General features: G+C 37.3%; 1 protein-coding gene across 1 annotated transcript; it reads right to left on the reverse strand.

Annotated features, from left to right (window-relative positions):
- Window positions 1–4987: 4987 nt before the first annotated feature.
- Window positions 4988–57215, reverse strand: LOC124245380 (uncharacterized). Its single transcript, XM_046672739.1, has 7 exons — window positions 57140–57215; window positions 55053–55158; window positions 49058–49249; window positions 46553–46646; window positions 15591–15673; window positions 14876–15014; window positions 4988–5120 (listed from the first exon to the last, which is right to left on the reverse strand). The coding sequence occupies exons 1-7, from the start codon at window positions 57213–57215 to the stop codon at window positions 4989–4991; spliced, it is 822 nt and encodes a 273-aa protein (XP_046528695.1). The 3' UTR covers window position 4988.
- Between the last annotated feature and the right edge of the window lie 14874 nt (window positions 57216–72089).

Here is a 72089-nt window from a genome sequence, read left to right on the forward strand (position 1 = left end):
AGATAAAGGTGGAAAGGGGAATATATTTGAGATATACTTAGGAAGCAGAAGGGATAGGGATTGGAGGCCAGATACATTGCAAGTGAACTGACACTCGTCAGCTACTTCTTCTCTTTTTCTTCCTCCTCGCTTCCCTCTCCGCCAGGGATTGAGAAGAGATGACTGAAGAACAGGACCAATAGTTGACAAGTTAGTGTAGGACACTTTGTGATGTATCTTAAATCTAGGAAGGGACAGTTGCTCTCTTACCATAATGTTAGTTCGGGTGGAGAAATGTGTTTGATTTTAGATACTCTAAATAAGAAGTAGCTTCATTGTAGCCTAGACTAGAAGACTTCTACATTTTCTTCATTCCCACTCCATCTATGGAATCAGAACAGATGTTACATTCAACACTGGAGGCCATGGAATTTGAAAAACCCGAAAGGGGTCTTAGGACTTGATCATTTCTGTAGGTCTCTTTCCAGGAGAGACTGACCCAGAAAGTTGGCCAGTGAGGAAAGGGGCTGAAAGGGAAAGGGGTGCTGAAAGACTGAGTAGAGCAAGAGAGTAGTGGAGAAAAAGAGACAAAAAGAAACAGAGAGATTGAGTAATTAAGGAATAAGGGTGGTCCATTTGGTTCACTCTTCAAAGTTTTAGAGAGTAGCTACATGCTTCTACCTCCTCTACAAAGGAGGCCTAATCAGATCTTACCGCTTATCCAATGGAGAGAGTAGAGTAGCAGCCAGAATTACTATGCTAGATTCTTCCTCCTCCAACTTTGGAACAATCATATTAACCCCATTTTCTCTAGCTGTTGACAAGAATGGCAACACCTTTACTGTGGAGTACTAAGTGGCAATTTAACATTTTCTTGAGACAACAGCCTAGCTGGAGAAACAGTTAAGTCAGTCTCCCATCTACTCATCCCCGTCTACCTTTCTGTAAGAGAAAAAAAGTACTGCATGGGTTAGCATTATATTTGGGGCAAGTGGCATACACTTCTGGATACCATTCCAATATCCATTCTGTCCTTCCCTCTTGCTAACAAAACCTGCATTGTGATCAGAGCAACTTACTCATTTATAAATTTAGAATACCTTGCAATTAGGACTGGCCATATGACCAGTTCTGGCCAATGAGATATAAGGGGAAATTGCTGAGTAGGACATCCAGGAAAGTTTTCTAAAAGAGACAGATAGCTGACAAGTGCTCTGTCTCATTCCTTTCCTCATTTGCCATTACCCTTTCCTCCTGAACTTGGATGTGAAGCTGTAGGTGAAGCAGCCACTTTGTAACTATGGATGGTTGTGACATGCTGAGGATGAAAGCCATTTGCTGAGAAGAGTGGACTAGAAAGATGCTATTTTTGAGTTTCTGCACCAGCACTAGACTGCCTACTTCAGGACTTCATATTATGTGAGATAAATAAACATATGTGTTGAAGGTACTGAATCCAGGTTTCCTCTTACTTGCATACAAATGTAATCTTAAAAGACACAGGGTGCTAAAGAGATTAAACAGTAAATGGTGACTCTCAAGTTTCTGACTTGACCAATGCAATAGTCAGAATAATGCCCCTCCTTCAAAGATGTCCATGCCATGATCCCTGGAACCTGTGAATGTTAGCTTAAATGATAAGGGGAATTAAGATTGAAGATGGAATTAAGGTTGCTAATTAGCTGACTTCAAGATAGGGAAATTATCCTGAGTTTATGTAGGTAGGCCCTATGTAATTCTTAAAAGTGGAAGAGGGAGGCAAAAGAGGAGTTTGGAGTGATGCTGTATGAGGATTCAACCCACCATTGCTGCCTTTAATAGGGCCATGAGCCAACAGATATGGCTAGCCTCTGGAAGCTAGAAAAGGCAAGGAAATGGATTCTCTTCTAGAGCAGGGGAAATGCAGCCATGCCCATATCTTGATTTCAGCCTGGTGAGAGTCATGTCAGAATTCTGACCCACAGAAATCTAAGAGAATAAATTTGTGTTATAAGCCAACTAAGTTTCCAGTAATTTGTTACAGTAGCCATAAAAAACTAACACAAGCCGCTAGATAGATGACCTCACTTTCAGAAATAGTGAGCTTTCCATGCTTTTGAGATACCCAAGTGGAGATGTCCAATTGGCAGATGGCCACATAGGAAGGTCAGGAAGATGTTTAGATATAGAATTGAGAGTTATTGCAGATGATAATTAAAATAATGAGGTCAAATTAAATTGCTTATGGAGAATGAATAGGGTTAAAAGAAAAAAGGGCCTAACTCCAATGGTTAGTGAGTTGAGTAGAGGGAGAAGCCAGCAAAAGATGCTGAGCAAAGAGTTAAGTATAACACAAGGAGAGCATAGCCTCACAAACCAAAGAGAATGTTTCAAAGAGGATCATTGGTGATGAATTCTGGTGACTGGTAAAATAAAGATTAAAAATCATATATTAGATTTTGTGACCAAGAGGCGATGGGTGACCTCAGTAAGAGTAATTTGGATGTGGTAGTAGGTATTGAAGCTAAATTGGTGTGAATTGAGGGATGAGGCAAAGAGAAGGAAATGAAGGCAGAGAGTAAAGACAATTCGTTCCAGAAGCTTGACTGTGAAGGAAAGAACAGTAAAGTTGAAGGGGAAATTGGTGTTAAGGGGGTGTGTTAAATAACTAGGCCCTCCCAGAAGCAAACATCAGGGTGGGATTAGACTGTGCAAGGATGTTTTGTTGGAGGAAATACCTGTTGAGAGAAAATGGGGAGGAATCTGGAAAAGACTGAGAGTCTGACTGAGTGGAGGAGAGAGGAAAGGAAAGTTGGGAGGAAGTGTCCAAGACTGCTGTGCCATCTAAGGGGAGTTCAGCAAAGCCATTAGGGAGTCCTCAAGCCAAAGCTATCAGAGGGGTCCCGTAACTCTCAGAAATGGACCAACATTAGTATCCCTCCTTCTCTCTGGCATAAGCTAGGAGCAGCCTGGGGGAAGCATAGTCTCCAGGCAAATGCAGGGATAGATTTTGGGAGCACAGTAGCTTGGGCCCTTTGTTAGATGTTGTGACATACATTCTCATGGCTTCCACAGAGGGGTTCTCTGTCTTTCTTAAAGTTTAGTGTATTTTTCAGCTTATGAGATGGAGCCAGTAGAGAGAGAAATTGAAGATACCCAGGAGAAAAGGAAGATAATTGATGCAGCGAGGTCCAGGTAAAGGCAGGCGAGGATGGGATTCAGAGAACAGGTTGCTCTTAGATGGGATGTGAGACACCTTGAAATAAGAGAGTGAATGCGTGACCATTTGTAGGTTTGGGAGTTCTCATCTGATGGGTTCCATTTACTCTTTAAATTACAAGGTGAGGTCATCTCCTGAGAACGGGATTGTAAGAGTAGGGAATGAGTCAAAGCTCCAGGAAAGGTGTAAACTAATCACTGTGGGGAGTTGGAGAGTGACCTATCTCGTGGTCCGATGGCTGGGTGATATTAATGGCCCAGTTGAGTCTGGAAGTTATGGGTTTACAGTGGCATTAATCTGCCCCTACATGTCCAGCTCTTTCCTTCTCTTACACACACCCAGCCTGCTCACTGACCTGTTGACCTGTTAACAGGAGGTAAACTTACCTCCATGAATAGTGCCAACATCCTTTCAGACATAATAACTTCTTCCTTCCATCTGTGACATCTCATGAGCCTCCAGGTCTTGTCAATTTACTTCCAAGAAGATGCTTCTATCTGTTTTTCCTCTCAGTTTTTTTTTCTCACTTCTCCAGTCATAGTACTCATCATCTTTGCCTTCTTAATAGTCGCCCTGCCTCTCATCTTATCTCCTTCAAATCCATCCTCCACACAGTGATCAGAGTGATCAGTCTAAATCATAAAATCTGATTATGACTATTTAAAAACCTTCCATGGATGCACATAACCAATAAGATTTAGTCTAAACTACTTAACAAGGCATATGAGACCCTCCGTGACCTAGTCTTTGGCTAACTCCTCAGCCTTACCTCTTCTGTTCTCTTCCTCACTTTTACACTCCAGCAGTACTTGAAGTTCCCTGCATACTCCATGTTGTTTTTCACTTCTGTTTTCTTTTTCTTTCTCTCTCTTGCAAAAACTCTCTCCAAACCTCCTTTCATAAAGCTAACTCCTACTTAGCTTTATGACAGCTTAGGCATCACCATTTTTTGTGGCCTTATTTCTCCACCATTATCATCACATTTCTCACCATGCTTGGTTAATTGTTCTTTGATTTCCTACTTTCTTGTATACATTTCTATCATTGTAATGATCACATTGGATAGTAGTAAGTGATTTTTGTCTCAGTCTCTTCTACCAGTCTGAGCTCCAGGGACTACCTTAGATTCATCTTTGTACCTTAGAAACTAACCAATGCTTGGCACATAGTTGGTGTGAAGTAAGTCCTTTTTAAAAGAAGGAGAGATAATGGGAGAGAAGAAGGAATAAGGGAAGAAAGAAAATAGAGGAAGGAGGAACCAAGATCTTGGGATCATTCCACTGCACCACTCACTTTACAGAAATCATTTAGCAATTCTTAGTTTATTTTAAGAAATTAATTTATAATCAAGTTGTACATTTCAAACAAAATTCATTATTTATATACTGATGCTTTGGTGCAATTCCTTAGATTTATCTGGTAACTAAAAAGTATTTAATATTCTCTATAAGTAATTTGCAACCAACCTTCTATGCATTTCACTGAGCACTTTATAGAGATACATGTCATAAATCAGTAAGCAAGTGTTATGCTGAATTTTAGAGATAACAAGTATTTGCCATCCCTGCTGAGTTAATGAAGTTGGATATTGGAAATGAAAGTTTTTCTCTGTGGCCATGGGGGTGGGAGGAAAAGTTACAGGTATAAAGAGATAAAAATTGATGGCATAAATACAGAAAGAAAGGTAAAGTATAGTTTACAGCATAGGTAAATAATACTCATAGTGTTTTCTTTAAGTATTTTGAGTATGCTTTTAAAATGATTAGATGATTATATCTATCTATATATATAATTTTTCTGCAGGAAACTTTTAATAGTTGAATTTCATTTTTGCACGTCCTATCCTATAAGGGATTTCTGGCTCTTCAGAACTTGGATATCCAATTTGTTGTCTCTCTCTTTGAATGTGGCTTGACTTTGGAACTCCTGGTGTGGAAGAACTCTGCAAGGAAGTTAAAAATATCAAACATAATTAAATGGCATTTAATAAAATTTATGTTCTTGTTTAGATACACTTATGTATTAGAAAATTGGGCATATAATATCTGAGTCATTTTAAAAATCTGTTTAATCACCATTATAAATTTTAGTGATTTAAAACAACACACAAAAATATTTTCTTTTAGCAAATGAATTGTTGGCTGCTTTTGAGTAACCATTAAACACTGTACGTGTAATACAGTTCCTCCAGACATGTTTAGATATTGTGCAATCCAGAATGTCTGTACTAAAGTAGGAAGCAAACATTACAGGAACAAATTTACGTAAGAAAAACAAATACCTCTTTTTTCTGAAATTATAGTACCAAAGTTCACACTCTAAGCTTGCACAGTGATGACTGTTAGTACTGTATAACTGCAAAATTAAATTTGTTGCTTTTACGAACTATCCCACTTTTATTGTATGATCATACGCACATACGTTATATTACATCACTAGTGTTTTAACGTCATATGTTATTATAACAACATTATTTATGTCGTACTAACCAGAGTTTTGTCACTGCTATAGAATTTTTTTATAATAGGGATTCATGATAAAACTTAATTTTCTCAGCATAACATGTTACTTTTTGACAATTAAAAATCTCTACTCACAGATGGATTTTCTATTGCGGAGATCCTAAGGAAACATGTTCATGAGCACTTAAAAATACCATTTTAAAACAGATCTGAGAAAGTATGACTATTGTAGGCCTTTGAGAATTCTCTATTTTTATTGGAAAACATTGTGCTGATCACCTTCTCCATTTGTAAGAGAATGGTTCAGAAATAAATACACACACACACAGACACACACACATATATCTTGACCAACAGTCTCTGGCAGGCACTGTGTGCTTGGTACTAAGGATATAAGAATGAGTAAGAGATGGTCCCTGATCTGGATGAATTAAAAATCAAGTGGGAGAGAAAGACTAATAGACAGGTAGACAAATAATTATAACATGATACCTTAGTACAAAAATGAAGGCATTAACATAGTGCTGTTGGGAGGACAGAGTGCTACCTCTGCTTAGAGATTTGGGAAAGGCTTCATGAAGAATGTGATATTTTAGGATGACTAAGAGTTTTCCAGGCATGGAACCATAAATACTTGGCAACCATATACTTGGGAAGCCGTATATTTGGTATGGCTGGAACATAGGGTGCAAGGCCAAGATCAGCAAGAGATGAAGCTGAAGAGACGAGGGGGGCTAAAATATGAAGAGGCTTTTATGCTTTCTTTAGTTTTGACTTCGACCTATATGCAATAAGGGTTGAGTAGTGTCTTTTAAACTGGACCACAGTAAGATCATATTTGGTTTTAGGGTAATAACTTTGGCAGCAGTGTGACAGTTAAACCTGAAATAGAGAGACAGGTGGCAGGGGAGTTAGTTTGCAATAATTTAGAAGGGACTGATGAAGACTTGAACTTAAGTCAGTGGCAGAGGTAATGAGTTTCCCAGGACAGGGGGTTCCTGGGACGTGGGATTTCAGTTTTAAAACCAAGACTGTCCCAAGCAAACTATAATGAGTTGGTCACCCTAGATTTAGGACAAAAATACGTATGACTTTGTGCATGATTATATTTAGAGAGAGCACTAAAGGAGAGAAAAGAACCTTCTAGTGTTCACAGACTTCAGGCTTAGATGATTGGGTAGATGATACCATTCACTGAGATACAGAATATGGGAGAGGAGCAGGGTGGAGTGAAGAGATAATGACTTAGGTCTTTAAGGAGCCTGCTAGAAATATAAATGTGCAATATTCTGTAGACTATTAGAATCGCTGGTCTAGATTTAGAAAGACTTTTATGAGTTGAAATTAGTTTTGAAATTCACCGACAAGTTGGAACCCTGGAAAATAACACCATTTAAGCTGTGGACAGAGTTGGAGGTGTTTCGGGAGGAGTTTGAGGATTAGTAAAGAGATATGCATGCAACCAGGACAGTGGTCCCTGGTAGTCAAAGGAAGAGTTCAGGAAGCAATGAGTGTCAAATGCCAAGAGAGATGTCAAGTGAGGGAAAGTCTTAAAACAGGCCTTTAAGTTTGACAACTAGGAAATTACAGATCTACTCAATGAGAGCAATTTTAATAATATGGCTTGATAGAATGCTGAGCTTGGTTTCTATGTGTCCTTTAAATCACAGTGCAATGAGAGATTTCTTGAGAAAAAGATAAGTTCAAGCTGTCAGAAGAAACTCAGATGGAATTTTCCTTCAGCTATTTCCTAAGGAGCTCTGGGCACATTCTGTCTTGTCTGGTGCACTATCTTCTACCCTTATCAATATCAACTTGACTTCAACTTTTTCTTTACTTTGTCTTTTCCAATTCCAATCTTGCCCCTAATTCTTGGAAATTATTGCTAGTACTTTTTGACTGAGGTAGTCATGACAGGGAGCTATGGCCCACTTCTTCCCTTTTAAGTCTCTTCTCCATCTCTCGTGTATTATTGCTTTTCTTTTAGTGGCTATCATTAAGAGTAATACTGGCACACACACTGCACTGAAGGTGATTGCACCACCCTTGTTATTTTCTCTCACCACTCTCTGAACTATTCCTCTATAGCACTTGTCACAATTTGTAATTCTGCATGTGTTTACTTGTTTGACATGTTTCCCCCACTGTGTTATAGCTCCATGGAGCAAGGGCAGTAACTTTTCTTTCATCATTGTTTAACTACCACAACAGTGCTAGGTACATAACGAACAATCAATTGGTTGAATGAGTGAAAAATGTCACGTTACTCAGTTAACTTCACTTAGTTTTAAAAGATTAATCTGTCTATCCCAAGATTCCTATAACCCTGTAACCTTTAATGCTCACTATATATATATTTTTTCCTGGTCATTTTGCCTTACAGTGAAAAGCTGAGCTATTTCATTTAGTACCATTTTAGTCCCCTTTAAGGGGTAACATGCTGTTTGTCTGGACACACCCTAATGAATGACCCCCAGTGAGTTATGTCCCTTGCATAACGCCCTACCCTTGAGTGTGAGCAGAACGTGTGACTTGCTTCTAGCCAATAGAATATGGAGAAAATGATAGGGAGCATCAATGGGATAGTTACTTCCTTCAATAGGTTGCATTGTATAAGACTCTATCCTAGCAGAATGAAGCTAGATATTTTTTTGCTGGCCTTGAAGAAATCTGCAATGTTGTGAGAGGATCTGCCAGAGGGCTACGTGGCAACTGTAGGTAGCCTCTAGGAACCGACAGTGATACCCTAGCTGACATCTGGCAAGGAAAGAGATGGGGTGGGGGGGGGGGAGGGAGGAGACAACCTAAGTTCTACAGCTGCAAGGAACTGGATTCTGCCAACAACCATGTGAACTCAGAAGAGGACCCAAACTCCAGCTGAGAATGTGGCCTGCCTGACATCTTCATTGCAGCCTTGTGAGACCCTGAACAAAGCCCCCAGATAAGCCATATACAGACTCCTGACCCATGTGAACTGTGGCAGAATAAATGTATGTCGTAAGCTGCTAAGTCCATGGTAATTTGTTATGCAGCAACAGAGAACTAATACGCAGATCAAAACTGATCCTGAAGCAATCTGCATTCAAACCCAGCCAGTTTTCCCTCTGTATTCTCAATATTAGCCTTTGCTCTTTTATTACTTAGATTTTTCTCATCTTGCATTTCCGCATATATTGACCCACAGTGAGTTCAGTACCAATCTTTCTTGTTTCCTTCTCTTTCTGATTTCACATGTCCCTAAAAGTTCCCAGTTTCTTCCCAGTTCTATCTTCCTGGATCGCTGGTCCACATAGATGGTACCATCTATTTAATGTATGCTAAGCACATTAGAAAAATTAGTTTTTATTCCATCACACATCCAGTATTTTGTCTTCATCTTGCACAAGTAACATACTTAAAACTCCACATTTACATTTCCTTAATTTACCTCCCTGAGGTCACCCATCAATTCACAGTGGGTTCTTTTTCCAGTTTTATTGAGAAATAACTGACATACATCACTGTATAAGTTTAAGGTATACAGCATGATGGTTTGATTTACATATATTGTGAAATAATTACCATAACAGGTTTAGTTAACATCCATCATCTAATATAGATACAATAAAAAGAAAAACAAAGTGTTTCCTTGAGATTTCTTAGGATCTACTCTCTTAACAACTTTCCTGTTTGTTATACAGCAGTGTTAGCTATAGTCATCATGTTATACATTGCATCCCTAATACTTGTCTTATAACTGGAAGTTTGTATATTTTGACCACCTTCTTACAACCCCCCCCTCCCCACACCCCGTGCCTCTGGTAACCACAAAGCTGATCTTTTTTCTATGAGTTTGAAGTTTTTTTTTTTTAGATTCCACATATAAGTAATATCATACAGTATTTGTCTTTCTCTGTCTGATTATTTCACTTAGCATAATGCCTTCAAGTTTCATCCATGTTGTTGCAAATGGTAGGATTTCTTCATTTTTTATGGCTAAATAATATTCCATTATATATATGTGTATATATATATATATATATATATATATACATGGAATACATATATATGTGTGTGTATATATGTGTATATATAAATGTATAACAGAGTTTATTTATCCATTCATCCATTTATGGACACTTAGGTTGTTTTCATGTCTTGGCTATTGTAAAAAATGCTGCTATGAACATGGGGGAGCAGATATTTTTTCGAGTTAGTGCTTTTGTTTCCTTTGGATATACTCCCAGAAGTGAAATTGCTGGATCATATGGTAATTCTAATTTTAATTTTTTGAGCAACCTCCATATAGTTTTCCATAGTGGTGGCACAAATTTACAATGCCACCAACAGTGCGCAAGGGTTGCCTTTTCTCCACATCCAGGCCAGCATTTGTTATCTCTTGTCTTTTTGATGATTGCCATTCTAACAGGTGTGAGAGGATATCTCATTGTGGTTTGAGTTTGCTTTTCAATGCATTTAATGACTAGTGACGTTGAGCATGTTTTCATGTACTTGTTATCCATTTGTATATCTTCTTTGGAAAAATGTCTATTCAGGTCCTTTGGCCATCTTTTTAATGAGATAATTTGGGTTTTTTTGCTATTGAGTTGTATGAGTTCTTCATATATTTTGGATATTAACCCCTTATCAGATATATGGTTTGCAAATATTTTTTCCCATTGTCTTTTCACTTTGGTACTGGCTTCTTTTGTTGTGCAGAAACTTCTTAGTTTGATGTAGTCCCACTTGTTTGTTTTTTATTTTGTTTCTTGTGCTTTAGGTGTGATTTCCAAATAATCATTACCAAGGCCCATGTCAAGGAGATTTTTTCCTATGCTTACTTCTAGGAATTTCATGGGTTCATGTCTTACATTTAAATCTTTAATGCAGTTCAAGTTAATTTTTGTGAGTGATGTAAGATGGGGGTCAAGCTTCATTCTTTTACATGTGAATATCCAGTTTTCCCAGCATCACTTATTAAAAAGACTGTCTTTTCTCCAATGAGTGTTCTTGGCTCCCTTGTCAAATATTAGTTGATTGTATATGATTGAGTTTATTTCTGGGCTCTTGATTCTGTTCCAGTGATCTATTTGTTTTTATACCTGTACCGTACTGTTTTAATTACTATAGCTTTGTAGTATAGCTTGAAATAAAGAAGTTTGATGCTTCCTGCTTTGTTCTTCTTTCTAGGGGTTTCGTTGGCTATTTGAGGTCTTTTGTAGTTCCGTATAAATTTTAGGAGTGTTTTTTGTATTTCTGTAAAAAATGTCATTGGAGTCTTGATAGGGATTGCATTGAATCTATAGATGACTTTTGGTAGTATGGATATTTTAACAATATTAATTCTTCCAATCCATTAACATGGGACACCTTTCCATTTATTTGTGTTTTCTTTGATTTCTTTCATCAGTGTCTTGTAGTTTTCAGAATAGAGATCTTTCACCTCCTTTGGTTAAATTTATTCTTAAGTATTTTATTGTTTTTGATGCTATTGTAAATGGAATTGGTTTCTTTATTTCTTTTTCAGAAAATGTATTATTAGTGTATAGAAATGCTACTGATTTTTGTATGTCAATTTTGTATTCTGCAACTTCACTGCATTTGTTGACTAGTTCTGACAGCTTTTTGGTTGAACTTTTAGGATTTTCTGTATATAGAATCATGTCATCTGCAAATAGAGACAATTTTACGTCTTTTTTTTCCAATTCTGATGCCTTTTACTTCTTTTTCTTGCCTGATTGCTCTAGTAGTACTTCCAGTACTATGCTGAATAGGAGTGGTGAGAGTGGGTACCCTTGTCTTGTTCCTGTTCTTCAAGGAGTAGCTTTCAACATTTCACCATTCAGTGTGATGTTAGGTGTGGGATTGTCATATATGGCCTTTATTATGTTGAGATATGTTCCTTCTATGCCTAATTTGTTAAGTGTTTTTATCATGGACAAATGTTGAACTTGCTCCTCTGATTGGATCATTTCAAATATCCCATCCTCTAGGTCACTGATTCTTTCTTCTGCATGGTTGAGTCTGCTTTTGAAATTGTCTATTGAATTCTTCAGTTTAGTTGTATTTTTCAACTGTAGGATTTCTGGTTTTTTTAAATGGTTTCTATTGCTTTGTTGAACTTCCTCATTTTGCTCATGGATTGTTTTCCTAATTTTGTTTAGTTGTCTGTCTATGTGTTCTTGTAGTTCACTAAACTTCCTTAAGATAATTATTCTGAATTCTTTGTCTGAAAGTTTGTAGATCTCCACTTCTTTAAGGTCAGTTATTGGAGCTTTATTATTTTCCTTTGATGGTGTCATATTTACCTGATTTTTCATAAAACTTGATTTCTTACATTGGTACCTGCACATTTGTGTAATTGGCTCCTCTTCCAGACTTCACAGATTTGCTCTGGCAGGGATAGCTCTTCACCAGTCAGCTCAGTTTGGGTTTCAGGGAGTGTCTGCTGGTTATGTCCTTGGAAAGACTGAGCCTGCTATTAGGGTCTATTTTTGGGCAAGGTAACTGTTTGAGCTCTGAGGTTGGGGATGGGGATGTGTGCCACTGGCTGAGGACAGTTGGATAAGACTGCTGGCTTGGTTCTCTACCCAAGTGAGGCTGTAAGATGGGCTCTGTGGTTGCCCAGATTCTCTCGTGAGGCTTACTAGATGATCAGGACTGGGTACAATGCTCAGTAGTAGATGGGCTATGAATTAGCTTCCCTGCCCTGGCAGGGCAGCAGGTCAGGACCCAGGCCCTGTGCAGTTTGTTGTTTGGGCACCTGAATCAGGCAAGAGTGTGCACTGAATTCCCTGGTCAGATGAGGCCGCTGGTTTTGCTCTGCAGACAGAGAAAGCCATGGGTTGTGCTCTCTGTCTCAAGTGCCCCTGTAAGCTGGGCTGTTGGATCGGCTATGCAGCTTCCTGTGTGCTCTGGTTAGGTTCCCTGGTCAGGCAGGCTGGAGGCTGTATTCAGCAATGAGCAGAGCTATGAATCAGTTTCCTTGCCCAGGTACAGTGGGAGAAGCAGCTCTTAAGCTGGTAAAGCTCTTTGTTGTCTTAATTCAAGCCAACCTGTGCCCCATGTTCCCTGGCCAAGCAAGGCCACTGGCTTTGCTCTGCAGACTATCTACTCTGCCTGCCCATCTCTCAGCTAGTGTTTCTGGGTTATATAGCTTCCAGGTGTTCTTGCCAACCCTTCTGGTCAGATAATGCCAGGAGACACTCTTCAAATTGTGTGGGGCCATGTCTTAGTTCCCTTGCTGGGGCAGGTTGGGGAGGGGCCATTCCAGGCCTCCCCAACCTTTTCCCAAACAGACTTTCCAGTTGGGAGGGGCCAGGAGCTACCTTCATCCTTGGCTATGAATTAATCCTCCTGCCTGGGCATATCACTTGAGCCCTCTGTGCTTGGTACTGGCTTTGCCACGGGGGGCAGTCAGCTCTGCCTGCCTGCCTCTCTGCTGATTACACAGCTTCCAGGTGTTCTTGCTAACTCTTCTTGTCAGATCGGACCCAGGAGCCACAGTGTGTGGGGCTATATTTCAGCTCACTTGCCTGCTTGGGACAGAGAGAGGCCACTCCAAGCAACTCCCAATTTTTTCCAAGCAGGCTTTCTGGTCAGGAGGGGCTGGGAGCTACCCTCAGCCTTGGCCATGAATTAATCCCCCTGGACATAGCAGGGAAACCCTCCATGCCTGGTACTAGCTTTGCTTTGGGGGCGATCAGCTCTGCCCGCCTCTCAGCTGGAGCATTTCTGGGCTACATAGCTTCTAGGTGCTCTCACAAACCTCACTGACCAAATGGGGTTGGGAGATACTCTCCCCACTGAGTGGGGCTGTGACTCAGCTCCTTGCCGAGCGTGGGCAATCCAGGCTCTAGGGCCAGTCAAACTCCTCCTTTGAAGACCCAAATCAAGCAGATCTCCATCCCAATCAGTTCCTTGGTTAGAGTGCACTACCACCTTGGTTCTGAAGATGAGCAAAGCCGCTGGTTGGGATTACTATTTGGGCACTGCAGGTATGAACTTGGTCTGCCAACATCTGTATGCAGATCTGTGATTGTTGCAAGCCCCCACATCTTCTCTCTCACAGTCAGATTCCCAGTGGTTGAGCCCTGTAGATTCCTCTGCAATCCCCATGGGGCAAGACAAGAGTAGGGGCTCCCATGAAGTGCCCCACAATGCTGGGAGCCTGGTTGTCCCCCTGGGCTTTCTTTTCCCACTGCAGGAACCAGATACTCAGGGGAGACCTCCCCATGTGGTGCTGTGCTGGCCTGTGAGAGGGGCAATGCAGTCATTGTGTAGCCACTTCTCTTACTCTTCTAATGCAGTCTTTCTTGGTCTCTGTGGTGCAGGAGGGGTGCTTCATTCTCACCCCTATGTTCTAGGATTATCTCAGTGGTGTCTTGTTCATGAATAGTTGTTAGTGGTTCTTGTGAAGGGGAGTAATGTCAGGAACGACCTGTGTTGCCATCTTGGTGACGTCACTCTCCCCACAGTGGGCTTTTGGGGGAAGGTTATTTTGTTATGTGGTCAACTCAACTAAAATGCCCCCCCCCCCAAAAAAACCCTCAACAAACACCAGGTATTAATTTTTGGTGAATCAGTTTGGTTTTTCTATAATTCATTGCATTTATCAGGAAAATTCATACAGATGACTTTTAGGTGGCAATCCATTTCACTGTTTTTCTCTGATCATCTATTTTTAAACACTGTTTGTACAAAGAAACACAGTTTGCACTTTAAGTTAATTGTTAATATGTCTTGTAACTAGAGATCAACGATTAGCTAGTGTTCAGCATTAGCTTGAGCAATGTACTGTTTAACGTATTAAGTACACTAAAACACAAAATAGAAGTTACCTTGTTAAATTATGACAATTTAACGATTATAATAACACAAGACCAGCCTGACCTCGAGTTAGTCTCATGGCATTTAGCCAGTCTTCCTTTGATCTCAAAGATCTCAAATCTCCTTTCTAAAGATTTCAAATTTAAGTAAGATATATATATATATATATGTGTGTGTATATATATAAAGTATATTAATACCTATGAAGTACTATATATTCTTTACCTTTGACTCATATTTACTAATCCCATTTTATAAAATGAAATAGTAGTGATAGTAGGTCTTATAAGCTAAACTCCATATCTTTATCTTAACTGATTCTGTCATATCATTTTGCTATAGCAAGGTATTAGTATTCGTTGTGTTACCTGTACTTGAATTATAGTGATGATGACCATATATAAAAATGGAAATGTATGATACATACGAAGAATGGCTTCATGTGCATGGTTGAAGAATACTTGTTCCCATAATTTGCTTCAGATTTAGCTGTTTCCAGAGAGCTATCCCAATTATAAGATGGATTGATGTAAGGATTGACGTCCTTGGGCTCATGAATCATAAAGCTATTTTAAATAAAAAAATAAACATGAAATGTTTTAGAATACTTACAAAAATCAAACATAGTGTTAAGGTTTATAATGAAATAGATTATCACTATATTCCATAGGGAGCAAATAAATGAAATCATCCAGAAGTCACATTACATTGATCTAGCAGATATAATAAAATAATGGCATCCTCATAAAACAAAGAAAATAATTCTCCTTTTGTCCTACTTCTCACTAAAACTAGAGTTTTCTTTATGCAATATTTCCTTTTTTCTTGCTCAAAATATCTGAGAAATTACTATGATAAATGAAGGAAATCCAATTTAAATAATCTTACAGATTAATTTTTGTCAGTGCTGACTTTTTCTCAGAAAATGTGTTGCAGAGTTATCTTGTACTGTAGCATAAACACAGTTATGTAGGCATTCATAGTAGAAACATTGTTATCTCTAACTATGCCCCTTCCTCTCTGCAACCCCACCTCCTACTGAAAAATGCATAAAACTCTCAGATAAAATTCCAAGTAAGATCCTGCTTGCTTTCTTTTCCAGTATTTACAAGCTTTAACTTTCCTTTTAAGAGACAGCTTACTTGTAATTTCTTCCAGAGAACTGTGGTGGTGGAGATATAGGACTTCTGGGAAGGACACTCTGAAGGGATGGGCTCCAGGGTTTCTGCACATAGATTTTTTTTTTAAGGGAGAGAGGAAAAGTTTAGCCATTATTTTAAGGAAATTTGAAATAAAATAGCACACACTGATTCTACATGCTAAATATCTAAATGTCAAGATATCTCTAGGCCTGATTCTGAAATATGACAAATAAAGGTATTGCTAAAAGGCAAATATTTAAACATTATAGTGATAATGTAGCTAACTTACTCTATTTCTATCTATCTACCTATCTATCTATCTATCTATCTATCTATGTATCTATCTATCTATCTATAATGGGGAATGGCTTACTGAAAGGGAAATGCAATGGAAGATTCATTTCAGCTGCCACCCTAGGCTGTAAGTGACTCTTCCAGCCAAAAGGATTAAATATAAATCCCCCTTCATATTGTCAAAGTGTGAAAAACACTTATCCCCAGAGAAAACAGTTGACAAAAGTAACTCACACACAGAATTCTTAGGCTGAATATAGAGGGAAGCATAAACAGCCACAGCATACAACAGAGAGTTTTGGAAGGAAGGTCATATGTACAAATCAATTGATAAAGACTTGGTACTTGAAGACTGTACTTTGAGTCAGTGCATAAGTGAAGAGTAGATTGTGGTAATGTGGGCATTGAAGCAAGAAACTGGCATTTTAACACAGACATGGGGCATATAACAGTGGATCCAGACCAGATCTGCACAGAGCCTATTCTTTTTTTTGTTTTTAGGACGATTAGCCCTGAGCTAACATCTGCTGCCAATCTTCCTCTTTTTGCTAAGGAAGACTGGCCCTGAGCTAACATCCATGCCCATCTTCCTCTACTTTATACGTGGGACACCTACCACAGCATGGCCTTTTCCAAGCGGTACACTGTCCGCACCCGGGATCCAAACAGGCAAACCCCAGGCCGCCGAGAAGTGGAACGTCTGAACTTAACCGCTGCACCACCGGGCCGGCCCCAGAGCCTATTCTTATAGCCACACTGGTTATGTGTAAGTACATAACATTGTGACATGGCTATTTTGATGGAGCCATATTGAAATCAAGGGTATTTTTACACAGCTACTTTGATAGAGATGTTTTGACATGGGGAAATTTGATGCAGATTATAAAATAATCCACTCCACTTCTTGATTGAAAAAAGATTAAGTACTATGTGAAATATACACCATGACTCATCCCTGACTTTCAGCTCATGTCCACATCTACCTCTGGGGGGTGGGGAATCTTGAATTGGTAAAAATGTCAGAGATGAAATAAAGGTTAGGTATTATCTGGAAACACAAAGTGATTACAAACAGGAAGAATGAGACAGATTCAATATTTCTCCTCCATTGTTTAAATAGCTTTCTTTTGTCTTTGGGCTTTCCTTTTCTACTTTGTTTTTGCAATCTTCTTTGCCAAAAAAAAAAAAGGATAACAAAAAAAAACATGACTCTTGGAAGTGTGATTTCAGTGAAGCTTGACAAGAAAGCTTCACTTGTGTCTATAGCCAGTCCCTCTGATCTTTGCTCCCTGATGTCATAGTAGACAGAATCAAGGGTTCCTGCCCATTTCGTACATCAGGTCTTAAAGGGACTACCTTTCTTTCTATGGTGGACTTAACTTCATTAGTCCAGGCCACTTTCTCTGGCAGGCAAGAGACAGTAGTATATCTGATGTGATGAAAAGTAGCTTATCTAAAATTTGGATTTGGGGGCCATAAACCAGATTCTCTAGTTCCAGAAGTATGGATAAACTGGGGAGAAAGATCCCACAGGAAGCAGTAAGAGGAGTCTCAGCATGTAGAGGAACTACTGTGTACCTCCCACTTGTCCAGATTGGGCCCAACTTAAACTCATTAATCCAGACCTAGCCCTTAATTCAACTAGATGGATGTAGAAGTGTTTCAGGCAGAACCTAAGAGTAGAACATTATAGAGTAGAAGGCAGGGCTAGATGGACACGGTGAGATTTCTTTTTTGAGATCAGGCCCTAGGGGCGGTGGTGATAGTAGTGTTGTACTCTACTCTTATGAGTACATAGGAGTCCAGAAAGAATAGCATCTAGCTACTGAAGACAGTTTTCTCCAGAATCAGTGACTGTATCAAATTCTTGAGGTAGGGTGACCACATAATTTATTGTTCAAACCAGAACAATTATGAGAGTAACAGGGAACTCTTAATGTTTACGTTGGAACAAGGGAAAGAAAGTGGGATTATCCTGGTCACCATACCTTGAGGTCACTGTTGTTGGACCCAAAGCTGAGTCTTCCCCTGTTTTTTAGAAACACAGTCAATGTAGCTTTCCACTTTCTTCCATATCTTATTTCAGAAAATCTTGAAACACCTTATTTGATATTGCATAGGCACAATCATTGATTTCGTTATTCAGCACCCTCAGTGAAGTTGATGCTGTGAGAGTGTGGGACAGATGTGTTCAGTATAGCATTAAGCCACAGTTCAGCTTAACGACTTCAAAAGACAAAGAAAAAGTCATGTGGAGGGGCCCACTAGGACATGATAAGTGTAGAAAAGTCAGCAGATTCCCATTTAAATTCATAATCAAAGAGCAAAATATCATCTGAGCGTTGGGAAATGTAAAGAAATCGAGAGAAGTTTCTGGAACTCTGATGACATTCCAAAAAGCAAAAAATATGTGTGCAAGAAGACACACAGGTCCATCGAATCTATCTGGGACAGCCTGACTAGGTGCCCCATGTATTGGAAGTCACAGGTAAAGTAGCTGTCCTATTCATTTCCCTCTCCAATGCCAATACAGTTTTTTCTAATTGTTACAGATTAAGGCTCTATCTAAAGGCAGCAGTACCTGGAACCAGGAGTAGTCTGCACCATGGACGGTTGGATCTGAGTTTCTCAGAGAATTTCAGGTTTTAGAATGTATGGTAAGAAATCTCCAAAAGGCCCAACAGCACTGCCTATCCATCCTACAATTCCCTAATTAATTAATTCTCCTACTCTCTGAGACAACTATTTCACCACCCCCTCTCTCTCCACAAACCTCCAGCTTCTCCTCCATGTTCTTTCTTCCCAGTTGATGACCTCGCTTCTTATTTCACTAAGAAAATAGAAACAATCAAAAGAGAACTATTTCATCTTCCCACCACCAAATTTTCCAATTTACCTGCATCTGTATCCACATCCTTTATTATGGATAAAGTGTATCCACTTGTATCAAAAACCAAAGCCTCCAAATGTGCTCAGGACCCCTCTTCTTCTGGGCCTCTCAAGGACTTTATTCATGCAGTCATTCCCATTCTATTCTATAGCATCGCTTTTCTCCCTTTCTACTGATCATTTCCAGTAACATACAGATTTACATTACACAAAACTCTCTTAACTCCACATTATTTCCTAGCTGCTGCCTCAATTTTTCTGCCTCCTATCACTGTAAAACATCTCAAAAAAAGTTGTCTACTCTCATTGTAGCCACTCCCTCACCTTTTTCACTTTTCAGTCCATGCAAGATTGCTTCTCTCCCCATCGCTCTGCTGAAACAGCTCTTGTCAAGATTACCAACCATCTCATGTTGCCAAATCCAATGTTATTTCTGTCTTTATCTGACTTTATCTCTCAGTAGCATTTAACATAGTGGGCCATTCCCTAATTCTTGAAATACTTTCTTGTTTTTCTTTGCTTCCATGATACCACACTCTCCTGGATTTTCTCTTATTGTTCTGTATGATCATCCCAGTTACTTTTGCTGGCCCAGTATCTCTCTTGCTACCTGATCTCCAAATGTTGGAACACCTGAGATTTGTTACTAACCTCTCTTTTCCTCTGTATCTATACTCTGTCCATAAGTCCAGTAACATGACTTTAAGTAGCACCCATATCCTGATGACTATCAAATTTAAATCTCTAGTCCATACTTGTCTCCTGAGATCCAAATTCGTATATCCAACTGCCTATTTCAGACTTCAGTAGACACCTCCAACTAACCATGTCAAAACCAAAAATTTTGATCACCCCCCGTGAAAACTCTGCTCCTCCTCCAGGGTTCCTCATCCACCCAGTTGCTCAAAACAAAATCCTGGGAGTCATCGTTGGTTCCTCTCTTTCCCTCATGACCCATGTCTAATCTATCAGTAAGTTTTGTTTCTTCTACTTATAAAATAGTTCACTTCTCTTTACCTCCACTGTCACCACCCTAGTTCAAGACGTCATTAGCTCTCTCTTGGACTTCTGTCAGATTATGAACTCTTCTTCCTTATTCCAATTGTGGCCCCCTCCAAACCACTCTCTGCACAGCATTCAGAATCATTCCCATGGAAAAGTCCTCCAGTGTGACTGTCCACTTAACTGACAACAAAATCAAATGTCTTACCATATCCTACAAAGACCAGCATGATCTGCCTACCTCATCAACATTTCAGCCATGTTGAATTTCTTTCTTTGAACACATCAAACCTGTTTTTCCCTTAGGGTTTTTGTACTTTCTCTTCTCTCTGCTTAGAAATTTCTTTCCCTGACTTTTTGTGTGGAAGAGTTTTTCTCAGCTTTTAGTCTCAATTCAAATATCACCTCTTCAAAAAGTCTTCCCTAACTTTCCTACCTTTGTTCACCCCTAAGTCACTATTGCAGCATCCTGTTTATTGTACTTATAGAATTTATCACAATCTGAAATTATCTTATTTACATACTAATTTGTTTATCGTCTGCCTCCTCTCCCTTCCCGTTAGCTCACATGGAGCTAATGTAAGCTCCATGAGGACAAGGCTTAATCTCGGAGACCACCGTATCCCTAGAGCATAGAACTGTTCCAAGCATATAGTAGGCACTCAGTAATTTTTTGTTGAATGGATAAATGAATAATGAGATATAATGAACACCACTGAATGATTTTTTATGCTAAGGACCAAAGGGAATAACATTGGTTTCTTCAGTCCTTTTGGTGTGACCCTATACTTTAGTGGCCTCTTGATAAATCTATCTTGAAAGAACACCAAGTCCAGATGAGGAGTAATCTGAATAATAAATAAGGCGTAGTGGGCTCTCAAATCTGAACCTGTCTACTGATTATCCAAGTTCCTTAATTCTCTGTCCTTCTGATCGCCTACCTTTTGGTACCTTTGTGCCCTCATAAGAAGGAGAAGAAAGAGAAATAAAATTTGATACTAAAACTCATCAATTTGGTTTCCATTAGCAGCTTTAATCAAAAGTTGGTAGAAGGAAAAATATTCTGAAAGGAAATTTGATTAATTTTTTGTTTAGAGATTTAATATATCCACATTTCCTCTTGTCTCACTTCCTGATTAGAACTAAAGATAAAAAAGCATTGGATATTTAAGATCTGGTGAATAGAGGTCACACATCCAGGAAATAAGTGAGTCAAAGATGTGGAAGAAAGGAAAAGAGTAAGTAGTCTTCAACCTCCTACTTTAGGATTACTCCAACAATCAGAAAGGAACAGTCTCTTTCTCAGCTACTGCCCCAAATAATAGCCTTGTCCACCAAAAATAGAGGCTCTAGGCCCCCTTTGAGTTCTTTTGGATCAGTTGTGAATTGAATTTTAATTTTCTCTGTGTTCTTTAATTCATGCTAGACTGACCTGTGAAACTCAGAGAAAAGGTTCACACCCATGACTCTTCAGTCAAACAAACAAATCCATAAATATACAGAAAGTAGATATAAATGGAGTCAACTCATTGAGAGCACAACGTAAAACATATCAAATATGTATTAACGCACAATACAATCTATCAAATGGGCTTTTAAAACTAGCATAATAGAACTTTAATCTCCTTTTAAAAATCATGTTAATTAACACTCTCCTAGGCTATGTTTATGTTCTCTCTAGCCAGAAGCACAGAAGTCTAGTGAAATTGAGTATTTTTATGCTCTGAGTAAAATTTTTTTCTTACTTTTGATCTAAGGCACATGTACACACACACACACATTTATGTGAGTGTATTAGAAGCTGTATTATAATGCAGTCACCTTCCTTGAAATTTAGAACCCTGAAACAGTACCCTAAGGTATTGTAGACCAGAAAGAGCGAATGCATCTGCCAAAGGTACGCGTTTTACAACTGTTGAGTAATTTAAATCTTGAGAGAATATGACTCATGTTATTCACAGTTTCCTCCATTGGCACTACACCTAATAGAGAGACCATATGTCTTAAATTTTTATAGGGACAATACTGACTTCATATAACTTTATTTCAATAATAGAAATTTGCTAAATGTGTTACTTAAATATGATGCCATACCTATGCAAGAAATACACAGATTAAAATACACAGATTAAAAAAACTTTTTCAGACCATATGTCTTGATTTTTATATCATGTCCTCATTACTATTCATGTATTGTCTCTTATTTTAAAGAAATTCCTTCATGAATTAGTGATGTGTGAAAGAACTTAAAATTTAGTGGGATGAACCTGAGGATCAAGGCAAGGTTCTATAGTTACTCCCTTTTTTTATCCATGTGCTCTCCTTGGGTGATCACATCTACTCCCAGCGTTTGATTACCAGCTCTGCATTATTTAACCTCTTGGATCCTCAATTTCTTCCTTTTACAATGGGAATAATAACAATATCTGCCTCATACATTTTTGTTATAAGCATTAAATGAGACAATGTGTAGATGTGCTGAGCCCAATGCCTGGTAAGGCATATCTTTTTATTGGGTCTGTCTGAAGGAAAATATTTAATATAGGGATATAGCTTCTTCAATTATTTATGCCATAATTTTTTATTGAGCATCTTCTATGTATCAAATATCTGAACATAGAGATAAGACACAGATATTATAGTTTAGGGGGAGGGGATGACAGATGAGTAAGTAGTCTAGCCTCTGTCTCCAAAGGATGTTGAAAGGATTAAGGGGGAGAACATGCATGAAATATTTTAAACATGAAGAGTGCAACACTATAGTAATAGAATCCTTGTCATTTACACTTACTTTCTTTTTTAAAAAACAGTTTTATTGAGATATAATTCACATACCATAAAATTCACCCATTTAGAGTGTACAACTCAATGTTTTTTAGTGTAGTCACAGAGTTGCGCAACCATCACTATAATTTTAGAACATTTTCATCACCCCCAAAAGAAACTCTCTCCACACAAGTAGTCATTCATCATTTCCCCCAGTCTCCCTCCCATCCCTGCTCTGGGCAGCCGTCAATCTACTTTCCGACTGTATGGATTTGCCTATTCTAGATATTTTAAAGATTTTATTTTTCGGTTTCTCTTCCCAAAGACCCTGGTACATAGTTGCATATCTTTAGTTGTGGGTCCTTCTAGTTGTGACATGTGGGACGCCGCCTCAGCATGGCCTGACGAGCAGTGCCATGTCCGCACACAAGATCCGAACCGGCGAAACCCTGGGCTGCCAAAGCGGAGCACGCGAATTTAACCACTTGGCTACCAGGCCAGCCCCTAGATATTTTATATAAATGGAATCATACAAAATGTAAGTCTTTGTTACTGGCTTTTTTTCACTTAGCACAATGTTTCCAAGGGCCATCCATGTTGTACCATGTATCAGTATTTCATTCCTTTTTTTCACCAATAATATTTCATTCTATGGATATAACACATTTGTTTATCTGTTTATTAATTAATGGACATTTAGAGTTATTTCTACTTTTTGGCTATTACGAATAATGCTGCTATAAACATTGATGTACAAGTTTTTGATTGGATATATGTTTTCAGTTATTTTGGCTAAATACCTAGTAGTGGAATTGCTGGTTGTATGGTAACTCTACGTTTAACTTTTTGAGGAACTGCCAGACTGTTTTCCAAAGTGGTTGTACCATTTTACATTCCCTCCAGCAGTGTAAGAGGGTTCCAGTTTCTCCACATCCTTGCTAACACTAATTATTGTCTACCTTTTTGGTTATAGCCATCCTAGTGGGTGTGAAGCAGAATCTCATTTTGCATTTCCCTGATGACTAATGATGTTGAGCATCTTTTCATGTGCCTATTGACCATTTGTATATATTCTTTAGAGAAATGTCTATTTAGATACCTTGCCAAATTTTTGATTAGGTTATCTTTTATTTTTGATTGTAGAAGCTGTTTATGTATTCTAGATACAAGTCTCTTATCAGACATAGGACTTACCAAAATTTTCTGGGCTGTCTTTTTGCTTTTTTAATTGTGTCCTTTAAAGCACAAAGGCTTAAATTTTGGTGATTTCCAGCTTACCTATTTTTTTCTTTCATCAGTTGTGCTTTGGGTTTCCTAATCTAATAAACCATTGCTTCAACCAAAGTCAGGAAGATTTACACCTGTTTTCTTCTTCTAAGAGATGTATATTTTAGCTTTTACTTTTAGGTCTTTGATCCATTCTGAGTTAATTATTGTAAATGGTGTGAGACAGGGGTCCAATTACATTCCTTTGCATATGAACATCCAGTTAGCCAGCACAAGGAGAGGAATCTTTCCCTCATTGAATTGTATTGGTGCCCTGTCAAAAATCATTTGACTGTAATGTGAGGGTTTATTTCTGAACTCTCAGTTCTTTTCCATTGATTTATATGCCTATCCTTATGTTGGTACCTCACCATCTTGATTTATAGTAGCTTTTTCTTTTTATTATTATTTTTTTCCCTTTTTTTGCTGAGGAAGACTCACCCTGAGCTAACATCTTTGCCAATCCCTCTATTTTGCATGTGGGTCACGACCACAGCATGGCCACTGACAAGTGGTGTAGGTCCATGCCCCAGAACTGAACCTGGGCCACCAAAGTGGAATGCACTGAACTCAACCGCTAGGCCACGGGGCTGGCCTTTGATTTATAGTAGCTTTGTTGGAAACTGTGTGTACTCTAAATTTGTTCTGCTTTTTGAAGATTGTTTTGGCTATTCTGGTTCCCTTGCATTTTCATATTTCTTATTTTAGGGTCAGAATGTCCATTTCAGCAAAAAAGGCAGTTGAAATTTTGATAGAGCTTGCATTGAATCTGTGTATCAATTTGGGCAGTATTGCTGTCTTAAAAATAGTAATTCTTCCAATGCATGAACGTGGGCTATCTTTCCATTTATTAAGATCTTCTTTACTTTGTTTCAACAATGTTTTGTAGTTTTTAGTTTCATACTTCTTTTGTTAAATTTATTCCTAAGATTTTATTCATTTTGATGCTATTGGAAATGAAATTAGTTTCTTAATTTCCTTTTAGGATTGTTCATTGCTAGGGTATAGAAATACAGTTGATTTGTATATGTTGATCTTGTATCCTGTTCAATTTCAGCTGCAGGCTCAATATGCCTTGAGGTTATATTCAATCTCATGGCCAGTGTGGGCTTGTAGGAACGTGTTGGGAATGCTCTACTTCTTCCTTTAAGGGCTAAAACCCTGTTGTGTTGTTTTTCCAGCCTTGAGGAATGCACACATTTATGAAATAATTTAACTACCTCCAATTTAATCTTCACATGTTGTCATAGTAATCTTTGTAAAATGCAATTCTGAACATACCCTCAACTCTCTGAGCCCCCACAGACAAAATTATTTTTATTCAGACCCGTCTTTACCTGCTTGTCTCCAGTTTCAGTGGAAAATATGTCCTTCTTTCTGAATCCCACCTCTATCGTCAGCTCTTTGATCCTAAATTTTCTCCAGGAATAACACTATCTCTTGAGCTCTTCACAGTCAATCTTCTTTTTGTTTTTTTTTTAAAGATTGGCACCTGAACTAACATATGTTGCCAATCTTCTTTTTTTTTTCCTTCTCCCTAAAGCCCCCCAGTACATAGTTGTATATTCTAGTTGTAGGTTCTTCCGGCTCTGCTATGTGGGACGCCGTCTCAGTATTGCTTAATGAGTGGTGTTAGGGCCATGTCCAGAATCTGAACCGGTGAAACCCTGGGCCACCAAAGTGGAGTGCACAAACTTAACCACTTGGCCACGGAGCCAGCCAGCCCCTCAATCTTCTTAAAAGTGTGAACCACACTACCTATACTTCTTTACTATCCACTCTCTTCTCAATCTACTACCATCTGCCTTCTGTCCTCCACTAATCCACTAAAAATATGTGCTCACTCTGAGTCTAGAGCCCAGAAGAAAAGCCTTGGCTAAAAGCAAAGATTTGGGAGTCATTTATTCTATGGTTTTAACTGCTATCTCTATGGTGATGTCTCCTGAATCAATATTTACAGCCAAGACCTTTCTCCTAATCTGCAGACCTATATATTCAACTGTCTACTGTATGTCTCCACCTCATGACCCACAGGTCCTTTATACTTAACAGGATCAAAACTGTTGTCTCGAAATCTGTTCTTCCTTCCTTATTCCCAGTCTTTGTGAATGATATATCCAGTACTCAGATCAGTAACCCAAATGCCCAGTAATCCAAATCAGAAATCTAAGACTATTCTGGACTCTCCCTTTTTTTAAACATGCACATCCTATCAGACCTGTCAATTCTATGTTTTAAATATCTTTTTCACCTCCACTACTACTAAGTCAGTTTAGGCCATGATCACATTTTGCCTTGGATATAAATGTAGTCTCCATCTCTGATCTCGTCAACTGTTTCCTCCACTCTCATCCATTCTGCACGCAATAACCAGTGATATTTCTAAAATGCAAATCTGATCATGACATTCTTCTATTTAAAATTCTTCAGTTATCCTCCCCAATTCCCCACCCCCTGTCACAGTCTTAAGGATAAATTTCCATGCCATGACTTAGATATGTGTTTGAACTGGACCATGCCTGTTTTAACCCTGTGTCCTCTGTGTTCTAAATATATTGAAACATGCATATACTATGTGCAATTCTTCAAATAATCCACACTTTCACTCACTTCCATGTCTTTTCTTGGTCTCCTATGCCTGGATTATCTATCCTGCATCTTTTCCTGAGTAATTCCTACTCATCTCTAGGAAGCCTTCCTTAACATTCCCTGGGTTAGGCACATAGGAGATCATATAGCATCCTGTGAGTGCTTCTCTATTACAGAATTGATCACGTAGTATTATCATCATTTTTTCTCCCCATTAACTGTGACTTTAAGTACTGTGTTATAATCATATCTTTATCTGTAGCACTTTGTACAGTGCCTGGAATCAATTAAGTGCTCAATCAATATCTGTTGAATGAATGATATCGAATATACAGTACTATTATCTCTAGATGTTTGCATATCTTCCAAAAGTACATAACTTCCACTAAAGTTACAACCATGGCTTACCTTTAACTAAAACTGTTATATTATCTTCAGTTTGATTGCTCTACTCTTTTATAGTAAAAGCATGAAGAATAGAGTACAGAGGAGGTCAAATACTTAAGATTAAAACTACTGCCCATGATTTTTAAAATACACATATGTGTTTTACTTGTGGTATATTGTCTATAACCCATTTACCAAATGCCATATATAAATATAGTCAAAAAATCGTCTAACATATAATTTTGGAGAACTTACTAGCTTCTAAGCATTCTGCTAAACACTAGGGATAAAGAAAAGAATATAATACAGTTTCTGCCCTCAAAAAGCTCAAAAACTAATGGGGAATATAGGAGTACAGGTATATCCTTATAATTCAATGTAGTTTACCTTACAGGGGCAGTGTATGTGAGACACTGTGGGAGCCAGTGGACAAGGAAAATGACTAACTTCAGTGAAGGGTTCTACAAAGAATATGTTTTTTGAACTAAGCTTTGAAGGATGAGTATGAGATTTTCAGGTATGTGGAAATAGGGGTCAAACAAAAGGGAGGGCATTGGAGGCAGAGAAAATAGCATGTGCAAAGCATGGAAAGTACGAATATATAGGCAGTGTTTGTGGAACTCCAAGTACCTTGAAATGGTTAGAACATAGGATGATGAGTAGAAGGGAAATCATAGAAAATGAGGTTAACAAAGAATGCAGGGAGCCTATCAGGAAAGGCTTTATGAGTCGTGCCAAGGAATATGATATTTATCCTATAAGCTACTAGGCACCGTTAAAAAGCTTTTAGTCATGGAAGTAACAGGATTTTGTTTCTGTTTTGGAAAGATCATGCTAGATCTACTATGGGAAATGGATGGTGGGGATTGGAGTGGGGCAAGACTGGAAGCTGATAGACCAGTTAGAAGACTGGTAATAGGCCAGGTGAAAGATGATGGCTAGTTGAACTAAGACAGTAGCAATGCAGATGGAGGCATTTGATGCATTTAAGAAATAAAAAGAGCTAGCAGGTGGGATTTGGTAATTGATATGGCAAGTGAGCAAGAGGGAACAGTCAAGGATAAAGTCCGTGTTCCTGGGTTGAGTAACATGGGTGGGTGATGGTCTCTTACTGAGACAGATTAAACTATCAATGGATTACACCGTTAGGTGTTTATAGTGGATATATCTTATGTTGGAAGATCATTGAGCAGGGGTTTTAAGGATAATGGAGCAATTAGCTTGTTTCAGGGAATGTAGAAGAGAAAATACAATAACAAATCCCTAAATCACCATTCTCTCATTATATTCTCCTACATAACTTGAATAAGTGCCATAAATCTGACCTATTGGGCAAGAGCTCTGGCACTGACTAGTCCCAGCTCTATCTCTGCCTCAGAAGTCAAACTGTATATTTCATAGGAGTATTTCCCACAAGGTTATAACCCTCATCATAGTCAAGGCTTGGCCACTCAGTGACCCCACAACATTGTGCCCAGATCATCAGCTTCATTCTGGAGAACGTCATGTTACTATTACTTGAACCTCAAGTGATACATTCACATTTTAAAAAGGAACAATTAACCTCAATTGAGGCTGAAAAAATATGCTTGCTAAGGAAAGAATGATAACATCACTCAGCTGTGCTTGTAATACTGACCTTGATTCTGATTCAATTCAATACTTGAGCAATTCTCTTATGACCCATGTCAACATATGCCACATTATGTACGTTTGGTTTTAACTTTTTTCATGGTAGTGCATGCCTTATACTAGTTGATAGATCATTTTTCTTCTGGACCTGCATGCATAAGTGTTCAAGTTTTATCTTGTTAAGCTGGAAGTGATTTTCTTTTTAATCTACTATATTAGTCTGTAAAATGGAAAGAGAAAGCTCAGATCAGGCACTCTATTCAGGCTGAGATTGTAATCTATCTGTACTTAGGAAAAGAAAAAGCACCACATACAATACATGCATTTGACATTTTAATTTTTATAGATTGATCTAGAGCTTTTGCCAAGTAAGTTACAGCGATTGATTATTGACACATCTGTCATAGGGTGATCCTCTAAGAACCAACTCAAGTATTAACTTCACCATGATTAAACTAACTACCCTGGCCTACATTGATTTCTTTCTAACCTACTATTGTTCTTATTGTCAATTTAGCTTTTAACTGTACTTAAATGTACATATGTTGCTTTAGTCTTTCCAACTTTATTATAAGCTTGTAGAGATGAGGAAAAACATCTTGTAATTACTGATTATTCCATACAACATTTAGCATATAAGTATTCGGTTGGTTGATTGAAATATCATATGTATAGAAGTCCTGCCTACTAGGGTACATGAATTGCCTATATAGTTGACATTATTCTAACAGTCTCAGTTTTCACATTTGCATCAGCTCTTCTGCCATAGTCAGAATAGGAGTATGATAATAATTTAATGAGGCTGATTTTTTGTTTAGCTTATGAGGACTGGCCTCATTATTTTATAGTAGAATTGTGAACTCTTGAGTGAACGATAGGGTCTAGTGATAACACAATTAAGTAAAACTGCTAACTGAATAAGTTCCATTTCTTTATTAATTTTATTAAATAGAAAAATATTTGTTCTAACATCTAGTATATCTTTTAGTGGGTACAATTATCTAAGATATTCTGTCATTCATTTTAATAGTTTTTTTATAGCACATTTGCTAATCATTAATTTTAAGCATTACTATGCCTGTTAGGGGAATAATGCAAGCTGGTCTGATTTCCTTGATAAATAGGGCCATCACCTTTATCCACCTGGGTTAGATGCCAACATGTGTGGATTCACCATCTGTAGATAATCATGAGTTTTTAGTATTATTACTGTATTTTATTTTTATATCAGATGACTATGACTTTAACTTATTCAAAGAAGACAGATACTGCTAGATACAGACATTGGTTTTTAGAATAGAATTTTCCTGGTGAGACAAAAAGTTTTTTATTTTATTTTATTTATTCATTTTTGTTTGTTTCGTTATTTTATTGAGGCCATCATGGTTTATAACATTGTGTAATTTCAGGTGTACATTATTATTTATCAGTTTCTGTATAGATTGCATCATGCTCACCACCAATAGTCTAATTTTTATCTGTCACCATACACATGTGCCCTTTGCCCCTTTTGTCCACCCCCCAACCTCCTTCCCCTCTGGTAGCTACTAATCTGTTCTCTTTATCCATATATTTACTTATCTTCCACATATGAATGATATCATGTGGTGTTTGTCTTTTTCTGTCTGGCTTATTTCGCTTAACATAATACCCTCAAGGTCCATCTGTGTTGTTGCATATGGCACAATTTTGTCTTTTTTTAATGGGTGAGTAGTAGCTTTTTGGATACTAATTTTTATTTCTATCTCTAAATTTTACTGCTGTTATTTCTAATTTTATATATCTTACAGACTAGACTATTTTGTTCTTAGCTCATTATAACCAATAGAGGCACTATTGGCCATGTGTAGCTGTTTTATAACCATAATTTTAGAATAAATATGTTTTAAAATAATTTTATTAAATACAAAACTGCAATAACTATAAAGGCTGAGACTGGACATTATATTTATTTGTAATTCAATAAAAGAACATATTTAAGCATGAATAAGTGAATGCTCAAATTTTTAAGTTTTTACATTTTTAAAAAGGAGCTTGGCAATCATATTTTTCAATTTAGTAATAGATTGGTATGGGAATAAAGTAGAACTCATCAGCAAGGAAATGATTAAAGAAGAGATAAGAAGTTGTTTTCTGTGTGCATTCACTTATTGAATGCTGCTGTTAGCTATTCTGACCGTGCTGTATAGCTAGCAGTTGTCTGGCTCCAACTGTGCAATATCCATATTAGAGCAATACATACCAATTGAATATCAAATCCTGCCAAGTAGCATTCATAGTTTTGTATTACAGATGTCTTTCTGTGCCTGATTTCTGAAAACTCTATATATGATTCAGGTGGGTATTAGCATTAATTTCATAGAGAACTTTTACCTGAGAAGGGAGGTTTTGAAGCAATAGTTACACAAAGTGGCTCCCTTTTTGGGTGTCATGCAGCTGTCGGGAAATCTTATGTGATTACATTTAAGCCTTGAACCGCGGGGAAGCCAAAAACCATACATATTCAGAATTCACCAGGTTTCAATGCTGGAACCTGGTTGAAGATCTTTTGATACAACAAAATTGCCACATTAAAATTTTGTCTGCTTTCAAAAGGAATCCCCTTTGCAGCAAGTTTTCTGGGATGTCATGTTCATAGAACCAGGATAGAAACTTTCAAAGATAGAACATTCTAGCAAAACTAACAGAAATGAAACTTCAGTTTTTATGTTTGGCATATATGACTAAAATGACTGGAGCCTAAATAATTTGGTATGGTTATTTTGATCAGCCTAATGGCTGAATTATATTGCTGCATGGGTGATCTAATTAATTGTGTGATCAACAGTTCATTCTATACACTGAAATACAAAATCCAAGAATATTGTGACCAATTTGGTAGTCACATTTTGATGTAGATAATGCTTTTCCCTTAATACAGTATGAGAACTAGAAATGAGAGGTGAAAAATGAGCATTGTTTACTAGATATCTCTGTTGTTTGTTATTAAATAATATTAATTGAGCATTCATGAGGTACATAGCACTCATATAAGCATAAAGGGATATCATAATGAGTGTCACATCCTGTTTATTAAGAAATTTGCAATTCAAGTGAAAAAGTAATGAAGATATTTCCTCCCAATATTTTATAGTATCTCCTTTTTGAAATGTACTGTTTTGCATGTACAAACATGTTTAAGAAACCTATCTCTCCATAAAAAGGTTGTGGTTAATTTATGCTAACAATTACTTTCATTTAAAGTTTCCTTTTCATAATTTTAACTATTTTTACTTCTTACCATAAAACACATGCATGTACACACACAGGCACTTACACACACACGCACCTTTTCCCAACTTCCTCCTTAAATCCCTTCACTTTCCCACACCCTGCCTCAGTCATGAACATTTAAAATGATCTTGAAACCCACACCAGCTTGAAAATTTGATAGTTAATTATTTTATGGAATGTATGGAAAGCAAAGTAGCATATCTCCACCCAATTAAAACATTTTTTTTTGCATTTTCATGTGTATATTATGGCCAAATATCTTTCAGTGTACTACATCTTTTACATACAAGAAAGATAAAACTATTTCCAAAGAGGTAATAAATGGTAGAATATGCTAAAAATATATCAGAGACCTTTCACAAAATCGTAGTATTTTTTAGACAAACAAACTAGAAACTATTTGAATTCTGTGCTAATTTGTTTTCTTTTTGAAATGATAGAGTAGAGGTTATAAATTTCCAGGAAAATTTAAAAGGTTTAGAACTTTTTAAAAATGATGTCTTGCTTTATTTTGAGAAGTGTATATTTTAAATATCAAAAAAAAATCCAGAAAAAATGTACACATTATTTTATTGCTTAATGCTTAAAAACACTTTTGCTTTTTCCCCTATAATAATATGTTACTTTGTGTAACAATTTTGTGTATTTGAAGCACTTTACCATTATTGCCTCATTGAATATTCCTAAGAGCCTTGTGAGACAGAAACAGGACATATTCCCATCTCCTTTTTTACAGATGATGAAACTAATATATAGAGCTGTGATCTGACTGTATTCACACAGCCAAACCCATAGCTCTATACTCTTTCTGAGAGATCAGGATCTTTGAAATTATTTAAGGGCTTGCTTTTACAAATTATATTCATATTTTGCTTTCAGAGTTAAAGGAGAGGGACTGGTGACTAAGACTCATAAAATTCTGTCTCTTTCTCCAAGCAAGTTGGATTTGAGTCTTCTCTGGAATGCTGGAATGCTCCCAGGGCTCTTGACTTATACTGAATCCTCCAGCTCCCTCCAAAGTACAATTGAAAGGCTAGGTTAAATAATTGGGAACTATCTCAAGTCTCCAAGAGTAGGCATCCTGAATCACTTTCGACTTCAGATTAACCTTTGGTTCTTCCCCAGACTGAACCAGAAACGGACTACCAAAAGAGACAGGGAAGAAAGCAATATTTCCCTGGGCACTCACTTAGGTGAATTTTTCTCAGTATTTAGTTCCAGGAGGGAATTATGTATACATACATACATACACACACACACACACACTTAGATTACACCCAGCTATTTTTTACTTATTTTTTCAGGTTGAGCTATTTAATCAAATAACAAATTTTACTCTTATTAAATGATTTTATGAGCTTGGCCAACACCAGCTCTAATCTTTCCCTTAGATTGTACTTACTGTCTCCTAGAGCAAACAAGAGAAATTAAAGAGAATAGGGAAAAGCACCATAAGCCTGAAAATGTCTACAAATACACTTTTGAGAGAGTTATTATAAATAAGAGATCTGAAAGAGGAACATTGAAATGCTTGAGACAAGGTAAAATATCTAAGTGATGAAACAGAATAGGAAAAACTGGATCAGGGATTTATAAACAAGAAGTAGCCTCTTACATCACTGGTACTTTGACTCCAGTCTAAACAGCCTTAAACACCTTCCACCTTGGCCCTACCTATTTCAATATAATTACAATACGACTTGTACTAGGAACCAAATTTGTAATAAATAAAAATTATGTATCACTGACTTTGCTTTCAAATTGAATACCTTTTGGTAAATTTTATAGAATTTGAACAGGGCAAGGAAGGGATACTAATGAGAATGGAAGAGCAAAAGACAATCTGGTTTTATGTATCTTTGCAATGTGCCCACTCTCCCCAAGCATAGTATAGTGCTTTGTACATGGTGAACACTCAAGATATATTTTGAAATTGAAATGTAAAGAAGACCTCAAACCAGTAAATTACCACGCTTGAAGAAAAATGAGGATAGTACAAAAGATGACTCGTCAAATCCTCCTTGACCTCCCTAAAGCATTTGAACCTGCTGATTTAAAGTTATTTAACCTGTGTTTTATAGTTTTTTCTCTGTAAAACTCATAGAGTTGTAGTGAGGATTAAATGGCAATGTATGTAAAGTATTTAGGATACTTCCTGGAACATAAGTACTAACCTATGCTAGTTATTATTACTGTTTTTTAAAAATTACTTAGGAGGCAGCTGTGGTTTAGTGGAAAGAAGATTGAACTTAGACTTCAAAGACCTGGTTTTGAATCCTGGTTCTGTTGCTTAGTCCCGTGGCTGTGTGTGAGTCACTTAACCAATCTTATTCTTGATTTCCTCATTTTTAATAATAGGGGTCATAAGACTGTGCAGGGCAGTCATTAAAATTAAAATAGATATCCTATGATTAAGGAAATGCCTAATATATGGGAGGTGTTCAATAAATGTTAATTCTTCTCTACTCCATTACCTACTCATATCCCAGAGTACCTTGATCACAGTAATGGCTTAATGAATACTGAATGGATGGTTGATTGGAAAAAAATTCATCGGAACTACTCACTGATTATGATTCCACAGATTCAGATTTTATAAATTAAATATGTAAAACAATCAGGGTCACAGAACCACTTCTCAGACTCTGATCACGATTCCAAACTCTGAGCTTTTTACACTGTATAACCCAAAGATGAAAATGAGAGAATAGACACAAAAGCGACTCTTAGAATTTAAAAAAAAAGATTATAAAAGAGACTACATGAATTATTTTCATTGATTTTTACTAAAAGTAATCAATAACAGTGTTTACCTGAACGTATTCAGTAAAGCAAATAGGTCAGGGGTATCAGAGAAAATTATTTTAATGTGTAGGATGGTCTGTACCTGTTCTATCCAATATGGTAACAACTAGCCAGATTTGGCTATTTAAATTTAAATTAATTAAAATAAAATAAATCCATTCCTTAGCCAAACTAGCCCCATTTCAAGTCCACTATAGCCACATGTGGCTGGTGGCTGACTCATCGGAGAGCATAGATTTACGGAACTCTTCTGTCACTGCAGAAAGTTCTGTTTGAAATCGTTGTCAAGATTTAATCAATGTACTTGGTGTAGGAGAATGATAAGGGCTGGAGAGCATCTCCTGAACAGTTTGAAGGAACTCAAAGTTGAAAATGTGGACTAGTGACCACTAAGTGCTAACTGTGATCCATAAGAATAGAATCCTGAGAACTATAGACCAATAATTCTTATTCTCCCATTGTGAGTGAGGTGGCGGATTAATAAAGAGCAATGTCATCAAATGCTTAGGCAAACATAACCTACTAGGTAAAAGTAATCATGATTTCTGTAAAGGAAAATTATGACTGACAAAATCAACTAAGATTTTCTGGGCATTTTTAATATGGGGGTTGAAGTAGTTCTAACTTATTTAGATTTTTAAAAAAACCTTGACAAGTGTCCACACCAAAGGCCTTTTAAAATTTAGGTCACTATTGGGCCAGAGTGTCTGTCATTAAATAGATATTCTTTAAAATTTCTTCCCAACTAACATTTGATGCTGGCCTTCCTGAAATTAACTGCCTGCCGAGCTGACAAGGATAATCTGCATGGAGATCTCCCAAGGCTGTGTGAGCGAGTAGAACTCAGCAGATAAGCGTCAATGAGCTAAATGTTATTTATTAGAAAATGAGCTTCAAAGAATAACCTTGGCATTTAACAACTGAGAACACAGAGTTGAAGGATAGCAAAAAAACAAGAGCTCCTTTTACTCTTCAAATATGAAGGAAGCTGCAGCAAATTTCAAGTTTATATGCCAAAAAGGATGCAGAATCTTACAGTTGACTATCATAGAATCTTAGCTGTTAATTAGTCTGCTCTCCCACCTGAAGATGTCACTTCTGTACATCCTAGCCTCTTCTGGAATACATCCAGTTTTGAGGAGTACACCCCCTCACTGGAACAATCTATTTAATTATTCGATTGTTCCAACTGTTAGAAAATAAATGTATTACATTAAGCTAAAATTTGCCTCCCGTAATCCTCACCATTGGTTTTGGTTCTGCCTTTTGAAACTATGGAAAATAAACATAAATCCCTCTTCCACTTAAATGCCCTATATATGCTTCAAGACACCTATCATGTACAGTTTGTGCATACATTACCTTGCTCCTGTTAAACTTAGAGTCTAGTGGGGAAGCAGACATTAAAAAAATAGCCATCCAAATGAGTGTATAGTTGCAAAATGAGATGTGTTACAAAGGAAGAAACATCTTCCTACAAGAGCATATAGCAAAGGAACCTGACCTAGACTTGTCCATTGTTTCATACATCTTTATCATATCCCTGGGTACCAGAGATAGTGAGGTTCGCCTGTCTTCCCACACATCTCAGCAGGACTGGAGACAAAAGAGGTTTTCAAACAATGCTTATTTTAAAATAACTTTTTATTTTGAAATAATTTTAGACTTACGGACAAGTTGCAAAAATCGTACAGTGAGTTCCTCTGTTACCTTGACTCAGCTTCGTCTAATGTTAACATCTTACACAACCATAGCACATTATCAAAATCAGCAGAATAACAATGGCACAATATTGCTAACTAAACTGCAGACCTTAGGTGAATGTTAACAGTTTTCCCACTAATATTTTTCTGGTCTAGGATCCAATCCAAAATCCCACAATGCATTTACATGTCATCTCTCCTTAGTGTCTTACTATCTGTGACAAACCCTCAGTCTGTCTTTATCATGACCTTGACGCTTTTGAAGAATACTAGCCAGTTATTTTGTAGAATGGCTCCTTAAATGAGTTTGTCTGATGTTTTCTCATGATTAGATTGAGGCTTCTCATTTTTGGCAAGAAAACCACAGAATTGATGTGCCCTTCTTAGTGCATCATATCAGAAGGTACATAATGTCAATATGTCTTATTACCAGTAATGTTAACCTTGATCACACGGTTTAGGTGGTGTCTGCCAGATTTTTTTAAAAAGATGGTTTTATTTATTCCACTATTAAAAGCAAAATCCTCTGAACATTTTTGAGTGAGTAATAATTTAAACAATGAAGTTTTTTTTTCCTACCTCTGCCCCCCAGCCACTCAGTTCCCACCCCCTAGCCCTCTAAGCAGTAATCACTTTTATAGTTGCTTGTGTATTCATCCAGAGTTTCTTTATATAAATATAAGCAAATATGAATATATATTCTCATTTCTTCTCCTTTCTTACACAAAAAGAAGCATACTATACACACTCTTTTGCACGTTTTTTTTTCACTGAACATGTCATGGAGAGCTTTTCATATCAGTACAGAGATTACTTTCTTCTTCTTTTGTAAAGTTCCATAGCATTCCCTTGTATGGATGTACTATGGATTGTTTAACCTGCCTCTCTTGATAGGCATTTGTGTTGTTTCTAATCCTTTTCTATTACAATCAATGCTGCAATAAACATCTTGTAAATACATCAGTTTGCACCTTGGGAATATATCTGTAGCATGTACTCTCAGAAGTGATATTACTGGGTCAAATGATATATGCATTTGTAATTGCCAAACTGCCTTTCCACCAGTCATTTTCCTCATAGCCTTTCTGATAGAATATATTATCAAGTTTTTGGATATTTACTAAAATGATAGACAAAAAAATGGTATTTCAGTGTAATTATAGTCACAATTCTCTCCTAATAAGGAGAGAAGGTAAACATTTTTTGATATGTTTAAGAGCCACTTGAATTTCTTTTTCAGTGAAGTGTCAGTTCATATAATTTGCCCATTTTTTTAATCGAGTTGTTGATCCTTTACTTCACGATTATGAAGAATTTTTATATATTAAGGAAAATTAGCCCTTTGTAATATTTATGCTGGATATCTTCTGTTTGCCTCTTTGGATCTACTCCCCATCTTTCTCCTCCTTGTTCTCTGCCCCAGAATGCTGACCCATATTGTATCAATGGGCTCCCTTGGCCTATAAATGTGTTTGGTCAACAAGAAGTCTCATTAGGAGATAAGAGGGAGGGAGGAGTGAGAGTGAAGCATTTATTCCTCCAGCACCTTCACTACAGGGTTGACTTGAGATGACTGCATCCCTTGACCAAGGTGGCCTCCTCCACATAACTCTTTCTGTCCAAGTTCCAGTAACCATTCACTCTCCTCTCTCCTTCAAGCCTAGGGGTGGCAATAGCCCTGATGTTTCTACCTCTGAACTATTACATTATCCTTGTGGTTTCCTTATTTACCCTGTCCACACTTTTCTAAATAGTTTCTTTATTAAACTCTCCTTGAATTAATCATCTCTTTCTTCCTGGGACCCTGATTAGTACAATACAAGATGCAAAGACTTTTTCCTAGCTGTGTCATTTGTCTTTGGTCATGGTGATTTGACTACGTAGAAATTTTTTGGTTTGGTTTGGCTTGGTTTTAATGCAGTAAAATTTCATTGGTCACTTTTTATGGCTCCTGTATTTTGAGTCATAGTTAGAAAGAACTTCCCGATTCCATGTTATAAAGGATTTCTCTAATGTTTTCTTCTAGTAGTTATATGGTTTCAATTCTCTGAATGTAAATATTTTATCCTTTTTATTACTATTATAAATGGACTAGTTTCTTCCATTATATCTTCTAAACTCATTGTTTGTATAATGAAAGCTACTGATTCTATGCAAAATTTTCTTGGTTTTTCTATACACATGGTTTTACTATACATAATGATAGCTTTAACTCCATCTTTCTAATTTTTGTAACCCTAATTTTTTTCTTTGTCTAATTGTGTTGGCTGGTACCTAAAATATTGTTAAATAATGGTGGTGATAGTGGGCATGTTTGTCCTGTTCCATACTTTAGAGGGATTGAGTCTATGTTCCTTATGACTGATGCTGGCTTTTAGCGTGGGAGAGAGAGATCTCATTATGTTAAAGAAGTATTCGTCTATTTCTATTTTTATTAAGTGCTTTTTTCCATAAATTAGTATTAATTTTTATCAATTGCCTTTTCAATATTTGTGGAGATGATCATAAAATTTTTTCCTTAGATATATTAATATGATTAATTATATGATATACCCTTGCATTCTTGGCATAATCCCACTTAGTCATGATGGGTTAATTTTTAATGTGCCGCTAGATACTATTTGGTAATATTTTATCCAGGATTTTAGCATTTATATTTATAAAGGTGATTGGTCTAAGGTTTTCTTTTTAAATGCAATCTTTTTCAGATTTTGATATCAATGTTATACTCACTTCATCAAAAATTTGTAAGTTTTCTTTCTTTTTTATTCTCTGAAATAGTTTAAATGTCATTGTAATTCCTCATCGAAACTTCTGGTCCTAGTGCTCTGTTTGTGTATATGTGGCAGGGTGGGGGCACATTCTCTATTAATTTCGTGGAAATCAGTCTGTTCAAATTTGCTATCTTTTCTGGAAATAGATTTTCCTATAAAATTATCTAATTAATCTCTTTAAATATATGTGTATAGGGCTGAGCAAAGATGTCTCTTGTAATTCTTTTAATTCCTTCTGTTTTTGGAGTTATTTCCCTCATCATTTATTTTGTATATTTGAAAATTACAAATAATTATTAATTTGGAATTTTGCAAAACATGGAAAAATGGAAATAAGGGAGAAAAAAGCGCTTATAGTCTCCTACCTAAAAGAAGTATAGTTAATATTTTGGTAAATGTATTTCCATTGTTTATCCATACTTTAGAAAAAGGATAGCTGTGGTCCTTCAGCATCTACAGTTTTCTATTTTCCTACTTTTTACTTGACTGATTCTTGCTTTACCATGCTGTTAGTGTGACACAAATCAGTTAAAATTTTATCAGAATTGCCATAATATGATACTGGTGGTACAGTCTTCTGAATAATTTGGCCCTGAGCCCTTCATTACAGGTTTTCTGCTTTTGAATGTTTAGAGGAAGCTCTTCCTCTCCAAACCAGGAACACCAAGATGATATAATGGTTAATCACTGCCATCTACTGGTAAAACGGGAAAATTTCATCCAGTGATTTTTCCTTATGGCATGGATATTTTATTGTTTATGAACATATTTTAAAAAATGGTTCCAGAAAACTTGGAGGCATCATCATCTTACATAAAATGACAAGAAAATAACTTGGGCCGGCCCCGTGGCAGAGTGGTTAAATTTACGCACTCTGCTTTGGCCGCCCAGGGTTTCGCCGGTTCGAATCCTGGGCGCGGACATGGCACCGCTCATCAGGCCACGCTGAGGCAGCGTCCCACATGCCACAACTAGAAGGACCCACAACTAAAAATACACAACTATGTACCGGGGGGCTTTGGAAGGAAAAATAAAATCTTAGGGAAAAAAAGACAAGAAAATAACAAAAAATTAAGGAAGCTTAGGAGTTTATTCAAAACATTCTTTATCTTGGCTTTTCTTTTCAATATAGATGTTCATCCTATAGATGTAAAAAACTAATCTAATCTTACTGCTCCCAAACTAGCTGATAACTCTGTAAGCAGGTTCTTTACATTTACGATTATCTATGGTGCCATACAGTCTAGGCAATATAAGAAGAGTGGTTTAACATAAGGTAGAGATTGAAAGTTGTATTTTAGTTATTTAGTATTTTATTGTTGATTCATGTATTTGTGTATTTATTTTGCTTAGGGCATGTCTATATAAAACCTAATTAAGACAGCCAGTCTACAAGGTACAGAGAACGTGAGGAGAGAGGATAGAATGGTCAAACACTTGAGGCATAGAATAAATGAAAGCACTTTCCTTTCCCTTTTGTTCTGTTACATGTAACATTTGAACTCTCCTAGCATTGCTCTCCTTCTGAACAATTATTGCAGTTATAATTTCACATTTATTTGTATGATTATTTGATGGATATCTGTCTTTTTTACTAGACTAGAAGCTCCATGAGAGACAGAACTGTTTGTTTTATTTGACATTACATCTCTAGTACCTAGCAAAGTGTGACATGTAGTGACTCAATATCTTTGAATAAATATTTATGTGAATAAATGTTATGGTTAAACACTACATATCCCCCTCATACATGTATATATTCCTTTTTATATAAATTTCCACATATAGACTTCTTTTTTCTCCCAGTAAAAGTTCCAGAGAGTTTGAAGGAAAGGTGATATAAGATAATTGGTTGATAATTTCCTTTCTTTCCTTTTAACGTAGAAGTGAATAATTCAGTACATTGTGGCCACATTGATCTCTTCAAAAGTAATGTAAGAGGTATGCTTTTAGGTGCAGATAATTACGTATTAAATGATATATCTCCTTTCAACTTCCATAGTGCCAACCATTAGAACCGTTTATTTGACTTAGACATCGTTTTTAAGTCATTAATGCTCACAAACACATGAGAGAGGATTTATTTACCTAATACAATCCTCTTTTGAGCAGAACATGTAGAAATATACACAAGAGGCTTTATTCTCCATATCATAAGCAAGATAATGCTAGCTATAGCCCTCGTTTATTGAATGATTTGTTGCTGTACATAGTTACCCCAAGGGGTATGGTTTTTGTCCTCATGTTTTAGATGTTAAAACTGGCACTTGGTAAAGTTAAGTTACTTGTCTGAATTCACACAGCTAGTAAGTGTTGGAGTTCCTCATTCTAGATCCTCCTCTCTTCTCACTCTATATTCTCTCCCTAGACAATCTCATTCACTCTTGTTTATATACCAGTGACTTAAAGCTCTTCTATCTGGTCCACCTCTCATCACCCATTAACTATAGATTAAAGATCTAGCAGTAGCCTGTTAGAGAAATAGCCTGGAAAAGTCATAGGATGCAGGCCTTAATATCTGCCATTATTGAAAATTAGAATCATGTGGTGATGCCCAAGTTTTATTATATGCTACAAAGTTTTCAGGCTAGAAAATTTCTCAGGGTAGGACAGCCTCTACTGCCTTTTAAAAATTCTGGCTGACGAGACACAGAGCCTGCCTAGTGGTTTTAGCTGCCCAGTATAAACATGATGAAGAAAACTAGCTAATTGAAGATAGTGGTTCTATTTGTTTGACACGGGCTGCTCTGGGTTGTGGTGTTGGAAGCACCACTTCATGGTACCAAGCCCCTTCAAGGAAGTCCTCCAAGCTTTAGTGAAGTATTGATAGCCCACAGCTTTAACCCAGTATGGAAAAAGTGCCTTCTAGAGAAGTAAACATGGAGATGATGTGGTAGCTCCAGGGTTTCCCTGTGACAGGATAGCCTGCCTGCTCCTTGGTCCTAGAGGCATTGGCCCCAGAGCTACCAATCTGTTGTCTGGCATTATGGGAATTCCTCGGTTGAACAGGGCACAATCTACCAAAATACTTAGGAAACAGATGATCAACAGATTTTTTTCTCACTGTTTTGGTTGAATGTTTCCAAAGAACTGTCTCGGGAGATAAGCTCTCAATGCCAAATTCTTGTATTTAAATAGCAATAAGGGAAATAAGTAAATCAGTTTTGAGGACAGATTTAAAAAGAAGAAAATATCCAAATGTCACATCATATGTGGCATTAATAATATGCTGTTTTTTTCTTTTCAAACTTCTCTTGTCATCAATTCATGTCTAATAATTCTTATGGTAAGCCCCGACAAAGAGTAATCTCTTTTCTGGTGACCCTTCTGATGAAGGAATCTTTAATGATAAAGTTTCGGAATGTGAGAGACACTTGGTCTCTTCTTTTTTAAGGCTTGGGGTATTTACACTCTTACGTGTATGGGCAAGAAAACACAGATTTTCTTATCATAGTTTGAAGACAAGAGTTGGAAGGGGAAGATTTTCTAAACATTAAAACATTTGAATGATGTTTCAGATTACAATTATGTATTCATTAACTGTATTTCAATAACATCCTTCGAATGAAAATACCAAGAAAGTACAGGAGGGAAATAATGTGTTGATGCTATTATAGAAATAAATATTCATAGTTAAGCTCTAATATTATCTATCGATTTAATTTTATGAGATTAAACAGTAAGCAACAAACAATAAAAGAAATGTTTAGTTCTAATAAGATTACTAATTTACGTTTAAACAGTGTACTGCCCATGTCTTGTGATCACAACACAGAAATGGAAATAGGCTTACTCTGATTTATGCCAACTCTCATTTTTGGTCCCCTTGTAACCAGTGGCTTGCATTTGAGGTTTGTAACCATGAGAAACTGTTATTCTATCAGTATTTCATAGTTTCAAGTCACCAAATATGCAAGATTTTCTTGACTCCAAAGGTCCCTTTTTTGGTCACCAGGTCATCAACATATGACACACATGATAATATATGACAATTTATACGTGTAGTAGAATAAAACTCATGGGGTATATTCATTTACTCATTCATGCTTTCATTCATGTATTCAAGTTCTCATTTAGCTTCTGTTGTATGCCCAGTGCTTGTAATAGGCAATGTTGATGATAGCATGAAAAATAACATCACAAATGATCCTCTGCCTAGGCCTCTAACAGAGATACTTTCTTTCCTTTTATCTTATATATTGTTTCTTGATTAAAACTACTATTATTTTAACTGCATCTGCATGTCACAAATGTTTGACTTTCACAGGTTTTGCATTTTACACTAGAATACAAACTCAGTTAACACTTTCATATGGAAATTCCTGATTTTCTCAAGGCATGAAACCTGGCTTTATACAAAACAGAATAAAAACTTTAAAATGAAAGAGAAAACTGAAGGATAATTTGTGACTTTGATAATTGTTCTTTCCTGCTGTGGACATTAGTCTAAGATCATAAGATATACTATATACTTTTCATCAGTGCATAAGATTGCTTTCTATCATCTTTTAAACCAATTGAACTAATATTTAGTGGAAACTAAGTATTACCACTGCTGATTTGAAGAAAACAAAGATAAAATGCTGAAGAATAATACTGCCTTTTCAGTTACTAGGGTTCCTTTAGTGTTTCTAGTCAATAGTTTTTTTTTTCCTAAGCAAAACATTGGACTGTTGAAAAAAATAATCACACTAAAGATGTTGTTTCTACTTTGCTGATTTCTGGTTCACTTTACATAACCAGTTGTCTTGAACAATTAATTTAATGAATTAGGTAAGTGCCATAACATAAGGCTTTAACTATGCAAATACTGTGACTAGTCCTTTACTGATAAGGTAGAGCTAATGTACATATCCAATGATAGTGCATATTGAAAATGTAGCAGTGATCTGGAGATTATCACAATTTGCACCGTGCCATCTGTAGTGAAGTTCTTGATAACTATTTGAAGATGATATTAACAGCTTCTAATGAGAAATTTTTTAAATTATGATAATATTCTCAGAAATGTTGAGAACACTTTATTGGATATTATTTTCATTTATTATCTAAGAAGAATAATTTTGTGTATTTAGTAAATGGATAATTTAAACCTTAGCTCATCATCTCCTCCCACTTTCAATTTATTCTATTTGAAAACACAATATATCTAGCTATTTGGTAAGTTTGTGATTATCACTGCCAAATTTAGAAAATCTTATTGTTAGTCAAAGTATTCTTCTTTTTCAGTGAGTATTTCTCAGTATTTTTTGCCTCTATTATATGATTTATTATATGCTTTTTAAGCCATATCAGTATTTATTTCTATGCTGTTCAGATTATGCTCATTATCTTGGTCTCTAACAAGTGTAGGATTTTTTTCTCCCCTGACGTAGTTGCTGTATATTTTCACTAGGTGAAAATAATTCAGACATGTTATATCCTGTGGAAAGGGCTGAACCATGCCATGTAAGCTTCGTTTTAAAGGGAGATAAACTTTAAAATCATGTTTATGATCAGAACAACCACCAAAAATAAATAACAAAGGCAATGGTGAATTCTTCTCACAGGACTAAACTACGCAGCACACTTTTCTGCCGGAGATTCACAGAATATCTTGGGATTTCTAATTATATGCTCATGCTAGGATTGTAACAACTTTGAAAGCCACAAGCTACGCTGTGCTAAATGTAAAAGTGGGGTGAGGGTGGGATGAAGAAGAGGTAGCAAATATGTAGTCTTACCTCCACCTACTCATATCTAATTGTTAAGTCAATTAGAAAAGATTAACGTTGACAATTCAAGAGTGAACTCAGGCTCTGCTTATTAATTCCTGGTTCTTGGTGTGTGAGCTAGCTGAATAAAGAAAATAGTGATGAATTTGCATGAAAAAGCATTATTCAGTTCTATGGAGACTTGATCTGGGCATTAGCTTCTGAGAAGTCATTACATGCCAAAGTCAATATTTTAAATGTACATTCAGAGCACAGCACATCGGGACACCTTTCTAAAGTTTAACTCAACTGGTAAGTTTCCTAGTTCTCTATTAAATTGTTAACCTGTAGTCCATTTTTGTTTCTTAATTCCTCCGACTTTGGGAAACAATCAAGAAGAGAATATGATAGATTGAGACCAGGCATGGTGGTTCACCTGTGGTGTGCCTGGCAAGGGAAGTTTAGGAAATGGTCACAGAACTGAAGAGAAAGGGTCTACAGTGGAAGTATTCAGATGGATGTAACAGGAACTCAAGCAGACATTTAGCATAGGAAGATTGGGACCGAAGAAAGGGAGAGTAACATTTATTGAACACAGCACAAATGACTTGGCTTTCCTCGTGAATTTTATCCACAATTAGAGCTTGTATAGCATTAGGTTAAAAAGGATCATGAGTGGAGAGAAGATGAGAAGGTCAACTGGGAAATTTGAAAAAATAGGTGGGTGGTAGAAGTAACTAGGGAGGCTAAGAGTAAGTGAATTCTTAGAAAAGGAATGGCACCTCTAACTCTTAGGGTCCATCTACAAAACAATTGGTCACTTCAAGAGAAAATTTGACAGCCCTAGAGTTAGCCTTTTGGAGACGTCAACATTAATCACCACAGTATATTCGCCCAGAGTACCTTAACCTTCTTTTCTTTTTTGAAAAATTATGTATACACATATATATATGTATATGTATAATATACACACACAAACCCATCATACTACAATTTAAGTCCAAATATTTAAGTGTTCTGACTTTAGTAGAAAATATCTGACCACTGTCCTTCATTCATCAACCCTTTATCAACTTTTTATCTCAACCTTTTCATGAGTTTCAGTCTTAACTGACCTTGATATTATTGAGAAAGTACCATATCAGGTACATATGTAGAATTGTACTGAGGCTGGAGTTCTGTAATCTCAATGTTGGTCTTCCTTAAAATATAGAGATCATAATTGGGCATAGTCTAAGACTTAATATACCATAACAAAAAGATGATTTTGTGGTATCTTGCTAATTATTTATTTGATTTAAAAACAATAAAAGTATTGCTGCTGCTTTCGATACTTGTGGTCAAATATGACCCTCAGACCTTTTTCTGTATTCGGAGCTGTTCCTAAAGTACAGTGAATTGAATAGATCCCCACAATTCTTCTGTTTTAGAGACTCTGTGCTACTGAGAACATATTATTAGATAAGAAGAGATTTTCAGCTAGTCCAAAAAGAAAAGCCACGTGGCTCAAATCCTTGTCCTTTTATCCAAATCTTTCTGGCCCTGTTTTAGTGATTTCCTTCCCCTTTGATATGTGTTTTAACTTTCCCCAAGTTGTCTTTGATATGTGTTTTAACTTGATTTTACCTGGAAACAAATGATGGAAAGAAGTAGAGAGCACTCCCAGTGTAATTTGCCCCAGGCCTGGCCTGTACTCTACTGATAAATAACCTGTCATCTCCCATTCCATATTTGTGCAATTTGATCTTCTGATAACACTTCATTTTGTTGTCTCTGACTACGTTTTTAATCTCCCAACGTTTTTGTTTTGTTTTGTTTCTCCAAGGCAATTCTCTCTTTGGTGTCTTCTATAAACTTCGTTTATCTGACAAATGAGTTTTAGTGTTTACCTGGCCTTGATCGGGTTGAGAAGGTCTCATAGCAGTATCAAAAGTATATGCAGAATTATGCTGAAGTTGGAGTCCTGATAAACTCTTCTGTCCTCTGGCACATTAATTTAAAAAAAAAAACATAGTTAGCATAGAGCATTTGTTTAATTGACTATAAATTACCTTTTTGATAAACTCATTTTTGACAATACAGAATGAGTGCTCCCATCTTAAGACTCTATTATTATATGTAGCCAAGAGATAGAATAATAATGGCTACCATTTGTTGAATGTTTTCCATGTTCAAAGTGTTTTGCTTAACATCATCTAATTTTTTAACAAAAATTTTCAAACATATAGCAAAGTTGGATTTTGTGGTGAATGTCCATGTATCTACCACCTCGACTTTATCATTAACATTTTACTATACTTTCTTTAACATATATCTGCCTATCTATCCATCCATTAATCCATTTTATTTTTTGATCCAACTGTTCAGACATCAGTTTATTTCACAAAATATTGTATTATCTTATTTGAATATTTACAAAAAGCCTGAAAGATAGGTATTATTAACTCCATTTTGCAGATGAGAAACCTGAGCCTGAGAAATTTCAAGGAAATTCCCCAAAGCCACACAGTCAGTGATTTAGAGAGCAGGGACATGAGGCCCAGTCTGTCTGGCTTTATGCCCAGACTTTTCCCACTATACTAGGGAATCTCCCAGATTATATACAGAATCACTCTGTCAACTCACAATTCAGAGAATGGCAGAGAGGAAAAAAAGGAGCTCAAACTAAATTATATTTTAACTGGAGGAAAATAAGGCAGCTTAATTCTTTACCCAAGAAGCCTATTAGTAACCCCAAATGCTTTGAATGCTACTACTATCCTGATTTATAATCAAGCTTTTTGTTTTGTCTTTGCTTCTCAATGCAGTTTTCCATTAATAATTTCATCTGGTTCTCATAACTATGGAAAAGTAGGATATGTATTACTCAACTCCCCACTTATAATGGAGGAAACTGGAGCTAAGTGATCCACTCAAAGTCATAGCCACTTACTAGAAAAGAGAGGATGAGAATACAAATCCAGTATTCTAGAAAGCTTTGGAGTAGGAAAGTTATGGAGAATGTTTAAATGGTGACTTGTTTACAGGTATGATTTCTAATTATAATGATTCTTTAAAATCTCAGGAGGTTTCCAACCTAAGTGGTAATAAGAAATTCTCCATATTAACTTCAATTTACAAAGTTAATGTTGGTTAGCATTGACTTTATGCATATGTACATGTGTACCACATGATACTTTAAAGAGTATGGAATGATGGTGCAAACAAAAATTAGGATTTTGAAACAACAGAAAGGTCGGAGAGTTTATCTCACCCCTCCCAGAGACAAATATCTGAGCCTGCTCAAATTGTTGATTTTATTGCAATTTGTAAGCCTGTTCTTAGAAGTGCGAGGCTCACAGTAGCAGCCACTTCCAATTTTAATGTAATATTTCAAACTATCCTCATATTACATAAAGGGTAACATTATCTTGACACTGGAGAATGATACTTCAAAGTAGATGCTAATTTGAATTAACTGATATAAAAATTGATGAGATTTTACCTTACTGGTATTTACGCCTCATACCTCTATCATTCAGAAGCAGTGCAAAGTATAAAGGCTACTGTTTGCTTTTAAACAAAGAAATAAAAGGCATGGAGCAGGACTTCACAGCTTTCAAAGCACTGTTTTATCTCATGAGATTCCATTAGGATAGCATGGAGGTTAAGAGTTTAGGCCTAGGAGCCAGATTGCCTGGGAACAGACTTAGCCCTGTAACCTCAGCCAAATTATTTGATCTCTCTGTGCCTGAGTAATCTCATCTGTACTTTATAGGGTTCTTGTGAGGATTAAATAAATTGATAGGTATGAAACATTTATAATTCGGCCTGACACACATAGTAAACTCTCAGTAAATGATTGTTGCTTTCAGTGTCATTCTCACCATCTCTGTGAGGTGGGTAGGCCAGATTATAGTAATCTCTATTTTATAGATGAGGAAATTGAAGCTCAGTAAGGTGAAGAGATTTACCCAAACAGAGTCAGATTATGGTCAAGTCTATTGGATTCCTCTTTCCATTTCTCTGACATTGTTGCTGGGGGTTGGGGGTGAGTAGGAGATACTGGTACAGCAGCACACCCCCCCCCCCCCCCCCGACTCTTAGGAGAGTATGTGTGGTGCACACAAATACTGCCTTGGTGGAAGGAAGGCACTGAAGTAGGACAATTCTTTAATGAATTACACTTGGCTTTTATCTGAGGAAGGGGCTTTCCAGTTTTTTCTGTATCCAAATCCTGAACAAAATGTATTTGGTTATCCAGACTTTTGTTTGAATTTAATTAAACGTTGATGAATATGAAAGAGAACATACCAGCTGTAGGCATGATAAATGATATTCATTATTTCTTGAGTCATTTGCTGATCTCACAAGATATTTCCCATCATTCTCAGAGGTACTTAGAAATTTCTTACCGGTGATCATTTATATTCTTCTTCGACTTCTTTTTACAGTAGTGGATAGTCTGGATTGTTACACCAACTATTAAAGCCAGTCCTATTCCAGGCAACACTGCTACTAAAATCAGGTCCAGAGTATTCCAGAGTTGGTCACATTTCGCCCCCATGTACCAATAATTTCCCCATTGACCTCTGAAATTTGGACATCTAGATAGAGATAATAGAGATAGAAAAAGCTGACAAATTAGAAAAAATAAGTCTCCCCTGAATGAATGAAATCTTTCATTGTTACTCAACCATGAGGTTTCCCTTTAAGGCCCTCAAGAGATTTATGTTGTCCCATTTTCCACTTAAGCAAACTCAAAAACCTACAGGTTTGAACACGCTGAGTCAGCATACAGAAGGCTGTCAGGATTTCCCAACCATTAGCTAATGAAGATGTGGCACTTAGAAATGGAAAAAAGAAAGGATCACCCAGAAGGGCTGTCTCAAGACTGCTTTTAAAACTATCCGCATTTTGCCCGCTGCTCATATCTCTATTCACTCTGGCTACTTTAGTTCTGTCAGTGCTATAAAAATAGTTCGAAGGAACCTAGTCTACCAATTCTGTAACTGCAGGCTGGGTGTTCCCCCTACCCATTCCTACCGCGATGAATGCAGTTTAACAGACTAACTCTGCCACTCTACAGTGAATACAAGAAAAAACATGAGGAGGTGAGGACAGAATATCTGCCAGCAAAATCGGCCTGCCCCCATCTTTCCCATGGCTCCAGATTTTCCTCCTCTATGTTTATAGAAATACGTGACTCATATACGAACTTCTAGTGTGTTTTTATGAAGCCTTAAAACTCTGCCAAATAACCTGAATGTAATTCTCTGGAGCATAGACTGAACTGGCATGGCATACACCCACGTAGAAATGTCTATGTGTTTGTGGAGAGGAATAATATGACTTCTCACCATCCTCCAAGGGAATGACTAATGGGGAGGTTAGTTCATGTAGTATCTTTAGAGGTTGCTTCATTGTCTCCTATAGAATTGATAAAGGATTACCCAGTTGAATAGTAAATGTCAGATCCTCAGTAAGTTACTCTTGGTTTGTATTGTTCCAATATATTAAAGAGTACTGTCATGGATGACATGAAGGGACTGATTAAATCATTACTATAATCTTTTATAGCTCTGGTTGTCTAGGATTCTGTAGGAAAATGCATCTACCAGCTTCAAATAAGTAGTAATCTACTCAATAGGACATGGCTTCTAATATGTAACATAATGTCATTCATTTAAGGACGTCAAAATATATTTGAAAAATATGTCTTATCAAGCCTCATGGATTTCTTCCTAGAAAAAAGGCTTTTGCAAGGGTATATTTGTTGTTTAGCTTAGAAATGAATCACAAAGGAATAATCTATTAAGCAACAACATTTCATTCATTTATTTAACAACATTTATTGGGTGCCTACTACATGCCAAGTACTGTTCCAGACACCTTAGATCGAACAGTGAATAAAACAAATATCTATGTCCTCAAGTAGCTTAAAATGTAGCAAAGGAAGACAGACAACAAAAATAAGCATAATTAGTACATTATCTAGAATGTTTAAAGGTGATAAATGCTAAGGAAAAAAGAAAAAGTAGAGCAGGGTAAGGGGGATTGGCAATGTGCAGGGTAGGATAGTGAGACAGGTTGCTGTGATATAATAGGGTAGTAAAGGGCAGGCCTCATTGAGAAAGTAACATTTGAAGAAAGACTGAAGGAGGTGAGGAAGTTAGCCATAGGATATTTTGGGAGAAGAGCATTCCAAGCAACAGAAACAGCAAGAACAAAGGCTCTTTGTTCTGAAAACAGGAGAGAGGGTGCGTACATGTTTGAGGAACACAAGGAAATCAGTGTGGCTGAAGCACAGTGGGTTAGAGGAGTATCGAAGACAATAAGGCCAAAGAGAGAAGGAGACTAGACATGAAAGACCTTGTAGGTGATTGTAAGGACCTTGACTTTTACACTAAGTGAAATGAGAAACAATTCCAGGGTTTTGAGAAGAAGAGTGACATGATCTAGGTTGTTTTAAAAAGATCACTCTGGGGGCTGGCCCCGTGGCTGAGTGGTTAAGTTCGCGCGCTCCGCTGCAGGTGGCCCAGTGTTTCGTTGGTTCGAATCCTGGGCACGGACATGGCACTGCTCATCAAACCACGCTGAGGTTGCGTCCCACATGCCAAAACTAGAAGGACCCACAACGAAGAATATACAACTATGTACCGGGGGGCTTTGGGGAGAAAAAGGAAAAAAATAGTAAAAACATCTTTAAAAAAAAAAATCACTCTGTTTTCTACAGTACTGAAAACAGACTATAACAGACAAAGGCAGAAGCAGGGAGAAAGGCCACAAAGCTGTTCAGTAATCTAGGCAAGAGATGACCAAATGGCTTAGACCAGAATGGTAACAGTGGGGGAAATGGTAAAAAAAATGGTTGATTTCTGCTTATGTGTTTAAGGCAGAAACAACAGGATTTCCTGATGGACAGGAAGTAGAATGTGCAAGAAAAAGAGGACTGAAGAATGACTTTAAGGTTTTTGGCCTAAGCAAACAAAAGGATGAAGTTGCCATCAATTGACATGGAAAAGATGGCAAAAAGAACATGTTTGAGGTGGTGATGGGAGTTGAGGAGTTCAGTTTTGTACTTGTTGATTTTGAAATGGATGTTAGATATCAAAGTGGAGATGTTGAGTATGCAGTTATATATCTGAGTCTGGAGGTATGAATTTTCCCAGCTTGCATGGTATTTAAAGACATGAAACTGGATGAGATCACCAAGGGAGGAAGTATAGATAAAGAGGATGAAGAACTAAGCTCTGGGACACTCCAACACTAAGTAGGTGGGGACAAGAGAAGAGACTAGCAAAGGGAATTGAGAAGTGGACAGTGAGGCAGAAGGAAAAAAACAGGAGAGAAGGATATCCTGGAAGCCAAGTGAAAATTCACGGAGGAGAGAGTGATCAACTATATTAAGTGCTGCTGATGGGTTAAGTAAGATGAAGACTGAGAATTGACAATTGAGCTGAGCATCGTAGAGGCTAGGGAGAAGAAATGAACTAACTTTTCGGAGCACCTCTCTGAGCCAGTTACTATGCAAGGAATTTTAAATATTTTATCTTATTTAATTCTCATAGCAATCCTGGGTGGTATGTAAATGTTTTTTTTTCTTATCATCAATGGGAAATAAAACTGTTGTATAAAATACATTTAAAATGTAGTCTACGTTTTTTTTCTCAATGACTAGTAAGTATGTGAGAAATGTGAACATTGGTTGAGAGATATTTAACTGTTCCAAATAAAAATAGTCAAACTCATAGAAGCAGAGAGTAGAATGGAGGTTGTCAGGGGCTGAGGGGAGGGGGAAATAGGGAATTGTTTTTCAATGGGTATAAAGTTTCTGTTATTCATGATAAAGAAGTTCTACACATCTGTTGTACAACATAATACCTAGAGTTAACAGTACAGAATTGTGCACTTGAACATATGTTAAAAGGATAGATCTCACGTTAAGTATTCTTACAAAAAAAGAGAAAAGATATCACAAAAGAACACATGGAAATAAATTTTTGGTGGTGATGGATATGTTTAGTGCCTTGGTTGTGGTGATGGTGTCGTTGGTGTCTGCATATGTCCAGACTCATCAAGGATGTGTACATTAAATGTGTGCAATTTTTGTATGTCAATTATACCTCAATAAAAACAACAAAACCAGATTCGAATTCTGTTTAGATCTCTTACAATACTGATTCTCATTTTTGTTACGATTATGGAGGTAGGGGATCAGAGTTAGTTGAATTTTTTTTTAAATCTGAAATTAAATAATTTTTACTCTATTTGTAACAATGTAAAATGTAGTTCTTTGAAATAAAACATGACTGAAAATTTTAAAAGTATATGTCAGGCTTGTGTTCTTAGTTTGGCCAGTTTTGTTTAGTTTTCTATCTTTAAACAAATTTTGAGTTTGGCTTTTGTTCATTCTTTATTTGAATGAAACATTTGGAACGTGTGTGTGTATGATTTGCCTGTAGTGGTGTGGACAGTGTTTGGTAGTATGTGTATCCTTAGACAATTTCAGCAATGCCATCAAAATGTTTTAAGAACTTAAAAGTAATGATTACATCATTTAGCTTGATACATTCAATTCTGATTTGTTACTGCCTAACTCTGATTAACAATGTCAAAATAACTGACTCAAACTGTGTGGTGCTAAATATATTTAGTAATAAAAATGATCCTTGATCATCAGGTAGACATTCAAAGAACTTGACAGATACATATATATATATGCACAGGCACACCAAGTCCAGAGCAGTTATGCTCCACATTGAGATCCACCAGTAAAATAAGTTGAGGTAACTTGTTTGAATCAACTTGATGGAGAAAAATTTCGAAAAAGGGATAATGTCAACGTGATGTGGCAATTGTAAAGACTTGTAAAACAAATGAGGCAAATGCTTGTAATAAAGATTATAAAGATAGGTAAAGGGTAATTAGCATTTAGCCAAAATCTTGATTAGATGCCTCCAGAACTCCTCTAACTATAAGTTTGCAAATAACATTATAATCGTCAAATGACATATATATTTTTTTCATTGCTGTATAACATTTACTTCCCACTCCTTGGATGTAATTTTGCAATCTGGCTTGTATTCTTATCTCAATCTTGGAACAATATTTTCAAAGGGTATCACCAACAAATCTTAAATGCTAAATCCAATAGCTTTTTAAAATCACTTTTCATCTTCAAAATTCTTGCAATATTTTGCACTATTGAGCAACCATTCCCATTGAATGACTGATTCATTCAACAGATCATTGCAGAACACCTTCTATATGGCAGGCATTATGCTAGATGCTGAAGAAAAATAAGACTAAATTCTTGTTTTTGTGGTGCTCTCACAAAGGAAACATAAAACCTACATTCAAAGAAATTGCAGCAGAGCGGTTTAAGTGCTGTGTTAGCAGTATGATGGAGCTTCGTCTAGAAGGTTAGGTAGGAATTTATCAAGGGAAGAAGAGCTGTGGTAAGAGGAAGGACGGTGAAGGAAGAGTAATAGAGAGAAGTTGTAGTACATGTGAACATCCGAAAGTGAGAGAGAAAATAGTACACTTGAGGAACTGAAAATACTATCATTTAGTATGTGCAGAGCATGGTGTGCAAACTATTCACATTTCTCCAAACATAAAATTCTCTCAAACCTCAGTGCTTTTGCCCATACTGGTTCCTTTGCCTACACCTGGTTTTCTTACTATCTTTTTTCAAAATTCAGTTCAAGAGGCATGGACCCTGGAACACCTTTCACTATTGCCCCCTCCCCACCTATCCTCTGTTTCTCTCACATATGCACTCTTTATTATTCTTATATTATCTTCTTTCCTAGGTCTTCTTCTCATTTTCTACCGAACTAGTCTCATTTTTATGGTCAGAACAAGTGAAAACTCTGCCTAACTTTTAAAGGAAAAAATTATCTATGACTCAAAGAACACAGTTTTTTATAAAAAGTAAACCTGGAAGCAAAGAGGGGGAGTCACAGTGCATTTAAAGTATTTCTTGATTTACAAAAAACTTCATTCACACATAAGATGTCAGGATTATTGCCATTGCATAACATGAGGCACACCTTAAACTTTTCTTCTTTAGAACAGTAAAATCGTTTATTTATGAATATATGTAACATCTTTAAAAAATCTGTCTGAGGAAAGCAGTTTTGAATGGTGCTAATCTCTTAAGTTAAAATAAATCGTCTCAGTTAATGTTTTAATTTTTATTATATTGTTTTTAAAACAGCATATTAAAATAGTTTAGGGTATCTACAACAATAGTGCTGTATGTATAGGAGCCATTTCTGATTAAAATATCATTTTAAAACAAGTATTGCATCATTGAATACAGCAAACAGGCAAAAACAAAGTGAATTATTACTTACAATATGTTGTGCTTACTCTGCTTTTACAGCATATATAACCACTTACTTGCAAAAAGGCTCTCCATCTTTGCATGTACAAACAATGTTCTCTGGACAAAAACCTGTTGTATTCCCTGGACAGTCATCAAAGTCAGTCACAGATGTACAATTGGCTGTAAATGACAACATTCAAAAAAGTCCTCAACAATATAGAACAAATGTTTCAGAGTTGGCTGATACACATGTGAGAAGTTCTGCATGTTAGAAAAACTATTCATCTTAAAGAATCTTAAAATATGAAATTGAGGATAGCTCTGTGGTACTTTGGGAATATTCAAATATCATATTTTCAAGTACTAGTTTCCAAAAATCAAGACGAACAACAAACGTGATTTCATTCTATTATTTTGTACCTGGTGATTTTCACAGCATGGCTTTAAAAACAGTCAATACACAGCATTATAGCCCAAAGGACATCCAACATTTGAAACAAAATTCTTTTGGACTAAATTTGAGTATCATCTCTGGCAAAGGGAAGACAAAACAGTATATCTAAAGATAAAGTCAACATATATCGTGGTAAGCTAGAACAGTTCCAGTTTACGCCTGTTGTCCTGGAATAATTATTACTACTGCTCTCTCCAGTCTCAAAGTGCCCTGATTGAGACAAATAGTAGTACTAGTAGGCTACTGGGGGTAGCAGGCACCTCAGCCTCAACCCTTAATGGTTTTTTAATATTTCTAAGGCTACCCTGGAGAGTCATTCTGCCAATAATATGGCTACAGTATTCCTTCCAGCAATCTGGACTGAGAAAAGGTATTCTAGAGTCTGAAAATCAGTGAGTAGGGAAATTTATTAGGAGTCACAAAACCTCTAAACATGAACAAAAACTCTAATTCCAAGAAAGGGAGAACTATTTTGACCTTCTGACAGCCTAAACACAAAGAAGAGATAATATAGTGTGAGATTTCAGATTGCCTGAGTCTCAGGGCTCTGAGTATCTGTTTGAGGTTACGGTGGTGAGCAAGAAGGGAAAATGTCTCTGATAAGATCAGCCCTATAGAATCCAAAGAAAAACTGCTTGTCTTTTGGATAGCATATTTTTTCCCTAACGTAAAATATGATACACTGATTTTGCTACATAAAAGAATTTCTAAAAGAAATGAAAGGGTGACATCAGAAAACACAATGGAATTTTTTTATTTTTTATTTTTGGTGAGGGATATTAGCCCTGAGCGAACATCTTTGCCAGTCTTTCTCTATTTTGTATGTGGGACACCTGCCACAGCATGGCTTGATGAGCAGTGTATAGGTCTGCACCTGGGATCTAAACCTGCGAACCCTGGGCTGCCAAAGTGGAGTGTGAGAACTTAACCACTACGCCACTGGGCCAGTCTCATAATAGAATTTTTAAGTGAAAACATAGTACAGTACTTTAAAACAGTTTCACTCTAATCTTTGAATAAGGAAACAACTTCAGTTGATCAAAATGCTCCACTGACTATCTAACTGCCCAACACTGCAAAAATCCCTCACCAGACTAGTGGCTCAAATGGTGTTGCTTGGAGAAATTTAAGTCACATCTGCTTTCAGTGGGCAATGTTTTGAAAAAGAATTGTACTTCTTGGCTTGGCAAAGATTTTAGGCTATGTGCTATAGACGGATGTGATTATATAATTTATTTCTTTAGATATCTATTTCCTTTTGTAGGGATTCACATGGTTTTTATTATATCAAGTAAGTATATGTTTGTATTGAACACATTGCAGAGCCAAAATTCTATGAAAAATAAAGTACAACCTTTATATATTATGAGAAACAAAGTGTTAAATATAAGTAGCCTAAAACAACCACTATTATTGACACAAGTAAAAATTTTAGTTGGTAATCCATAGAATTTTTTATATTTATCTCAGAGGACAGAGACAAACACATTAGCTTCAAGAGAAAACAATTATTTATCCATTCTAAAAATAAACACACAAAAAATCAGATACTTTCAGGTTTGTGAATTTTTAACAACAAAACTTTGCTTGGAATACTGTTTAGCCCCTTAGCTACCTACTGCAGCCTTGATTCCCTCTCTAATTAAAATCTAATTAATTCTTTACATCTGCAACCTATGGAAATAAAGCAATTTAAAATTTTCTTACGTTGTGCACAATGTACAGTCAGAAAACAGCAGGAGATGAGCAGAATTCGAGTCAATATAGACATGCAATCCACCATCATGAAACACAAGCAGTCCTAACAACTGCGCTTAAAGACTACTGCGATTATGAGAGGCGATCAGTGAACAGATTGAGAGTGGTTTATATACGAGATAAGTGAACATGGATTTTGAACTTTTCCCCTCCAGCCTGAGCAAATTACTAGTTAACTTTTTGGTTGTACACTTGCTTCTCTATATCTCCAGTTCCTATATATAGAACATACATGACTTGATGAGCTGTATACTGCTGGAGTTTAGTCAAAGCTATTTGTTACTTACAAGAACTATTTGTTCATCTTCGTGCTAGGTTTCATAATGTCTTATCATTTGCCCCCCCTGCAAAAAAACACCTCATGCTTGAAATATGCTGCTACGACTGCAGTTTTCAACCCTGTTCAAAATCAGCGATCTTTGACTTTACAGCCACCAGGACTGCTAAGCAATAATCTGAAAACATTATTGAGTATTCTTGGCAAGGAGAAGAGATGAAAAAAGAGTAAGAAAAAAAAGGAGTGGAAGAGGGCAGAAAGAGAGAAACAGAATTAAGGATAGTTGCCAAGAAGAGAAATAAAGAGGAGACAGGGAAGGAAGTATTAGGCAGGGCAACAGACACAGACATAATCCAGCTGTACAGCAGACTTTCATTAGGATTCTCTCTCCCTCATTCATTTTCTCTCTCTCCCTGTCTCTCTCTCTCCTCAAGTTCACATTTGTCAGGATGTCAGTTCACATTCTGCTAATATTACCTACCATATATTTTCCATCTGGGTCATTTTGATAAGTTGTTAACCTTGTACCTCCTGTGTATCTCAAAATCTACTATTTCCTCTACCTACTGGCAAGTGTATTTTATGTTCTATTTCCTGCTGGAATTTATCCATTATTGTACTTTACTCTACACTCCTTCTTTCTGCCAAACAATAAAATGGTAGTTTCATGAGAGTGCCAGGTTGAATCTTCATGCCACCTGTTAATACAGACAATGTTTTATCTACCTGGCCCACATTGACCCAGTATAACTTACTTGTTTTCAATAATTCTATCTCATTTAAAAATAATCTCCTTGTTTTACAATACTTATAGTAGTAAAATATGTATTTAATCGCATTAGTACAATATTATGAGAATATATAAACCCATTTTTGAAAAATGGAAATTTTATGTTTATTTCTATTGCCATGAGAACCAAGTCTTTAGAGTGTTTATTAAGAAATAAGATACAAATGGTTATGAACCACAGTAAATAGAGTCTAACTCTCTACGTAACCTCTGCCTGAATCCCCTCTACAAAATTACCCTGGCTTTAGAGATGAATCTCAGTTTCCTTTGGTTCAGAATTTATGGATTACTATTGTCACTAAAGTGCTCTGCTTAAACATTCTGGTGACAGGTAACTCAGACCCTCTGGAAGCAGCCAGCTCTGTCAGAAATAGTCTTTCTTTTATTAAACCAAAATCTACTCTCCTGAAGCTTCCAACCAATAGGAAACAAATTCACTGTGGCCAACTTGGAAAGTCCTGCCATATGGTGAGTTTTCAGAAGCACAGTAGCAGACAAGTTGTGGGAAGAAAACATGTCAGCTAACATATCCTGTTTACTATGGGAGTAGATAGTATCTTCCTTCTTCATCGCTACCTTTCTAAGACATTAAGGTTAACTATAAATTATCTATGTGAGGCACACATGGTGGTTACAAATCCAACAGTAAATTATTCTCCCTCCCCAGCCCAACGAACACCTTCTTTTATGTAGGCAAAAGCCTTTTTTCCCCCCAACAAGGGCTGAAAGTGCCAGTTATTGCTATCTCAGCCTACCTTGCAGCTGGATGTGGCCATACGAAATGATTCTAACCAATGAGACATAAAGAGAAGTCTGCTGGGGTTTCTCAGGAAATATTCCTCCTTAATGAAAAGAAAAGGGCTATTTTCCCTTGCAGCCCCCTTTCTTCCTTCTTTGCGTACAGGTGTATCAGGATGTAATGCTTGGAATGGCTACAGTCATCTTGCACCCGTGGGTAGAGCCATCCTAATACACTGGAAGCTACAGAGTGGAAAAATGGAAAAAAACCTAGGTCCTTGATGGTCTTATTGAACTACTAAGGTAAGTCTGGGGTTACCTAACTTCAGACATTTTTTTATATGATATTTATTGATAAACTTCTGCTATTTAAGCTATGTTTAGTTGGGTATTCTGTTACTTGCAGCCAAGAGTGTTCTAACTGATACACTATGTTAATGAAAAGGAACAATAATATGGATCAATTAAAGTGACATTTTAAGAATTCTAGAGATATGAGGTAAATATTGCAAGCCTTGGTGGTCTAGCGGTTAAGAGTCAGTGCTCCTATCATTGTGGCCCAGGTCTGTTTCCCAGTCAGGGAACCACACCACCCATCTCTTGGTTGTCATACTGTGGCAGCTTCATGTTGCTCTGTTGCTGAAAGCCATGCCACCAGTATTTCAAATACTAGCAGGGTCACCCATGGTGGACAGGTTTCAGCAGAGCTTCCAGACTAAGACAGACTAGGAAGAGGGACCTGGCCACCCACTTCTGAAAATATTGGCCATGAAAATCCTATGACTAGCAGCAGAGCACTGTCTGATATAGCACCAGAAGGTGAAAGGATGGTGCAAAAAGACCAGGCAAGGTTCTGCTCCGCTGTGCACAGGGTCGCTAGGAGTTGGAATTGACTTGATAGCACTAACAACAACAAATGTAAATATTCTATATTCTAATGCATTGGGGGTAATGGCTATAAACCTGTTATTCTGATTACATGAAACAGGATGCAATTAAATCCAAGGAGGCTAACAACAGATCCTAAATTTTGAAGTAATTGTATAATAGAGAATCCAGTGTGACCTTCAATTAAAGTATAATTAGATGTGAATAAGGTATACTTAAATAATTCAGTAAAAGTAATCTTATAATAACAAGAGCTCATATATATGAATTGGGATATATCAGCTTGATCTAGATATGGTCAAACATACTATATTTCACAGGACCAAAAAATTTACTCCAGTTGTGCCATTTGCTAACTGTGTGACCTTGGGAAAGTTAACTAACCTCTCTGAGCCTCGGTTTCCTCTTTTGAAAAGAAAGGATGATAATAATAGTACCTTCCTCATAGCCTTGTTATGAGGATTTAAAAAGTAGCATAGCAGTTATTTGGCACATGATAATTGCTCTATAAGTGAGAACTATTGTTATTATTTATAATTTTATGACATAAATGTAGTTCAAATAAAAACTCAGAAGAACAAAGAAGTGGTCATTTAGGTGAATAGGAAATGATATAATTTTAGCTTTCATCCTTGAATGAGTTGGAAAGAACATCAAAATCAGGCAATAAATATAAAGATTGTTAATGGAAGTAGGAGTGAATTTAAAAGGTGGGTTGGATTTAAGTTCAAAAACATAAAGCTGATAGTGGTTAACTTTGGGAGAGTAGTGACTGAGAGTTGGCAAGAGGGGGATCCTGGGGTGCAGATAACGTTCTGGTTCTTAATCTGGGTACTAGTTACATGGGTGTGCTCAATTTGTAAAAAGTTATCTAACTGTGCACTTATAGTTTATATATTTTTATGAATGTAATACTTCAACAAAAAGTTATTTTAGGGGCCTGCCTAGTGGCATAGTGGTTAAGTCTGCATGCTCTGCTTTGGTGGCCCAAGGTTCACAAGTTTGGATCCTGAGTGTGGACCTACACGCTGTTCATCAAGCCATGCTGTGGCGGCATCCCACATACAAAATAGAGGAAGATTGGCACAGATGTTACCTCAGTGACAATCTTCCTCAAGCAAAAGGAGGAAGATTGGCAACAGATGTTAGCTCAGGGACAATCTTCCTCACCAAAAAGAAAAAAAGTTATTTTAAAAAGGGGAGTCAGGGTTGCTCATAGAAAGGTATAACAAGTTTAATGTAAATTAAAGTCAGATCCTTTACTTTCAGAAAAGCATATATGACTTCTCTTTACATATTTATGGACAAAGGCAAATCCACAAATAATGAGTCATAAGAAAGTGAAACTCATCTGAGAGGTCTTTCTGAGATTTATGAGGATAGGCCAAGACACTGAAATAAAGAACTAAGCTTGCTTTCTTTTCTTTGGAGACTAAACTAAGCTCAGTAAACCTTGAGATCTTCACCACGGCCTTGAATAAATTCTTGTTCAGAAGACAGGAAGAACACTGTGGTGGGGTTAAGTACACAGACTCCAGAGCCCAATAGTTGAGGTTCATAACTTGGCTCCCCCATTTATTTGCTGTGTATCTCTGTTTCCACATCTGTAAAATGGGAATAACAGTAGCATCTACCCCATTCAGTTATTGTGATAATGAAATAAGTTGATATATGTAAAATGTTTAGAACAGTGCTTGGCACATAGTAGATGCTATTAAAGTCTTAGCTATAGTCATAAATTCTAGGCTCCCCTCATTTTAAAAACATCATCCTATACACTGAGGGACTCTTACTTGTTTGTAGGATTAAGACTCCATTCTGGTCTCCAAGCTATGATTTATCCAAGGGAAAGGCTGGTTATGATGGCGGTTAGCAAAGGGCTAGAAAATTCTACATGGAACAGTAGAAACAGATTCATATGAATCAGGAAAGCCAAAGGGCATTTGAACATTTGTACTGAGAGGAATAAAAATAATAATAATAGTAACAATAACATTTTTAGTGATAGTGATAGTGAGATCATTGGTATCATTGGTTCTTATCCCCTCTTGCCCACTTAAGGAGTTTGCTCAGCAATTCTTCCCTCTCTCTTGTGCATCAGAATTTTTGGTTTTCCCTTGGATTATTCCCATTAACAAACATGCTCTTATGTCATGCATATCAAAAACAAACAAAAATTCCTTGACCCCACATCTTCCTCCAGCTATTTTCCTTTACTCCCAGTAACAGTAAAACTCCTCAAAGCAGATGTCTAGACTTACCTCCAATTCTTCTTCCACATTCTGTCATGAATCGACTTCGATCAAACTTTCTTTGCCATTCCACTAAAACTTCTCCTGTCACGCTCACCAATGATCATCATGATGCTAAATCCAATAGTCAATTCTCAGTACTCATCTTACATGACCTATCTTGGTGACCAGATGTCCCAGTTTGCCACGGACAGTCAGTTTTTGCCTGTTTTCCCTATGTGATTATTAATAGTGTTCTCTTTCACTCTCAAAAGTATCCCATTTTGGACAAGTTACATGATCACCTGATCTTACCTATTTGACACAGTTGCTCACTCTCTATTTCTTGAAACACTTTCTTCACTTGGGTTCCAGGGCATCCCTCTCTTTTGCTTTTCCTCTTACTATATTGGCCACTCCTCCAGAGTCATCTCTGTTGGCTTGTTAATTTCTAAACCATGGCGTGCCCTGGTCTAAATCCAAACCTCTTCTCTTCTCTATCTCATTTCATAGGAGATCTCATCTCATCCCAGGCCAATGACTCCAACATTTCTATCTCCACTCCAAACTCCAGACTCATATATCCAACAACCCACCTGACATTTCCGCTTGGTTGTGTAATAGGTGTCTCAAACTTATTTCCAAAACCATCTTCTGATATTTCCCCTTAAATCAGCTCCTCTCAGTCTCACTATAGCCTAAAGATCCCACATAATCTAGCCATATCTCCTTCTAATTGCCTCCTTGCTCACTGAGCTTCCAACCACTATACTGGTCTCCTTACTGTTATTCCAAAACGTTAGGCCTTTGTTCTCTGGGACTATGTACTTGTTGTTCCCTGAGCCTTGAATGCTCCAACTCCAGATATCCAAATGTCCCACTCTCTCACTCTTTCAGGTTTCTGCTCAATTGTAAGCTTTTAAGTGATGCCTTCTCTGGCCACCTTATTTTAAATTTGGATCACCTCCACAACTCCAGCTCTCCCAAATCTTTCCTGCTCTATTTTTCTGCAAACTTATAACCATCTGACATTCTATACATTTTGTTATTATTTCTGTCTCCCTCAATTAGAAGGTAAGCTTCATAAAAACAGGTGATATTTGAGCAGAGACTTGAAAGAATTGGAGGAGGGAGTCCCATTGCTTTCTAGCTGAAGAGCATTCTGGGCAAGGGGAACAGGGTGACATTATATATCTTATATTTAAAAAATATCATACTGGCCACTGGGTGGAGAAAATACTGTGAGGGGAAAGGGAAGAAGCAGGGGAGCAGTAGAAAGCTAATTACAGCCTTCTGGTTTCAGCTGCAACATGCGAAGAACTTGGAAGTCGTCACTCCATCTTTACAGCAAGGAAAAAGCTGAGCAAATGGAAGATCAGTGATTTTTCTTAGACCCTTCAGAGAATTGAGGTCACAGGGCAAGTCACTGCCCCCCAAAGTGGAGAGGCAGATGAACATAGAGAATAATAGTCCAGATCAGCTTACCTGGAACAGAAGCCACTGGAGCTAGTAACTGGTAGGAACACTTAAATGGTAATTGAAGAATTGCTGGAAGCTGAACATGGACCAGCTTGAGAGTTAAAAAACTTCCTGGGGGGGCCAGCCCGTGGCCAAGTGGTTAAGTTCGCACACTCTGCTTTGGTGGCCCAGAGTTCCGCTGGTTTGGATCCTGGGCGCGGACATGGCACCACTCATCAGGCCACGCTGAGGCGGCATCCCGCGTGCCACAGCTAGAAGGACCCACAACTAAAAAAAAAGTACAACTATGTACCGGGGGGCTTTGGGGAGAAAAAGGAAAAAAATTAAAAAAATCTTAAAAAACCCACAAAATTCCTGGGGCTGTCCATCTTAGGGGAGGCATAGTTTCATTAATTTTATCTCCAGGAGCCCCACCAGGTTCTCATGGTGAAGATGAGAGGAAAATCCCTCATGCTTTGGGCAGGGGGAGGGGAAAAATAACCATATTGAAATATGACCAGAGGAAAATAACGACTTTGAAATGGCCAGAGTGTTCTGTTGTCAGTAACAAAGGCCTGCCCTCAAGGGGAACTACTTTACCAGAGCCTTATCTGACTTAGGGGAAAGGCAATTAATTCCAGCCCCCTTTAGTCTTCATTTTTCAGATATAAGGGGTAAAAATGGCTAAGAAATGCCTCTGAAGGTCATAGCCCGAGAACTCAGGCCCGCTAACAAAATGAGATGTAATCACAAGATTATACAACACTCCTCCTCCATACCTTACTACCACAGCAAAAGGCCTGCAGTAAAATAATAGTGGATTACAACTGAGAGAGCTGCAAGACACAGACTCTATTTATGGCTCTAGGAAAATCCAAAGACAATAAGGGAGGCAAAAACAAGGACCTAGACGACATTTTAGCCACTGACACCACAACTACAGCAGTCAATAGAGCCTAACTCTGGATAAACATAACAACTCACATTAAAGGTCTGTTTACCTTAGGTCCTTCTACCTGATACATCATGTCTGGTTGTCAACAAAAAATTATAAGGCTTGCTAAAGGCAGGGTAAAAAACAGCCTGAAAAGACAAAATGAGCATCAGAGCCAGACACAGATATGGCAGAGGTTCTGAAATTACCAGATTGGAAATTTAAAATAATCGTGAATAATATGCTAAAGCTTCTAATAGAAAAAGTGGACAACATGCAAGAATAGATGGGTAATGTAAGCAGAGAGATGGGCACTCAGTGTCAAAATGGAATGCTGGAAACCAAAACACTAACAGAAATGAAGAATACATTTAATAGGCTTATTAGCTGACTGGACATGGCTGAGGAAAGAATATGAGATGGAAAATATGTCTATAGAAACTTTCCAAACTGAAATGCAAAGAGAAAAAAAGAATTAAAAACCCCTCGGAACAGAATATTGAAGAATTGTGGGCCAATTACAAAAGGTGTAATCTATGTGTAATGGGAATACCAAAAGAAGAGAGAAAGGAGCAGAAGAAATATTTGAATAATGGCTGAGAATTTTCCAAAATTAATGACACACACCACAGATCAGGAATCTCAGAAAAAATTAAGTAGAATAAATACCCAAAACTCTACACCTAACTATATCATATTCAAATTGCTGAAAACCAGAGACAAAGAGAAACCCTTGAAAGAAGCCGAGGAGGAGGGTGGGGAGGAGAAAGCCATTACAATAATCAAAGAGAAAGATGATGATAGCTCAGACGAGGGTGGTGGCAGTGGAGGTATAGAAAAATGGTTGGGTTTAGGATGTATTTTGAAGATAAAGCTGAGAGAATTTCCTGATGGACTGGAAATGGGATATGAGAATAGTAGAAATGAAGAGCATGGCACATTCATGGCCTCTGTCATCAGACAAACCAGGAATTCTTCTTAACCCTAGTCATCTCCTTCAACCATTACCTTCACCTACTATTCCAGACTTTCACCACCCTAAATAACAGTTTTCACAGGGTAAACTTGAGGTTATGATGTGATAACTCCTCAAATTCTTGGCCCTTGCCATTGAGCCTTGACAGATATAAACTTCTCTGCATTGGCCTCCATCCTTAACTTTCATTCCTATCTCATTGAAAGAGGTATTTCTCATTCTTAACAAATCCCATCCTTCCTTTTGTGTTCCAGATCACATCCTCTTATTCCTCCTTATTGTCCCTCCTTGATTATCCCCTCTTTCTTGAATCTTCAACCTCTTCCTTTCTGTTGGTTCCTTCCTATCAGCATTTAAACATAGTCAAGTCTTTTCAGAGAGGGAGGCAGGGAGGGAGGAAGGGAGGGAGAAAGAGAGAGATCTCCATCAAGCTCATTGCCCCTTCTGTTATCACTATTTCTCTCTTCTTCTTCATAGCACAGCTAGTTGGAAGAGTAATATTCACTCATTGCTTCTACTCCTTCACTTCTTATTCACTCAGCCTACTGCAGTTTGGTTGCATTTCCTTCATTCCACTGAAATTGAAACTGTACTCAATAAGGTTATATATAACCTGCTTGTTGCTAAATCCTGTGGGTACTTTTCAATCTCTCTCTCCTGTGAACATTTGCAGCATTTGACAGTGGGGACCACTCCTGGAAACTCTACTCCCTTGGCTTCTGTGACATCACTATCTTTCTGACTTCCCCCTCCCTCTATAGACAATTCTTTTCAGCTTTCTTCACGTGCTCCTCTTCTTCCACTTAGTTCATAAACATTGGTACTTCTTAGGACTCTATCATTGGGGCTCTAATCTTCATCTCACTTTTTTCTACTCTCTGTTAAGTGACCTCGCTGTAATTGTGTTGCAATTACCGTCTCTCTGAAAGTAGGCCTAAATCTATTTCGAGCCCAGATGTCCAACTGCTAACTGAACATCTCTGCTTGGAAATTTCAAAGATACCTCAAATTTGACATGCCTGAACTCATAATTTTGCCTCCCTACCTGCTCCTTCCCCTCCCTATATGCCATATTTCATTAAACTGCTCTCTCTTCCATCCATTCACCAAAGCCCTAAATCAAGGGTCTTGCTATATGCCACCATCTCTCCTGTCATCACATGTAGTCTATCACCAAGTCCTCTCACTTCTACCCCCTACATAATTCTTGAATGTGTCCCCTTTTATTCTCTACCTCCATGGCTTTATTTCAGAACCTCATTTTTTAAAAAAAGATTAATATAACAACCTCTCGACTGGTTTTGGCTCTTTCCCCTTTTTATTAAATTTATCTCTAAACCATAAAACTTATCATGTCACTTCAATTCCTTCAATGACTCTCAATCACTTCAAGATAAAGACAAACTCCTTAGCAAAGTTGTGCCGAGGTCTTCATCTGACTCCTGGCTACCTCTTCAGATTCATCTATTGCTACTCCTTCCTTCACACTCTAAGCATTGAGAAAGTTGAAGATCGCTGGAATCCTCCTTGCTTTTTGTTGTGTCCAGACTTTCATAAAAGCTTCCTCCACTACCTGGAACACACCCCACTCTCCTTTAATATGAATAACTCTTATTTCTCACTTACAACTCAGCTCAGACTATCTCCTCCAAAAAGCTTTACTTGATCCTTCAATTTGAGACAGATGTTCTTTTTGCCTGCTCCTTTGGCACCCTCTGCATATCTCTAGCACAGCACTTACATTGACTTGTAATCCATCCATCTATCTATCTATCTATCTATCATCATCATCATCATCATCTAACTATTTATTGGTCTGTCTCTCCAACAATACAGAAATCTTAGAGAGCAGAGATTTATCTTATTCATCTTTGTCTCCTCAGAGCCTGACATAATATCTCCTTGGCACATAGTAGGTGATCAGTAAATGTTTTATGAATGAATGCTTTTCCCCTTTCTTCAATCTAATCTCCAAATTTCTACATTCTTCTCCATTTATGCCTCCTGTTTCTTTTTGGTTTTGTTTTGTTTTTGTTTTTGTTTTTTGAGGATATTAGCCCTGAGCTAACTACTGCCAACCCTCCTCTTTTTGCTGAGGAAGACTGGGCCTGAGCTAACATCCATGCCCATCTTCCTCTACTTCATATGTGGGATGCCTACCACAGCATGGCGTGCCAAGCGGTGCCATGTCTGCACCCGGGATCTGAACTGGTGAACCCCAGGCTGCTGAAGTAGAATGCGCGAACTTAACCGCTGCACCACTGGGCAGCCCTACCTTCTGTTTCTTATGAATCAAACATTTCTCATTTTTTGGTTTAATGTGCCTTAAAGACTTCTGTCTTGAAATTTTCTATCTGCAGAAAACTTAAAAGTGTGCATGTGTGTACACATACATACATATATATATTTGTATATTTTATTACTGGAATAGAATACTCATTAATTGGAGTTCATATACTTTTGGTGTGTTAATTCTGAGCACAGAAGAAATATCTTTATCCAGGTGCAAAATTATTTTATTTTATTTACTTCAAGAGCTCCCTAAAATATATATTTCATTTTATTTTTGAATAATGCAAATAGAGTAATTTTCTCTTTTCCATATAAAGTAATATATGTGTAGCATTTGATCTGTCATCATTTATAATTATGAAAAACAGGAGGAATTAGAATAACTTATTCATGCAAAAGAGTTATGTAACCACTAAGTGGCAACACAAAGCAATGATATAAAATAACTTACTTCATGGCATGGTAATCATTTGAGTTGAAAATTTCAGTAAAACTTCAGCTTTTTTTTAGTATTAGATTTTTTGTTATTTGCCAACAGGATATGGAATAAATTAAGATTATTAGATTACAAAATGTTAAAACTGTAAGCTGCTTCATTTTACAAATGGAGAGAATGAGATTCAGAGAAGTTAATGCCTTCACCCAGGTCATACAGTTTAGATTAGAGGCTAATCTAAAATCTAAACTAAAATTTCTTTGTTCTCAGATGTAGTAGTATGAGTAATAATAAAACCTACATTTGTATAATGCTTTAGTTTAAAAAGTACTTTCAGATGCATTATTTTCTTTGATCCTCAAAACCATCTTTAAGGTAATGCAAATATTGTTCCCAATTTATAGATGAGAAAGCAATTGTGGGGTGAGATGGCGGCGAGGAGGGGTGGGGATGGGTGGGAGTGGGTGGGCAGGACTCAGATTAAATAAATTAAATAATCTCTCAAAGTTATATAACTAGCAAACTGGGACTAGGATGCAAGTCTTTTGGCTCTAAATCACACACTAAATCACAATAAACTATATAAGAATCTGAATCAGCAAGTTAGTAACAAAAATTAATTAGCTTTTTATTTTATTTTTATCCTCTCCTTTTTGTAAAATACCTCACTAAAGAATTATAAAATGGCAGATTTTGAGGAAGTTGAATTGATAAATTAAAATATTCCCTGAGTCAGTTTTCCAGTGTTTCAAAATAACTTTGAACTTTGATTCATGAGTCATTTTATCTATGTTGAATAAATTTCCTATTAAGGTATATAGCAGCTTAACCAAAACAGGAGGGTAAAACTTGTAATGAAAGGAATAAAGGCCATCATTGGGTATTTCAACCCCTGAAGGTTTGTTCAAGTCTTGGGCAAATTATTAGTTGCCTGGCCCTGTGCTAGTCTTTCTGAGGGCTACAGAACTCAAATAAGACAGGGTTGCTGCTCCTTGAGAATTTTATGCACTGATTGGGTTGTCCAAATCAATAAGCATTAAACAATAACATAAAAAGCAAGTATGAAAATGGTGTAGTTTGTAAGTGCTGAAGGAATTCATGGAAAAGAAGATCAGTAAGGCCAGAGGAGCAGGAAGGTGTCTCATTAAACTGAGAGCAGCAGTATAGGATAGTGGTTAAAAGCATAGACTGGTGCTAGGCTGCCTAAATTTAAACCTCAGTTCTAGAGATTGGATTGGTGGTTACTAGCAGGGAAGTGGGAAGGGAGGAGGGCAAAAGGGGTGATTAGGCACATGTGTGTGGTGATGGATGGTATTTAATCTTTGGGTGGTGAACATGATGTAATCTACACAGAAATTGAAATATATAATGAGGTACACCTGAAATTTATATAATGTTATAAACCAATGTTACCGCAATAAAAAAAAACCGCTCGGTTCTATCATTTACTAACTGTGACCTTGGGCAAGTTACTTGACCTCTGTTGTGCCTCAGGGTCCTCACCTTTAAAATAAGGATAATAATATTACCTAGATCATAGGATTATTGGTAATATTACCTAGATCATAGGATTATTGGGAACATTAAATGAATCAATGTGTTTATAATGTTCAGAAAAATTCCAGGTACTTAATGCTATACATGTAAATAAACCATAAAATAATGAATAACCTGGATACATGGAAAGGGTAGGCTAGAGGGGTAAAGCTGAAGCTAGGGAGACCAAATGAGAAGCTGCTGCATTGATCCAGGCTGAGGTGATGCAGGATGGGGAGGATGTGACAGATATAAAATTCAAAGGAACAATGGGCTCCTTTGTGATGGATTGGACATAATGAAGGAGAGGGAGAGCCTGAAATCTATTATAGTCATGGATTGCCCCTCAGATTAATTCTTGGGAAGCCAGTCAATTCTGGGACGTTTGAGACCATTTAGGGTTTCCTGGGTCTGTACTGAAACAGTCCGGAAAGCTATTTGTTGTCCCTGAAGAGATCTTCTGGACCAGGAGTAACACAGGAGTACAATGAGTGAAACATACTTGAATCTCCTAAGCTACATCATTGATCAGGTAATCCTTTCCCTTCAGAGTTCACTAAGTACCTTGAGCAGGCAGTTCAGATTTAAAAAAAAAAAAAGGAGATCTCATCAAGATGGTGGCCTAGGCAGACTCTGAACTCATCTCCTCCCATGAACACAACCAGGTTACAACTATTTTTGGAAAAATTACCCTGGATAGAAAACTGAAAACTGGATAAAAAGAAGCCCCACAACAAGGGACAGTCCTGACTAAGGTGGAAGAGGCAGAAATTCCTGCTGGAGAGAAAAAAAGCCACCTTCAGGAGCGGCAGAGTTTCTCAGCCAGCCAGGAGAGATCCACCCTAAGGTACACAGCTGTCCCTGGAGGAGTGAGGTCCTGAGCAGGACCTCATTATAAGCATCTTTCAGATTCAGCATAACTGAGATGAGGGTCTTATTATCTTCTTTTGCTTGCTATCAACTGCGGTGGGGAATACCTCCAGAAAAGCTAACAGACAAAAGCCGGAAAGACCCGGGTCTTAAAGGGCCCACACACAAACTCATCCATCTCAGCAACCTAAAAGCACCAGAAAGAAGGCTGACAGTCCTTTGGTGAAAACAGACTCACCTGGTAGACTCTGGGTGCATCTCAGTGAGAGGAGAGATCTCTCAGGAGACTGAGATATTGGTGGTGGCCATTGTTGTCATCTAGTCCAGGCCTGCTGACACAGACACTGACAGACGCTGTTGAAGTTCTTCCCCTGGGCCTGTTAGCCCAGGGGTCTGCCAAACCAACTAGAGCACAGATTTAATCCAGTTCAGCCAGGGCTGGTAGCCCACCCTATGAACGGGACCCACCCAACAGCAAGCCCTCAGGCTACATGTCGGCCTACATTGAATGGGTGCCTTGATCCTCTACAGGGAGGCAAGTGTGTCCTTCTATGTGGGGCAGAGTCTGTGTGAGGACCAGGTGAACTGTGGGGGCATTGGTGGAGAGGTGGGAGCCACTGCAGTGCGGCATTGGGGTACACTCCAGGGGGTTGGGAAGTGTGCATGGACCAGGACTGTGTTGATGGTGTGTGTGGTCCTGTGGGGGGTGAGGCTTAGCAGCAGAAGACCTGTGCTTCACAAATAGTCATAAAAAGGATCAGCCCCACCTTCCAAAACCTGAAAAAATTGAGTGCTCCCATGCCTAGGGCCAGCCCCACTCAGCTGCACTCCTAAGAGAACTGACAACAGCCTTCTAGGCCTGAGGCCTATAGAAACTCTAAGCCCCTGAGCCTAGCAACCAGCTACACTGGGCACCTACCCAATTAACAGGAAAAATGCAACAGGACTGTGCTGTTAGACCTTGTAGCTAACGGTGCTGAGGCTCCCCAAACCAGATTTGTAAACAGCTGCCCATGGAAGGAAAGACTAGACTCCCTGGGTACCTTCATTAATAGCAAATCTGACACAGCAGAAGGACACAAGTAGCCCACAAAGGGGTCACTCCTGGATCATTTGGACTGGTGATGAGAGAGAAGCACACTGCTGGGCCTCAAAAGTCATCTCTTACATAAGGCCACTTCTCCAAGATCAGGAGACATAGCCGACTCACCTAATACATAGATATAAGCACAGAGAAAGAGGCATAATGAGGAGACAAAGGAATACATTCCAAGCAAGGGAACAGGACAAAACCCCAGAAAAAGGACTAAACAAAACAGAAATAAGCAACCTACCTGACAAAGAGTTCAAACAAAAACTCATAAGGATGCTCACAGATATTGGGAGAAGACTGGATGAACACAGTGAGCTCATCAACAAAGAACTTGAAAACATAAAGAAGAACCAATCAAAAATGAAGAATACAATACTGGA

The sequence above is a fragment of the Equus quagga genome, chromosome 10 (assembly GCF_021613505.1).
Source record: "Equus quagga isolate Etosha38 chromosome 10, UCLA_HA_Equagga_1.0, whole genome shotgun sequence".
Taxonomy (NCBI): Eukaryota; Metazoa; Chordata; class Mammalia; order Perissodactyla; family Equidae; genus Equus; species Equus quagga.

What these genes read in the sequence shown, in the direction of transcription:
- LOC124245380 (XM_046672739.1), bottom strand. Translation starts at nt 57,215, where the DNA reads ATGGTGGATTGCATGTCTATATTGACTCGAATTCTGCTCATCTCCTGC. An exon ending in GACTGTACATTGTGCACAAC is followed by an intron (nt 55,159 to 57,139) that starts GTAAGAAAATTT and finishes TGTCATTTACAG; the next exon opens with CCAATTGTACATCTGTGACT. An exon ending in AAGAATATAAATGATCACCG is followed by an intron (nt 46,647 to 49,057) that starts GTAAGAAATTTC and finishes TTAATGTGCCAG; the next exon opens with AGGACAGAAGAGTTTATCAG.